Below are 69,419 nucleotides of genomic sequence, written 5' to 3'. Positions count from 1 at the left end.
AATGAAATATCCATAAGCTTCTTCTTGGATCATAGAGAATTCAATGTCGAGCTACAAGCTCAATTACACTGTACTTCCATCTCTCCTTCTTCGCTTTACCCTGTTCTCGTCGTCACTCTGTTTTGCGTGTTTTGATTTCTCTCTACTGTTTATTTTTTTTTTTCGTCTTAAAGTTTTGATTTTTATGTAAAATCTCTCTCTCTGGGGATTTTTATGATCTCATTTTATTGGAAATTGAGAATGTGAGAAAGGTTTTTTCTTAGTTTCTCTTCAGCTCATAGTGATGAAACTGTTCCTGGTTATGTCTTATCTTCAAAGGTTATGTCTTTGAATCAGAACATTGTTAACTTTATTCAATTTTCTTGGCAGGACGCTCTTGGAAATGGAGATGCAAACAGTTTGGGATCAAACCCTGAAAGTGGTTCTTCACTTGCTCAATCAGAGAAAGCTGTTGAGGAGCTTCTTACTCAGCAGACTCCTATGCTAGCAACAGATGATCATCTCATTGAGTTTTCAGAGGCTTTGAGAAGTAAGTGAAGCTTTGGATTATTTGTTGTTTTCTTTGTCGTTAGGACTCACTTTTAAGGCTTTGTGTAGCTGTTGCAAAGGCTTTAAGAGGATCTGCTGAAGGTAAGGCATTGGCTCAAGCTGAGGCTGCTGAGTGGAAGCGAAGATATGAGTTGGAGAGGTCCAAGAACCAAGAGTTGCTGAATAAAGGTTTAGCTTTGAATGATTTATCCATTCTAAGTGACTTTCAATAATTAGTTCTAGTAGAGCTTTGGTTTGAGTAATATGTATGTTTTTTTTTCTGGTTTGTATCACAGCACCGCCGTTGAATGGAGTGTGTGCCGATGAATCTAGTAGCAAGGGGATGGATCATTTAGCCAAGTCTCCGCGGAGTCATGGTCAGGAGAATGGGAAGTCAGGAAGGTATCCCTTGGAGCGTATTTGCTCCCATGATGTTCTGCAAGATGGTGGTGAATCTAACAGTCCTAATGGGTCTAACAACAAACTGAAGCGAAAGGTAAATAATTGTTGCGATCCAGCTATTGCTTATTATCTTTTGAATATGCAAGTTATTAAAACATAGGTGGTCTTTTACATTTTCAGAATCTTGTTTTAACTTTGATGCAGGCATCATTTAAGCTTTCATGGGGATGCAAGGGGCAGCAGGCCAATGATCAACACAAAAAAGAAATCGTCTCGTTTGAGAGCGGGAATATCACTACAGCTGACCGTAGTAGTAAACAGGTCTGGACTATTGTCTCTAATGCTGCTGCGGTATTGCCAGAGAGTTATGCTTTTGTTCTCAGTTCCTTGCATACTTGTTAAGTATATATAGACTAACTTAACCAACTTGTAATATTCAGATTTCACTGACATGGGAGACCAGTCCACAAACTGTGATTATTTTCACTAAACCTAACTCAACTTCTGTACGACTTCTTTCTGTCGAAATGCTCAGGTCTGTACTTATACCTCTGCAAAGTCAGAAAGAGATCGTTCGTTAAGATTGTTATGTTACACAATCCATAAGATGAAGTTTACATTTTGATTTTGTTTCCACTTCAGATGGTTGAGAGAGCACAAAGGATTGAACGTTTACGTGGAGCCACGAGTGAAGGCAGAGCTTTTAGCAGAATCGAGTTCCTTCGACTTTGTACAAACTTGGGAAGATGGTAAAAGATATATGAGACGAGTCTTAAAAGCTTAGACATGTTAAAGCTTCATTGTTACCAATTGTTAAATGCAGACAAAGAAATCTCACTTCTACACCCAATGATTGACCTTGTTATAACTCTTGGTGGGGATGGTACTGTTCTATGGGTAAAAAGTCAATCTCAGTCTTTAAGTTTACATCTCTGTGTGTTGTCCCTTTTTATGATAAATAACATGGAACGTCTTCACTAATTAACAGGCAGCATCAATGTTCAAAGGACCAGTGCCTCCAATTGTTCCATTTTCCATGGGATCTCTTGGATTCATGACTCCTTTCCGTATCCTTATATATATTTTTCTTTCATCAGCCTCTTATAAACAGCATTATCTGTCACTACAACTTTTATTCTTTAACTCTTTATGATACCACAGACAGCGAACAATACCGAGACTGTCTCGAAGCAGTTTTAAAGGGTCCAATAAGCATTACACTGCGACACAGGTTGCAGTGTCACATCATCAGAGATAAAGCAAGGCATGACTACGAGACAGAGGAGAACACGCTTGTTCTCAACGAAGTCACCATCGACCGTGGGATATCATCTTACCTCACAAACCTCGAATGCTACTGCGACAACTCGTTTGTCACATGTGTTCAAGGCGATGGACTTATACTCTCTACAACATCTGGTAGCACCGCTTACTCGCTGGCAGCTGGAGGGTCAATGGTCCATCCACAGGTTCCAGGGATCTTGTTCACACCGATCTGTCCGCATTCACTGTCATTCCGGCCACTGATATTACCGGACCATGTGACGGTGAGAGTGCAAGTGCCGTTCAATAGCAGAAGCTCTGCGTGGGTGTCGTTTGATGGGAAAGGTAGGAAACAGCTTGAAGCAGGGGATGCGCTAGTGTGTAGCATTGCGCCGTGGCCTGTCTCGACGGCTTGCCAGGTTGAATCTACTCATGACTTCCTACGCAGCATCCATGATGGTCTTCACTGGAACCTTAGAAAGACTCAGTCCTCTGACGGCCCTCGTGACACTATTTATCCTTTACTCTAAAAACCATATACATATATAGTACTGACATCTATATATCTATCTATCTATCCATCCGCATGCATATAAATAAAGGAAAGTGATGGGTTCCGCGAGACAATCTAGTTGGGTGTAAAGGAAATGTAGTATGTAGCTGTTATGACTACTTATGAGCAATAACTATGTTTGATGGCTTTGCCTTCTCCATGGCTTTTTCTGCAGCTCCTCCACTGACATATCTGAATCACTGGGCATCCTTTTCCACTGTCTAAATTGTCAACTTATTCATCTTTATTAACACTTAGAATGTTTTCACCTACACGCATACAACCAACCACATATATGGAATTCCCTGAAGAGTGTTGTTAAGCATTTCGATCCAACAGTCTTCCTCAACACCATCAAGCTCATCTATGTTCTTACCCAAGTCCCCAAGTGATCTGAGAACATTTTTAGATGAGAGAAGATTCTCATATATCCCAATGGTGCGGTCATGTAAATTCATGAGAAGATATTGCTCATTCCCTACATAAACGAGATCCCCTAACTTGTTAAAGCTTGCTGCAGCTGGAGAGAAAGAGAACCTTATTCTGGACATTTACTGCGTTGCGGAGGAGAGCTAATACATCAGTCATCTTAGGCACAGCAACTGGAAGCAAAGTTGTACAACCAATTTCAAAGTCAACTATCATCGGAGCAGATGAGGGCAGGCACCAAAGACAAAGAGAATGTGAACTTAAAGCTTAGGCGAGCGTGCAGTGGAGTCTGCTGAAGAGTAGTCTTAGTAATCTTCTCTCCGGTGAGATATCCCATAGACTTAATGACATGTCTGCAGGCTGCAGTTGACACAAGCAAACGGTGCCCATACTATGACCAGTAGACACTCGTAATCAGGCCCGGCCCTGAAAAGCTCTACAAAAACAAAGGCTGGAAGCCCAAAGATAAAAAATCAGCCACAGCCGCTTGGTGGTGTCGAACCCGTCACCTTGAGGGGATTTTCTACCTAGCTTGACCATCTAACCTACTGAGATATTTTATAAATAAACTGAACTTTCTGTTAATTATCAAGGGCCGGAATCGGATGCTTCTAATGCTTATGCCAAGGGCCGCTACTGCTCGTAATGCAACAGAACAGTCATCCTCACAAAACATTATTAATTCACTAGACTATAAAAGGCCTTCACAAAAGGAATTAGGGGTCTAATTGGTGGGCTTAGTGTTACGATTTGAATGTGTTTATGACAAAAAGGATTTCGCTCTTTGTACTGATCTATATTATTATTTGCGAAGTAAATTTTTGCAACGGAATAAATTTTTGCAACGGAGCTCTAACGTTAAAAGTTAGAGCGGTTAATATCGTTTATACCCATAATGAATAATTATATAAATTAGTCAAAAAATAAAAATGAATTTAAAATCAATCTGATTAAAAAAGTGATTAAAATTAATAATAATAAGAATTATCGAAAATATAAATAATTAAAAACGAATTTCTATTAATACTATTATATTTAATATTATATTAGATAATTGACTATAAATAAATATAATAAAATTTTCAAAAATAAAAACATGTTTTAAAACATAAGATAATTCTTAGATATATTCTGTTGTTATCTGAAAATAATATTTTATTATAAAATTTATAGTTAGATATAAAACAATTTATAATTAAATGCTAATCAAATAAATATATTTTCTAAAATATATGTGAATTTTTTTAAAATTTAACACAACAATAAGCATATACATAATTTTATAAAAACTAATGAATAAATATCTATATTATTATTTGCGAAGTAAATTTTCGCAACGGAGCTCTCACGTTAAAAGTTAGAGCGGTTAATATCGTTTATACCCTTAATGAATAATTATATAAATTAGTCAAAAAATAAAAACGAATTTCAAATCAATCAGATTAAAAAAGTGATTAAAATTAATAATAATAAGAATTATCAAAAAAAATAAATAATTAAAAACGAGTAAATTTTTGCAACGGAGCTCTCACGTTAAAAGTTAGAGCGGTTAATATCGTTTATACCCTTAATGAATAATTATATAAATTAGTCAAAAAATAAAAACGAATTTCAAATCAATCTGATTAAAAAAGTGATTAAAATTAATAATAATAAGAATTATCAAAAATATAAATAATTAAAAACGAATTTCTATTAATACTAATATATTTAATATTATATTAGATAATTGACTATAAATAAATATAATAAAATTTTCAAAAATAAAAACATGTTTTAAAACATAAGATAATTCTTAGATATATTATGTTGTTATCTGAAAATAATATTTTATTATAAAATTTATAGTTAGATATAAAACAATTTATAATTAAATGCTAATCAAATAAATATATTTTCTAAAATATATGTGAATGTTTTTAAAATTTAACACAACAATAAGCATATACATAATTTTATAAAAACTAATGAATATATATCTATATTATTATTTGCGAAGTAAATTTTTGCAACAGAGCTCTCACGTTAAAACTTAGAGCGGTTAATATCGTTTATACCTTTAATGAATAATTATATAAATTAGTCAAAAAATAAAAACGAATTTCAAATCAATCTGATTAAAAAAGTGATTAAAATTAATAATAATAAGAATTATCAAAAATATAAATAATTAAAAACGAATTTCTATTAATACTATTATATTTAATATTATATTAGATAATTGACTATAAATAAATATAATAAAATTTTCAAAAATAAAAACATGTTTGAAAACATAAGATAATTCTTAGATATATTCTGTTGTTATCTGAAAATAATATTTTATTATAAAATTTATAGTTAGATATAAAACAATTTATAATTAAATGATAATCAAATAAATATATTTTCTAAAATATATGTTAATGTTTTTAAAATTTAACACAACAATAAGCATATATATAATTTATAAAAACTAATGAATATATATTAATAATATTTTATTTATATGTTATATTTGATAATTGACTATAAGTAAATATAATAAAATTCTCAAAAATAAAATATATTTTTAAAACATAAGATAATTCTGGAGCTCTCACGTTAAAAGTTAGAGCGGTTAATATCGTTTATACCCTTAATAAATAATTATATAAATTAGTCAAAAAATAAAAATGAATTTCAAATCAATCTGATTAAAAAAGTGATTAAAATTAATAATAATAAGAATTATCAAAAATATAAATAATTAAAAACGAATTTCTATTAATACTATTATATTTAATATTATATTAGATAATTGACTATAAATAAATATAATAAAATTTTCAAAAATTAAAACATGTTTTAAAACATAAGATAATTCTTAGATATATTTTGTTGTTATCTGAAAATAATATTTTATTATAAAATTTATAGTTAGATATAAAACAATTTATAATTAAATGATAATCAAATAAATATATTTTCTAAAATATATGTTGATGTTTTTAAAATTTAACACAACAATAAGCATATATATAATTTTATAAAAACTAATGAATATATATTAATAATATTTTATTTATATGTTATATTTGATAATTGACTATAAGTAAATATAATAAAATTCTCAAAAATAAAATATATTTTTAAAACATAAGATAATTCTTAAATATGTTGTATTTTTATCTGAAATAATATATTTTACTATAAAATATAAAGTTTAATGTTTGATTTATCTTTTTTAAAACATAATTAATAATTTATTACGTTCGTTTTGATTTAATAGTTATAAACAGATAAATATCTATAAGAATACTATGTCTGCATGTGTGGATAGAACACCTAGTTATTTTCATATATATGGATCCATATGTGGGCTGCACAACAAAAAGTATCTAGTCCACTTTTGCGAGAGCCTCTCATGGTTCTTCTCAACAAAGATAGAACATGGCACGTGGCAACAACCCATTGGCAAAAAATCACATTTGGATAAGGAAATAGATAATTTCTCATCAAACTCAACGCTTTCCACAAACTCATATTACCTCCAAACTTCATAAAACACATTTAACCATCTCACAAGCGCTAGCAGATACCTAACGTAGGATTCAATCAATGGCATCGATGACCATGACAGCAACATTCCTCCCGGCCGTCGCGAAGCTTCCGTCAGCCACCAGCGGACGAAGGATGTCCGTAGTCAGAGCCTCAACGAGCGAGAACACAACCAGCTTAGAAGTCAAGACCAAGGAGGAACAGACCAGCACCACAATGAGGAGGGATCTCATGTTCAATGCTGCAGCTGCGGCCGTTTGTTCCTTGGCTAAAGCAGCCATGGCGGACGAGGAGGAGCCCAAGCGTGGGACGGAGGCGGCTAAGAAGAAATACGCTCAGGTTTGCGTCACAATGCCTACCGCCAAGATCTGCCGCTACTGATTCAACCATCCACCTTTCATGTCCCTCTCTCTATCTCTCTTTCTATTGTTCGGTAAAATTTCTCATATTTGGTATGTAATCATATGTTTGATCAAAATATTATAATCTTCAACTAGATTTCGTCTTCTTTTCATTATTATAAGAACTTAAAAGAAGCAATTGCATAGTGAATTACAATAGAGTTTCTGAAAACTAAAGCGGCCTAGGTTGTAACACCAGACAAATCCAAACTCAAGCAGAAACCTATCAAGAGGTGACCACAACATTACCTTATCACCTTCAAACGCAGAGCAATGCCTCTCTCATCAAACCTAGTCTTAGCAAACACTTTCCCAGTCTCATCTTTAATAGTGCATTCCCCTCCACCAATCTCCACCGAACCTCCACCTGACGTCAGCTTACTAATACTCAGCACGTTTCTGTTAATCCCCGGAACAAAAAGCACGTTCTTGATCACTTTCCTCACACCCTTCATCGTAATCTTCACATCTTCTTTCCCTTCCGCCATGATAAATTTTCCATTAGCCATCCCAACACGAGCTTTGTACGTTCTATCTAGCGTAGTGAATTGCTTCAGATACGGAGTCATGTGGTCCGAAGCAGTCGAGTACACCATCCACATCCCATCCTCGTAAGCAAAATCGCCCGTAGTCACAGCCAACATCAAATGCTCAGGCTTCCCGTTCTTCTTAACCGTGCAGCCTCTCGCACAGTCCCCTCCTCTTGCTCCACAAACATGGCACTGGCCGCTCGTGTCGCTGCGGTAACAGTCTTCTTGATTGTGATCGTACTTCTTGCACAAGCCGCACCACATCTGCTCAGACTTGGCCTTCTCAAGGCTCTTGCGAGACTTCTTCAGCTCTCCGATCGTGAACTCCACGGGATAATCTCCAAACGTTCCGCAAAGCCCAATCAGATCGTTGAGAGTCATATCGGGAAGACTCATGATCTCCTCCAGCACGGTTGCCGCCTCATCGTACGGCCACGTCAGCGAGGTCAACAGCTTAGTGATGACTTCATCGTCGGACTTCGGATTCCCGTAACGGCGGAACCGTTCGACGATATCCAAAACTCTTTCCAAGTAACTATCCATCGATTCTCCGTCGTACATTTCGAGATCGTCGAACTCCTTCGTTAACTTGGGACGATTCGGTGCTTCGTTACCTGATTTGAGGAGATCCCAGAGATCCTTGGCGGAAGCGACGGAGAAGGTCTTGCGGTAAGTGGAAGCTGGGAGGGAGGATTGGAGGATCTTGAGTGCTTTCATGTCGTTGATCGCGCGGTCTCTCCACTCGGCGAGTTCTTTGGGACTGATCCTCGCCGCTAGCTCTGGGAGCTTCGTTGGATCAAAGGGGACTCCGCTCGTGACGACGTCCCATACTCCGTTCTCCACTAGTTTCTTCTTCGCGATTGGAGCCCATTGTTGGTAGTTTAGGTCATCGGAAAGAGGGATTTGTTTGTTCGCCGCCTCCATTGGTGTAACCGTCAGGGTTTCGATAAACCTTTTGTTTTTAAGTATATTCTCTTGGAGCGAGGAAAGCAATTAATAAACTGTTCGCCCTAAGAGCACCTAGTGTTTAATTGTGTGATTTGAAAGTTTTAGAACCGTTGTTAATCTATTTAATTTTTTCATCCTCCATTCGTAGAACCTCCGTTGAGGTTCTTAAAATTTTAATTTTTTTTTTAATTTTCCTTAAATAAAATGATTTAAAATAAAAGCATACATAAAATTTTTAATAAAAATGACATGAAAACATATTAAAAATACAAATACAAATCGTGAACGAGAAAAAATCGATTAGTTGAAATGTTGATGTGTTCCAAAATTTTGTCATATATTCTCAACCAAATCAGCTTTCAATCGTTGATGTATTTTGTTATCTCAGACTTCATTCCGAATGGTCAGCATGCTCATAATATTCTCGACATTTGAAGGCATCCCCGATGTAAAGTTGAGATCGACTTGTGAACTTCGGCTTGATTCCGGTTGTTCGAAAACTGATAGATCATACAGAGTGTGCCCATCTCGTTCATCTTCCACGATCATATTATATAGAATGATACATGCTCGCATTATCTTTCCAATTTTTATTTTGTCCCACAAAAGAGCAGGATTTTTGACTATAGCAAATCGAGCTTGCAGGACCCCAAAAGCACGCTTGACATCTTTACGAACACCTTCTTGACGTGTAGCAAATAAGGATGCTTTCGGATCTTGCGGTTATCGAATAGATTGGACAAAAGTAGTCCAGTTTGGATAAATACCATACGTGAGATAGTAAGCCAAACGGTATTTGTGTCCGTTGATAGTGTAATTAACTTTTGGAGCTCGACCTTGTAATATATCATCAAAAACCGGTGATCGATCAAGAACATTGATATCGTTTAAGGTACCCGGAGGTCCGAAAAACGCATGTCCTATCCAGAGATCGTGTGAAGCTACAACCTCTAAAACAATTGTTCGCTTTCCTGATCCACGTGTATATTGATCTTTCCATGCGGTCGGACAATTCTTCCACTCCTAATGCATACAATTGATGCTTCCTATCATCCCAGGAAATCTGCGTACCTCTCCAATATCGAGTAGTCGTTGAAGATCTTCTGGTGTGGGTCTTCTTAGATACTCATCTCCAAATAAATTAATGACTCCTTCAAAAAAATGTTCCAAGCATAAAAGCGCGGTGGTCTCACCAAGTCAGAGATATTCGTCGACCGCATCAGCTGGGCAACCATATGCCATCATACGAATTGCTGCCGTTGCTTTTTGTAAAGGAGAGTGACCGAACCTTCCAGTAGCATCTCTTCTTTGTTGAAAGTATGGGATTTCAGCAGAGAGGCGATCAACAATACGCATGAACAAGGGCTTGTTCATTCGAAAACGGCGTCGAAACATGTGAGAAGGATATGTTGTATCTTCACTAAAATAATCGTTCCATAGTTGTATGTGTCCTTGTTCTCGTTGTCTTTCTATGTAGGCTCGTTTCTTTTTGGACGTTGGTGCTTCTTGGCGATCTTCATTACGAATGAGAAGGTTTTCAAATTGTTGATCAAAAATTTGATCAAATCTTTCATCCATAAAGGCTTCAAAATTATCGGAAGAAGAAGCCATTAGAGAATATGATAAAAAGCAACTGTAAATAGGCAACCAAGAGAAATGATAAGCCCAAAAGAAAAAGAAATGGTAAAGCAAAGGGTTTGTAAATTTTGGTATTGGAAGAGAAATGGCAAAGGGTTTACAACGAGAGGTATATAAAGACAGACAAGTGTTTCTGTTTGTTTACAATCAGGAAGCGTAATGGAACCTTTATAAAGAAAAACTATGAAACACAAGTTGCGAACTGGCGTTTGCCACATGGAGACACAACTGTTTCTGCTTGGCTTCTTCTCTCACATGGAAACAGGTGTTTGTCTTCTTCTTCACATGGCCAGCCAACTGTTTCTTCTTGGCTTCTTCTATCACATGGAAACACAACTTGACTAACAGGGTCTTCTCGTATCACCTGCAAGAACACTTGACTGAATTAAATGCATTTATACACAGAACAACAAAAAAGTCTTAATGTCAATTATTTCAATTACCTGTATCAGCACCATGTGACAGAAAAAAACAAGAAACAAGCAGCAACACGAGTCACATGTACTCTGCAAAAGTAAGAAACAAGCAGCAACAAAGATATCATGTGTAACAAACTCGGACAAAACGCAAGTGAGAACCAAATTCATACAGAAAGAACCAAATTCAACAAACAAAGACACAAAGCTATTTCAAGTTAAGAAACAAACTTAGAGACAAAGACACAAAGATCCGAATTAAACTAAAGAGCAAACATTTCCTTAATAAGCTTATTTTTCAAAGCTATTTCTAGCTCATTCAGTGGCTCTGTCTTGGCAATGAGGCTGTCAAGCAATTTTTTATCCTTAAGCTTATCCTGCAAAGCAAAGTCTTTTTGCCTTATCTCCCACAGGCTGTGAAACTCCACCCTATCATTCACTTCCTCTTCCACATTCGCTTGCTTGCTTGCTGACCTTTTTCCGTTGGCCTTTGAAGCTTTTACACCAACAGGCCGAGCTTCATCCTTACCAACATGGATTGATGACTGAGCAGATTCACCATCTAACTTCCTTCTTTAAGACTGGACTTTATCAGAAGAAGCTCCACGCCATTTTTGATCATGGCGAAGCTCCAACCATGCATGCTCCAGTGTGAATTTAACCTTGTAATCATTGTAGAAAATCTCATGCGCCATCTTCAGAACGTCATCCTCACTTTGTCCACTCGATCTCTGCTTCGTTGCAGCATGATAACTGCCAACAAACTTGCACACTCCCTCATTAATCTTCCCCCACCTCTGTTTGCACTGCGTTTGCTCTCTCTTTGGCAAACCATCCAGCTTAGGACTCTCACCACAATAAGCTGCAATCCGTTTCCAAAATGAGATTGCTTTCTGCTCATTCCCTACAATTGGGTCTTTGGAGGTGTTTAACCAAGCACTTATGAGCACACCATCTTCTGTTGGCGACCATTTACGTCTCCCTTTAACTTCGGACACAGCCTCAGTCTCTGCACTGTCGTTGCCATCTTCAGTCCATTGTGAACCGAAGACAGAGGCATCCGATGCAGAGAACGTGTCACCAACAGGGTGTACATAAGGGTGTTGGGTCTTAGGTTGCTGACTGTTTAAAAGGTTTTGAAAGCTACAGTTTTCACTATATGGATCCATAAACTTGTCTAAAGGAGAATGAAAGAACAAAAGAGAATGAAAAAGCTATTGAGAAATGGCGTGTTTTGTTCACAATTTAAAGGAAAGTTTTAAAGCTTTTAAAGTTTGTGTTAATGGAAGTTTTTAGTTGTTGAAGTTTCAGATTTATGTTAATGGCAGTCAATGCCTTTACCTACAACTAAAACAACCACATAATACTACACCAAAGTAAAGCATATACAATTAAATACATATCGCATCAACGCAAAGCAACTAACAAAAGCAATATTAATGTCAATTTAATTCCATACCTAATCAATATCTAACACACATTCAACTAACTAAAGCAACACTAAAGTCTACTTACCTCTTGCCAACTGTGAAATGGAAGAGTGTGCTCTGTAATGAATGCTTTGTTGATGTTGCATCCGTTTCTGAGAGAGAGTGTTTTCGGTAATGAATGCACATCACCCATCCTTGCACAACAAACAACGAAATTAACATTAAAAGCTCATTTGACCAAAGCGAATATCATTAAATTACTACACAACTCAATTCAGTTTCAATTGCTAATATTAATAACCATCTCGACCAAAGCTAATATCAGTAACCAATGCTAATATCACTAGTTTGTAATTTAACTATGAGATCAAAGAATATTAACAAACCTTGAGCATACACAATACGCATGTAACCATTTCCTATCCACAATGGAATAACAAAGTAATGGCTGCAATTGATACATCATCAAACATAAGAAGAAAAACAAGTCAAAGATTCATTTGGACAAAAAACAACACTACAAGAAAACAGCGGTATTCTGACGGACATTCCGACGGAAAATGAAATCCTCGGAATATACCGAGGAAATTCCGAGGAAACACAAAATTGGGGTTCCTCGGAATTTCCTCGGAATATACCGACGGAATTCCGAGGAAACCTCAGTCCGTCGGAATATTCCGAGGAAATTCCGAGGAACAATGTGTTCCTCGGAAAAAACCGATGAATTTCGAGGAAATATTATAGCCGTTGGAGAGCCGTTGGGGGATTTTACAAAATTCCGAGGAAATTCCGACGAACTAGCCTTTTCCGTCGGAATTCCGTCGGAATTTCCTCGGTATGTCGGCAGGATTTAATCTAAATATACAAGCACTCCTCTTCCTCTTCATTCACTCCATATCTTCATCCTCCCTCTTACTCTATTTACACACGAATTTGATTCATAAAAAATATGTCTTCTTCAAATTATTTTTGTTCTTGGATCGATCGACCTCATTTGGATCCGAACACGAGATTGCTTACGGAAGAATACCAACGAGGTATAACCGAATTCATGGGGTTAGTTCACCGACAACCGGAAGCAAAAACAGGTAAGTTAAGATGTCCTTGCTCTAATTGTAAAAATAGAAAGGTTATTAAAGAGTGGGATGTTTGGACTCATCTATATTTGAGTGGGTTTACACGAAGTTACAAAATTTGGTATCATCATGGGGAAACTGATTATGAACATGGTAGTACTAGCGAACCTCAGCCAGCGGTTAGATTAGAAGAACCAATTAGAACGGATGTAGATTATGGTGTAGGTACTGAGCAGATGGTAAATGATCATTTTAGAGGGGAAGATTTACCCAATGCAGAAGCTAGGAGATTTTATGATATGTTGGATGCTGGAAAGCAACCATTGTACGAAGGTTGCAGAGATGGTCATTCAGCTTTATCATCTGCTACAAGATTGATGGGCATTAAAACAGATTATAATTTGGCTGAAGACTGTGTGGATGCGATTGCTGATTTTGTAAAAGGTATTCTACCCGAGGATAATGTAGCTCCTGGTTCATACTACGAGGTTCAGAAACTCGTAGCTGGTCTTGGTTTATCGTATCAGGTAATAGATGTATGCAGCGACAACTGCATGATTTATTGGAGGGCGGATGAACAGCGGGTTACATGCAAATTTTGTGGAAAGCCTCGTTATAAAGATACGAGTGGAAGAGTTCCAGTGCCATATAAAAGGATGTGGTATTTACCTTTGACGGAAAGGTTGCAGAGGTTGTATCTGTCTGAACGCACAGCGCAACCAATGAGATGGCATGCGGAGCACTCAACAGATGGTGAGATCAGACATCCTTCAGATGCAAAAGCGTGGAAGCATTTCCAATCAAAGTATCCCGACTTTGCGTATGAGAGAAGAAATGTCTACCTTGGATTATGTACTGATGGTTTTAGTCCGTTTGGCAAGAGTGGAAGACAGTATTCTCTATGGCCCGTCATTCTTACACCATACAACCTCCCCCCAAACTTGTGCTTGCGACGAGAGTTTTTGTTTCTCTCGATTCTCGTTCCCGGACCAGAGCATCCTAAGAGATCACTTGATGTGTTTCTTCAGCCACTAATATATGAGTTGCAACAACTATGGGCTCAAGGTGCTGAAACATACGATGTTTCGTGTAAAGAAAACTTTCAAATGCGGGCAGTACTAATGTGGACAATAAGTGATTTTCCAGCATATGGTATGTTGTCTGGATGGACAACGCATGGAAGGCTATCATGTCCATATTGTCAAGATAACACTGATGCTTTCCAACTAAAACACGGAAGGAAAACGTGTTGGTTTGACTGTCACAGGAGATTCCTACCACCTGATCATCCATATCGTAGGAGTAGGAATTTGTTTACGAAGAACAAGAGGGTGTTTGACAGTCCACCTCCGGAAATTTGTGGGAAAGATTTGAAGATACAACTAAGAGATTTTGGTGCAGAAAGGACGCCAGAAGTCGGTGGACATGAGCGTTTTCCGGTAGATGCTGTTGGAGAACTACATAACTGGCACAAAAAAAGTATTTTCTGGGATCTGCCATACTGGGAGGATCATCTGCTAAGGCATAATTTAGATGTCATGCATATTGAGAAGAACTTTTTTGACAATCTCATGAACACGATCCTTAATGTTCAAGGTAAAACAAAGGATAATTTGAAGTCAAGACTGGATTTAGTCGATATATGTGCTCGTTCAGAACTTCATGTTGATGAAAATGGTAGGGCTCCTTTTCCCATATACCGACTTGATGCAGCGGGAAAAGATGCGTTCTTTGATTGGATTTCAAACGATGTGGAATTTCCAGACGGTTACGCATCAAATTTGCGTAACTGTATCGACAGAAAGGAAGGAAAGTTTACTGGCTTGAAAAGCCACGATTGCCATGTAATGATGCAGCGCCTCCTTCCGTTCGCCTTCAAGGAACTATTACCACGAAATGTTCATGAAGCAATTGCAGGGATAAGTGGTTTCTTCCGCGATTTATGCACGAGATCAGTGACTCTTGAAGGTATTGAAAATTTGAAGACTAACATAGCCGTGATTCAGTGCAACCTTGAGAAGATATTTCCTCCCTCATTTTTTGATGTTATGGAGCATCTTGTTATTCACCTGGCAAGAGAATTGGAACTTGGTGGTCCTGTGCAGTATAGATGGATGTATCTGTATGAGCGGTATATGTTCCATTTGAAGAAGATGGTGAAAAATTTAAGTAGGGTGGAAGGTTCTATAGTCGCACAGATGATCAATGAAGAAACTTCAAACTTTGCCGAGTACTACTTTCCAGCAGAAGTTCAGACCAAAAACAGAAGACCTGCTCGGCATGATGATAGAGGCGAACGGGCAACATATCATGTTACGGTTCCAGACATTTTCACAGATGTTGGACGACTTAGCGGAAAACCAAAGGACCGTCGACTTACTGAGCAGGAGCGCAGTCATTTGCAAACATATTTGCTCACCAACTGCGAAGACGTTCTTCAATATGAGAGGTAAATAAATGAGCTTACAAATTTTTATTTTAACAAGTTGAAATTTAAATCTTAATTAATTACATTATTGTCATCATATACAGGATTTTCATGGCAGAAAAGCGGTTCGAGTATAGATACGCCACAGAGGACGAACTAGAAGAAATGAAGCAGAGAGAATTTAGTGGATGGATGTTTACTTATGTGAGTGCTTTAAACAAATTAAAATATATTTTATCACATATTTATACTAATTCACATTTATTGATATAATATATATATATGTGCTATTAATAGGTGTCTGCTGGTTTGGCCAGAGGTGAAACATTTGACGATTGGATACGTGAGATGGTCGTTGGACCAAACTTTGTTGTGAAGTCATATCCGAGATTTTGTACTCGAGGATATGCATTCACAACTCAGAAGAGGAGACGTTCGAGTACGACTTATGATGCTGGCGTTTGTTCTGCATCAGGAGATGATGTATACTACGGACACATACATGAGATTTTGGAAATTAAGTATTTGGGCATGGTTGGATTGCGCTGTACTGTTTTCTATTGTGATTGGCACGACAACACCCCAGATCGAGGTGTGAGAACAGATGCATTTGGTGTTACATCAGTAAATTCGAGGCGAAAGCTGCAATATTATGATCCTTTCATTCTTGCTTCTCAGGCCGATCAGGTAATTAAATGTTAATTATTCAGAATGATTCATCATCATGTGTATTAATTTATAATTTTTCTAAATGTTACAGGTTTGTTATATCAAGTACCCCCGGGTAAGGAACAGAGATGATCCATGGGTTACTGTTACAAGACTCAACCCGAGAGGCCGAGTTCAGGGAAGTTCTGAGCTGGAAGACCCACTACAACCAAGCACATCCGGCAACTTAAGTGCAGCAGAAGATTTAGCTGGAGTTGGCCTTGTAGTCGATTTAACCGACTTTGGAGAGGAAGCCGTCGTTCACGTAGAGGATGAACCAGTGATTGGAGAGTTTCACCAAGATCCAGATTCAGATTCATCTGGTGATGATGACTCGGAAACAGACTACCATTGAACTTATTTATTTTTTTTTTTAAAGAAATACCGAGGAAATTCCGAGGAACACTTGATATAACCTCTTTCCTCGGATAATAGTTATTTGGTTTATCTAGCAAGGCAAAGCTGAATACGAATTAAAAACTACTCAGAACACAACCAAATAAAACGAAGAAACCATGTAAAAGAAATACGAACTCATAATTAAGAAACCCAAAAAAAAACTCAGTTCAAAATTAACAGAAAATAAGACCATAAAACGTTAGAATAGAAAAGAAAATAAAATAGCCGGTGATAGCTCCTACTCCTCGTCTCCTGCTCCAGATGTTCCTGCATCGTTGGGTCTCTTGGACCTCTTTCTTACCCTGTGTGTACCACTCGAACCCGAACCAGAGCTGGATGGAGAGTTGTCCCGATGAACTACATCATCCTTTTGGCAACGACACGGCCTGATACGTGAAATGGCAGCCCAGATCTTGTGTAGCATGTCGTTGTTTGTCTTTATGCTCTGATCTCTCCAATGTTGTTGCTGGCGCGAAGTGGCGTTCGGTGGAAGCTCTTGCAGCTTGTACTGGCTGGAGTCTGATGGGAGTAGCTGATGGGGTTGTGAATCATCTGGAATGGCTTGTGCAGCCTCATCTTCTCCTTCTTCATCAACCACGCCCTTGCCTTTGGTCTGATATTTTGGCGTGAAGAAGGATGGCTTGTCTACTAGTGCGGTAGCAGGGGGTAGGAACTCAACTGCAGCCTCTGAAAGTAGAGAAGTCAGACCGATCTGAGGTAGGTGGCAGTAGAGTGTTTTCTTCGCTCGGTCCTGGAATACGTAGACGTAAGGACCATCCCGATGGATCCTCGAGTGGGGACCAGCTATGAACTCCTTACTTACTAGAGAAATGACATCCAGGTAGTTCCAAGCAATGTTGTTCGATCTGTCCAGTGCTACCTGCTGGTTCTTGCAGTCTACACCCACATGTCTAAGGATCCGAGTAATCACTGCACCAAATCCACATGCATTGCTCTTGTATTTGGTTACTTTCCCCTTGTATCCTGCTAAGTTTGCGGCCAGCACCGCTCCCATGTTGAAGGCAGTAGCAGGTGGGAATGTAGAGTTTCCAAATGCCGGTAGCAAATGCCTCACACCTTGGTACAGGAGGCACAACTCCCATTGCGTGACTGATGCGGCTGTGGTTGTCCCGTATAGCAATGAGCCAATGAGGCGTGTGGCATATCTCAGTACTGGGCTCCGGATAAGTGACTCCTTTGCCTGAGAAGATCTATAAACCCCTGTGCCAATCGTTTCCCAGAAGTTCAACAGCTCTGAAGTCCAATAAAGACCAGATGTCCTCTCCCCTGCACTCAATCCAAATAGTCTGCAGAGGTCTGTGAAAGATACCTCATAGTATACTTTCTGCACTACGAATGCCAGAAAACCTTCCTGATGGCTATCATCGGGACGGGTGACGTATGCGGATGCTATGAACTGGCGTACCAACTCCGGATAAGTGGGTTCGTTGAGGTTGCATAGTTGGCCTAGACCCATGTTCTGGAACAGTCCTTCAATGTCTGCTTGGATTCCCAATATTGTCATCGTCTCAGGACATGCTAGTTGTGTAGCCGGAACGGCTACCTTCTTCATGTTGTTGTAGTGGGTGGTATCAGACTTATCCCACTTCTTTGGCCTTTGCTTCTCTCGCTGAGACGAACCCTCTTCTTGTGTGTTCTTCTTTGCTGACATTTTCGTGCGCTTCATTCTCTACAAAATAGAATCATTGCTCTCAACATGGTTATAATCAATTAAGAACTCAAAGCAACATGAAAATGAAAAGCGAAATCGAGTTGTGATAAAAAAAAAACCAAATTGAAAAAAATTCTCAATCCCTAAATCATCTCAAATCCTGTTCCAAACTCGTTGATCACAGACAATTGTGTTCTATTCCATGTTTAAACATCTGTTTCATGCATATTTGATCAAGGAATCAACACGGAAATAAGAAATTCACAAAACCCAAAAAATTGCTCAAGAACACGATTTCAGAATGTGGAGATTCGCGGAGTATACCTGTCTTAGGGTGAAGACGAGTGTAGGAATCAGGTAGAGCTCGAAAAATCAAGTGGAATGGAGCCCAAAATTGTTCAAATCGGTTGATTACAGAGAGAGAAAGGGGGGGGCGAATTATAGGGGAAATCGGAGGGGATGAGAGTTCTAAGGTTTAGATCCAGAAAAGGTCGGGTTTTGCCTTATAATTCTGTTTTCCGAACACGCATCGATCGATGCATTTTTGTTCTATAACGCATCGATCGATCACAATCTTACGCCCGGTCCATCTTTGTAATCGATCGATTTGTTTTTGTTCAGAAACGCATCGGTCGATGCGTTTTTAAAAAAACTTACAAGATTTTCCGAGGACATTCCGAGGAAAAATTGAGATTCTCGATCGATCGATGGGATACTCTCATCGATCGATCACAATCTTACGGCCCGGTCCATCTTTGTAATCGATCGATGCGTTTTTGTTCTATAACGCATCGATCGATGCGTTTTTAAAAAAACATACAAGATTTTCCGAGGACATTCCGAGGAACAATTGTGATTCTCGATCGATCGATGGGATACTCTCATCGATCGATCACAATCTTACGGCCCGGTCCATCTTTGTAATCGATCGATGTGTTTTTGTTCTATAACGCATCGATCGATGCGTTTTTAAAAAAACATACAAGATTTTCCGAGGACATTCCAAGGAACAATTGAGATTCTCGATCGATCGATGGGATTCTCTCATCGATCGATCACAATCTTACGGCCCGGTCCATCTTTGTAATCGATCGATTTGTTTTTGTTCAAAAACGCATCGATCGATGCGTTTATTTAAAAAAAAATTACGTTTTGAAACCCCAAACACTAGTTCCTCGGAATTTCCTCGGAATATTCCGAGGAAATTCCGAGGAAGAAGAGGGTTTCCTCGGAGTTCCCTCGGAATAATCCGAGGAAATTCCGAGGAAATAGGGTTTTTAAACTGAAAACAACGTTTTGCCGTTTGAATAACACCTATATAACCCTTATTAAGTGTCTTACGTTCATTATGAAGTCAAAAATTTGTTCCTTACCGTATAATTAACATTTTTCCGATTGTATGAACGAAATCTCGCAACATAAGACAAACACTTATACCTTTTAATGAACGGTAAAGGGAATACTTTCAATTAGTTTTGAAATTTTTTATTTCATGGTTTATGCTCATCTATACAAAGAATCCTCAATGGTATGCATTACAATTGTATAAGAAATGAAATACGGCAAAAAAAATTGATGTTTTGAAACCCCAAACACTAGTTCCTCGGTATTTCCTCGGAATATTCCGAGGAAATTCCGACGGATATTTTACTATCCGTCGGAATTTCCTCGGAATATTTTCATTTTACCGGGCAAATATTTCGCGAAAATTGAAATTAGAATTCCGACGGAATTCCGACGGATAATATCCGTCGGACCCTAGGTTTTATAACCACGAGCCACTTCTTCTTCCCCATTTCTTTCTTCTTCCTCTGCGCAAATCCTCTCTTCTCTCCGGCGATTTCCCCCTGAAATCCGACGATATCTCCGGCGATCTCCCTCTTCTCTTACACAAATCATGTAAGGACCCTATCCCACTCTCTTAGGTTCTATTTGTTAGGTTTTTGTGTGGTTTTGATAGATTTTTTTTAGGGTGATTGGTTAGGATTGTGATTTGGTTGTATAATAGGTTTAGAATTGTGATTTGGTTGAATAATTTATTTTGTTGAATTGATTTAGAATTTTTTTATAATTTTTTTTTCTATTTATAAAATCGATTTTGGGTATATAAAATCGATTTTTGTATTTTACAAAACAATTTTTCTATATAAATTCGATTTTTTGAACTTTTCAAAAAAAAAATTTCTATATAAATTCGATTTTTTGGATTTTACAAAACATTTTAAATCTCTATAAAACTTTTTTTGTGATTAAAAACTATTATTTGGGATTTAAAAATATTTTTAATATATATATATTATTAAAACTATTTTATGTAATTATTAAACTATTTTTATTTATTACAAATATTTTTTAATTTATTAGAACTATTTTTATATATTTATTAAAAATTTTAAATATATATAAATCTTTTTTTGTGATTAAATTATTTGGGAATTTTTTTTTTAAAAAAAATTAATTTATATATTTCTGTATTTATTAAATATATTTTTTAAATTTACAGGTCTCATGATGATCAGACCCGGCCTCGACAGCGTCGTGGTCGTGGTGGTACGGGGAGCCAGTCTCGGGATTCCAGCCATTTTCAGGATTCCCTTTCGCTCCACAGCTCCAACCATACATCTCCCTCTGCTGCACCCGCTCCTGCTCCTCTCGCTCCCGCTGCTGCATCCGCTCCTGTTCCTCCGGGTCCTCCGGGAGTGATGCGTGTTGCGGAGTTGGTTCAACAGCCCGGTCGTGACCATCTTCCGTATCTCACTCCGTATCCACATGGACGGGGTCAAACATGGTAATTAAACATTTTTTTTCTTTAAATTTGGATTCATTATTAACCGTTTGTTCTTTTAATAAGGTTCAACCGATCCGGGAACGGGATCAGCGCATGGATCAACCGTATGATGTACTCGGCCCTCGACAGTGGACATCCGACTTTCACTCACTTCCCAACCGACAAGCAGGTTCTGTGGTTTCGTCAGTTTGCGGTAAGTATTCTAATTTTTTACTTATATTTTTAATCTTTAATATAAATTTTCTACTAATTGTGTTTTTTTTTCAGCAAGAGTTCAACTGGAATTCCGATGAGACGCTCTTTATCTATCACCACTTCGTCCATAAAGTAATGGACAACTATGGGAAGCAGAACCACGAGTGGAAGAAGAAGTGAGAAATCAATAAGGTTCGATTTAATTTATTAAACCATTTTTAAATTTATTAAACTATTTTTTAATTTATTAAATTTTTCTTTTTTTTTATTAAAAGGTCCCAAAGTCGATGAACGACACGGTCTGGAAGGAGTTGTGTGCGCATTGGGATAAGGAAGAGGCGAAAGAAACTTCTTCCACCAACTCCACCAACCGCAAGAGCGACCGTAAAGGGAAGGGCATCTACAAGCATAACTTGGGTGCTCAATCTATTGCCACTCTCGGAGATCGCATGGTAAGTTCAACCGCTTTTTCTTCAATTATTTGAGTTTCAGAATTTAAATTTATTGTGCATTTCTTCTAATTTCTAATGTTTCTTTAATTTATGTTTTTTTCAAGGCGGAAGAAAATGATGGCGAGCCGGTTGATGATCTCGCCCTAATGAGGAGGGCGTATACCAACAAGAAGACCGGCCAGATTGATGACAGTCTTGTGAGGGACGTGGTCGACCTGGTCCAAACTCAGGTGGTAGACGAAGTGTCTCAGCTTCAAACCGAGGATGACGCTTCGACGGCTTCGACCAACTTGTCCCGGTTTCGAATCAACGAAATCGTTGAATCCGTAAGTTCTTTGTTTTTAAAAGTTCAATTCATTTATTTCTTGGTTTAAATTTCTAAATTTGGCATTTTTCTATTCAGTCGGTTCCAAAGAAGAAGGGACGTTTGGTCGGTTTGGGTCGTCGCACCCGGTCGGTTCCCCCTTCTTTTGCACCACCGCCCTTTGTTGATCCAGAAGTACTTACGGCCCAGTTGAAGGACAAAGATGATCGTATATCTTTGTTAGAGACCCAGATGGCGGCTCAACAGGCGGGCTATGAGGCACAGAGGAGGCTGAACCAGCAAATGATGGAGATGATGCAGAGGATGTACCCGAACGAGGTGTTCCCGGACGTGCCAGACCCGTAGTTTTTTTTTTTCCACAAACTCGGAATGTTTTATTTTTATTTGTGAAACTTTGAATATTAATTAATATGATTTCAATTTTACTTTTAATTTCATATTTTCGAATTTAAATTTCAGAAATTTTATTTTTTAAAAAAATTAATATTTTTTACATTCCGAGGAAATTAATTATATTTTTCACTTGATCCATCGATGCGTTTTTGTTCAAAAACGCATCGATCGATGCGTTTTTTAAAAAACGTTCGGGCTATACCGAGGGACAGGTTCCTCTGTTTATTCTGAGGAACTTTTCCCTCGGTATATTCCGAGGGACATCTCCCTCGGAAAATTCCGAGGGAGCTGTCCCTCGGAAAATTCCCAGGAACTGGTCCCTCGGTATATACCGAGGGAAAAGTTCCTCGGAATAAACCGAGGAAAATGTCCGTCGGTATACTCCTATCGATCGATGTATATATGTCCAAACACGCATCGATCGATGAACTTCCGAGGAATTATACCGACGAAGTTCTCCCTCGGTATATTCCGAGGACATTTCCGACAAACTAGTGATCCTCGGAATTTCCTGGAATTCCGACGGAAAATTCCGAGGGATTTCCGAGGAAAAAATAAACTCCGAGGAATTATTTCCGACGACGTGTTTCGTCGGTATGTCGTCGGAATAACGATATTCCGACGAAATTTCGACGATTTTTTCCCTCAGAATCCTTGATGTTTTCTTGTAGTGCAAAGCTGATGATATTGTTATTACCACTCGGCTGCTCGTTGAATGACCAAACGATGAAGTGGGAAGCTTTCATAGTGATCCCAATATGCCCTCGTCCCAAGTGATACTGCCAAAATAAAACCATCAGCAAATCTGAAAGGCATCAAAGACGCTTTAGAGGACAGAGGGGTGAAGTAAACATCGTACCAGATCGCTGTGAGTTCCTTCGGAGATTTGGTTTTTGATCTATCCAAATCCATGATCGAATCCAACGGTTTCGTCTTCAACGGTGAGAAGAAGAAGAAGACGGTTCGGTGAAGATCCGTCGAGACGGGCAACGAGAGGACGAAGAGAGCTTTCATCCTTGCAAAATGAGAAGAAGAAGATGACCGATCATTCGCCGGAGTTTCATCCTTCCAGAGATCGCCAGAGAATCGACATAGATTGATAGATCGAGGAAAGAGGAAGAAAGAAAAGAAAATATGGGTTTCGATGGAAACCCCGAAGGAGAGAAAGTAGTAGAATCGGTCCAATTAGAAGTAGCCATGTAGGGGTTCCAACAAATCCTAAAAATGCCAAGTTAATTACCGGTTCTCTTCTTTCTTTCTATTTTTTATTTATTTTTAGGCTTTTATTTTTTTTGAAACCCCTTGCTAGAGCTTCCAATGGAGCTGTTCTAAGCTGATACTTTCTATTTAAACACAAACCCAAAACCCTAAATTAGATTTTGAAAATCACCAAATGGGCGGGCGTTCGGTTTTGGTTCTATTCTTGGTTCGGTTTAGCTCAATTAGAGAATGTATACAAGTATTCGGCTCAGTTCCTTCAGATGCGTGTTAGTTTCATTTAATTAAATTCGATGCACTTCTTGAATTGGGTTGATATGGAGTTTTTGAATCGGTTTTGGTTCCTATATAATTGGAATGTGTGTTTAAATTTAATTTAGTTGGTTTGATCCGGTTAAGCAAGTCTCTCCACCTATGATGATCAACAACAGTTAGTGATGGGTTTGGACAATAATGCAACCGAAGCAGTGGTTGATAATGTACCAAGACACATTTTCATTAGTAAATATTATAACTTATCTGTAAATTAAGATGTGAGCAATGAATTGAGAGAGAAGCATGAGTATCCCTTTAACTGTGGAGTATGGGTGCTTAACAGATGCTGCTATGTAACTGAAAGCAAACATACGGTTCTCAAGTTTATGAACAGGTTTTTCATCTTAACAGGAGGAGACTCTTGAACTTTCTATACAATCTTGTGTACTATAATTGCCTTCTGAAAAAAAGGAAAGATAGCCAAAGTTACAATAATGACTGTAGTTATAGATACATATCCTGTATCCATCAACTCAGCTAAAAGGTACTCGTAAGGATTATGAATTGTTATCAAATGCATAAGAGCAGTGTCCAAGATAGGCGGTCATAAACTCATAGTCTTTGTTTAGTTACTCGAAATTGTAATCCGGAACACAAGGTACACATGCATGCAGCAATTCATCACCATCTCTTCATCGGTTAGCTTAATCAGGCCCGGCCCAGTATAAAATGCAGCCTAAAGCAGAAACAAAATTTGCGCCCTCGTGCAATCGAACCCATCACTATATAGGCAGAAAAGCAATGCACAACCGCTAGACTACATGTAACATTTTTCGATTTGGATACCCTTAAATTCATATTCTAATTTGGCGCCTAAAGCCCTAACTTCACCTGGTTTAATCTGGAAAAAGACATTATTGTATCAATACAGACCCGTTAACTCTGTGGCACAATATTCAACTAGGTCACAACAAAACCCGAGTTTCAACTGCCAAGAAATATGATAAGAAACATCTATGCATCATTTTCACTGCAAAGACAAAGGTAAACAAATATGCTGGTAAAATATGTAGGAGACAATAGCTTCCTTCCTTCTCCGAAGGCATGATCGAACAAGTAACTCACTTCCACAAAACCTTGGATATCAATTTTAACACAATGATCAATCATCTTTCATATTTGCCTTAGTAATAGAAGAAGAAAGCTTATAAAAGGCTTAACTTGGTTGCATTTCTACTAAAAATGGAAAAAGAAAAAAGATAGTAAGATAGTTTTTCTTTTAAAAAACTGAAAAATACGAAAACTCCAGCACATATGGTTATCTAATTAATTCAGATTTTATTATTTTAAAATTAGTTATTACATTATTTTATATATATGTGAGATATTTAAAGGAATATTCTATTTTCCAATAGAATATCTCATTCATTAATGGTACTCCAAAATTTTAATATAAAACTATAAATAATAAATGTCAGTAAAAATTTAACCTGGCATTTATGAAAATTTTATATTTATTTAAATGGTTTATAGTTTCTATAGTCTATGTAATCTTGCAGGATTTGGCAATAATATCGAAGTTATATAAGTCTACACTTGCATTTCACAGGAGATGGAACCGTGCAAATCCGTTTTATAATTCAACCGGTTACGCGGCCTGATTTCGACAACTTCGACCGGGTTACAGAAGACCAGTTTATATTTTGTTATAACAAAAAAAAAAAAAACACTTTGGATCTGTAAAAGAAGAAAGAAAAAAAACGAAAAAGAAAACACACTCCGTCTCGTCTCGAAAGAAGAGAGAGGGAGATGAAGAAGCCTGCCGGAACCGAGAAGAAGAGGGTTAAACGATCATCCGATGCTCCACCTAAGGTTCGCTCTCTTCTCTCATTGCTTGCTAAATCAATTCCAAATAAAACTTGTTCTAAGGTTACGTAACCCTTGCTTTTGATCTGCTTCGCTCTCTCATGGAACGATGACCCTGCGATTATATGGAATTACAGTCCTTGTTCGTCAGACACATGTATATGTTCCTTGTCTGAATAATGTCAAACACTGTTTTGTTTTTGTTTTTGTTAGAAGAAAGGTGTGACGAAGGATTTGTTTCAGTTGTTTGCTGAGAAAGTTAGAGACAACAAGGGGTTGGAATCAAGATGGGCTGTTATGGAGCAAGCGCGAGTCGAGTACTTCAGAGGGAAAGATTTTGTTAGCTTCGTGAAGAATCACCCCGAGTGTAAAGAGGTTCTTGAAGAAGATAGTGACCTCGACGCTGAAGATATCGCTAATGTGTTGTTGGGGAAGAACCTTTTGGTTAGATGTGATCGTGTTACCAAAACCCTTCGTCCCGGGAAGAAAAAGCTCTCTACTTGGCCTGCTCATCTTGAGATTTTCCGTGTAAGTTGGTTCATATGCTAAGAGTATGATTCTATAACAGAGTGCCTGTGTTTGACTTGATAGTTAGCTTCTAAAGACTATTGCTATTGAACATTTTGTCTCATCTTAGCTTCAAGCCCATTCAATTGCGCAAATACATTAGCGTTTGATTTGTTTTTTGCTGTTTCTAATGCAGGATGATCAAGCTTTCTCTGAAACTGATGCGTTTTTTGCATGGACGTTTGAGAAACGGCATCCACTCTGGCAAACACTTTTGTCCTTCTTCTGGCCTGTATTGACTCTCGCGATCTGTTTGTTTCCTGTGTACCCACACCGTTGCAAACTCATTGTTCTCTACTCGTGTGCTGGCATTCTTTTGATGATTCTCTCCTTGCTTTTTGGTAAACTCTGCATATGTAATATGTTTAGTGTGCTTTATTTCTCGAGTGTGTTGTTTCACTCTGATGACACTCTGTTATTGGCTCTTAATCTAGGCGATGATTTGCTGGCTATATATGCCTAACTTATCCATGTCTTGGAGACTGGTGGTGATATGTAGTTTTAATTTGGATTTCTTCTTCATTACCTTGAATGTTGCAGTGAGAGCAGTTGCTTTTGGTGCTATGTGGATTCTTTTTGGAAAGCGTGTATGGTTCTTCCCCAACATTCTTGCAGAGGAAGCCACATTGAAGGAACTATTCCGTTTCTGGCCAAAGAAAGACGAGGAAGAACCTCCCAAGTGGACATCTCGACTTTTCTACACAGTTGTGGCCGTTGTTGTTGTCATGCTGCTCAGGCGCCACGCTCCTGATGAGGCTGCTCGTGCCAGGTATTTTAACTTAAACCAAGATAACAATAATTGAAGTGATTCCCTCTCCTCAAGAGAAGATTGTTTTCTCTAAGTGCTATATGAGTTCTATGGTGGACTTGTGATGATTTTTTTGTGCATCCAGGTACCAAAGAAGGATGTCAAACATCATTGATGATGTCCTTGAGTGGTCACCGAAGCTGGCACTCTCTGGTTTAATGGAGAATCAGCCACCTGTGAACATCACAGAGGCGGCTAACAACTCCTCAGATGCCGCAGGTCCAGACCATACTGAAGAGGCCGACCTAGACGAAACTCAAGGCGAGGAGGAAGCTGAAGACTTGACCAACTCTGATATAAAAACATAAAAAGATAAAGAAACGAAAGTTCATTGCAGCAATAAGTCAGCCTATGTGACCAAGAATAGGCAAGTCCTTATAAGAAAGAAGATTTTGTAATACTCCATTACTCTCTTTTTTCTTCATTTTAACACACTGGAATTTAGTTCTCAATCACATAGTTTCGGATTCAAAACTTCAAGTTTGTTATTAAACCTAAAGGGTGTTGACAAAGAAGCATTCTAACATAAGCACACTAGTGTTTGTACAAAACAAGAAAGAAGAAAACTGAGATAACTCTTCAATGGCTGCTAACACATAAGCCAACAAAGATAGAGCCAAGAATGATTTGCCAGCGTAGAGGTTACTTGATAGCTAAAAGAGGTTGAGAAGGATGGTTTGAGGAAATGTTGTTCCACTGCTGCCCTGAACAGCCTGCTTCTTCCCTTATCTTATAAGCTGAACTCTGCATCTCATCGGACTGATTTGTTCTATACTCATCACTACAACCTTCATGCTGATCAGAATGAGATGACGTCGGGGACTGAGTAGCACAAGCATTTCTCTTTTCTCCATCTTTTTGCTGTGAAGCTTCGGTGTTAGTTTTCTTTGCAAACCGTCCTCCAGTACCCCTAGGCCTCCTCATAGCATGCTGATGCCGAGATTCATGTAGATAACGCTGTGGAGAAACACAGAAAAATGATGCATTGAGCAGTGGTGTTGTGTTCACAATTAGATTGGAGCTCTCATGAAACTAATTAGCTTTTTTCACCTTTCTGGATTTGATAAGCTTCTTCTCTAGCTCAGCCTTGGCGCGTGCCTGCCTTCGCCTCATAATCGCCTGGTACTGTTTAGCATTCACGTAAACAGGTTCTTGTGCCATCTCAGGAGGCAGTTGCATTCTTGAATGAGGCATCCCACCGTGTGGAACATAAGTCTGATAGGGAAAGTGATAACTTATCAGTTAATCGCATGGAAAAAATGATTTCTCAAAAATAACTTGCACAATCCTCACACCATGAACACTTTTAACGCAATCTTAAACATGCTAGACTTCAAAGCACCTAGGAACATTGGAAAATAAAGTAATATACCAAGGGATAGGCTCCCATCATTCCAGCATAATATGAATCCTGGTATGGATTTGAGGATGCCCATCCCTGCATGATTCATAACCAAAGAAAGAATATCGTAAGTAACATATTGAAAATTATCAGCTAGAGCATAGATATATGTGTTGGGAAAATTACAACAGTGTGGCTAACAAGTTGAGGGTGAGGAGGTGGTGTACTGCCAGGATGCACAAGTTCTTGGCTTTTTTCACTGTAATCCGCAGCTGCATATCGAGACACAGTAACTAGACTTGGTAAAAAAAAAACAACTTTTGTAATAAGCAGCACCGAGAGAAGACAAGTCAAATGCACCTGACTGTTGGGGAGAGGCTGTGACTTGTGACTCCTTGTTACCATTTTCATCTCGGTTAGATGGTGACTTGGACCCGTTTGATGATTCCAAATTGGTTTGGTTCTCCAATGCTATCGACTTATCTCCAGCTTCTTCCACAGAAGAGTTTGCATCGCAGGAAGCAGCAGCACGCAGCCAAGGGTTTAAACTGTTAATGGACGATGATGATGTATGATGATGAGCCTCTGAAACGATCTGATTCCCACTTTTAGATTTTGAATGCATGTCTTCAGTTTCCTGCTCGAAATATGATTGTTAGAGATGAAATTGCGACTACGTTTATCCAATTGTATCGGTCAAGAAAAGATTCAGTAACGAGCAAACAAAGCAAAACCCAGAGACACCCAGTGATTGAATTCACCAAATCAGATAGAAATTTCAAAACTTTTGAAACAAAACTGAGAGGAGACAGAAGAACAGAGCTCATGCAATCGACCACGAAGTGATGGTACTCGGTAAGTTTAAACCATACCATTCAGGGAAAGAGCGAGTAGAGACCGTCACGGAAGGCGTCTACGGTGATGGAAGGAGACGCTTCCGCTTGGAAGATGAACGATCTGAGCAAGTTTTCAGTCAGAGGAAGACGAAGAAGAAAACCATTTTCTTATGGAATTTAATTATTTTATTTGTTGATTTGATCGTCGCAGGAAGTTATGAGTTTTTGTTCCGTTTTGGATTTTGGCTGCCACGTGCTCGCCACGTGAACGCGGCAACATAAATACTTTTGACTTTAATTTTATGGAATGATATTAAATAGGATACGTTTATTTTCATTTATTTTTATATAAACATTTTGTTTTCAATTCTAAATTGGTATATATTATACTTCCTCCGTTTCATATTAAGTGTCGTTTTAGAAAATTTTTTCGTTACAAAATAAGTGTCGTTTTCGATTTTCAATGCAAAATTTATTTTTCTATTGGTTAAAATATGGTTACGTGTATAGGTAATAATATTTTTATAGGAAATATACAAAATTAGTTGTTTCCTTAATCTGTGTGCCGAAACCTAAAACGAAACTTATAATGAAACAGAGGGAGTATTATATATGTGTCTATCAATTTTTAAAACATAATAAGTTTACGGTATATTTTTTCATTGAATAGATTGTTTTAAACTTTCACATGCATTTGTATCTTCTTCTATAAATATATTTTCGGATTATTATTTCATTATTAAATCGTAACTATATATAAATATTAGTAAAATATTGTTTATTGTCATATTCAAAAATGTTGTAACATTTCACAAATTTAGAAAGTTTTTAAAAAAATTAAAATTTTCATTTCATATATTTAAATTATCGAGTAAAATATTATTTATTGTCATTTAGTAAAGATTAGTAAAATATTTATTGTCATTTAGTTTTTGTTTATAAAGATTAGTAAAATATTTATTGTCATTTAGTAAAAGATATATTAAGATTAGTAAAATATTGTTTATTGTCATTTAGTTTTTGTTTAATTTTTAAAATAAACTATATAGTTAAAATTTTGTTTTCATTGGTTTAAGATAGTAAAGATTATTCATTGTTAGATAATATGATTTTTGTTATTTAAAAGAAATCTTTATAATTTTAAGAGTTAACATCGACAAATATTTAAATAATTAACATATGCAGGTATAGGCTTCGATTGGTAACCATCGCTTAATCGCGGAATCACAGAAATAATAGTTAATCTGCGGAAAAAATTAATTAGGCGGCGGAAAATTTTAAAATTTGTGGAATGGTGGAATATATATTAAATTGATTAAACTATTTTATATGATATTTAATTTTTATAACAAAAAAAAACAAATAGCAATAATTAAACTAATGATTATAAATTTGAAAACAAGTAAAATGTATTAAAAATATTTTAGTTTTTATTATAAATATCTAGTTTATCTTTCAATATGTTTTAACAATAGATTAACATTTTATAATATAAAAGTTATAATAAATTTGTATTTACAACATAACTATTCATCTTTAAAAAATTATTAGTATGTATTTTAAATTTTAAGATAGTATTAACATATAATTGAATAATATAAAAATGTTAATTTTGTAAACTTTTCCACCATAATCTACTAAAACTCACTTTTCCACTTAATAAACTTTCTCTTTATAATTTTGTCAGCAAAAACGCAGATTTACGTTTTTGCATTTTTTTTCAGTTCCACAACATTTTCTTGATTGGTAAAATACTTGCGGAATCGCGTTTCATATGTCATTCCGCCATTCCGCATGGTTACCAATCAAAGTCATAGTATTACAACATTAAATTATATTTATTTAATTTATATCATATATAAATCTAATGAATCATCTATTGTTTAAATCCAATTATTGATAGCCCAATAAAAATTTCTGGTAGACCCAAAATTTAAATGATAAGATTATAGATTAAATGTAACATGACTTTTTAGAAATAAGTCCATTAGGTCCATTTTAAAAAAAAATCACACATAAATCAAGGTTGTGATTTATGTTTTAATATATAAGATATTTGATTGTGATATAGTTGTTTTTGAGCATATAGAACATGATTATCCACATAAACCCATTTGTGTTTCTTAAATATTATTTAAGTATATAGATATACTTTAGTGGACTTAAGAACTTTACTTAAGAAACTATTCGATGTTGTGTCTCCAATGGTAGTTTCTTAATTAAGGATTTAAAAAAAAAAAAAAAAAATCTTAACCACAACCTAACTCAAACAAGCATATTCAAACCAAGCAAACAACCATAACATTTTGACATGAATCTAACATATTTATTACCAAGCAAACAATCCTAACCACAACCTAACTCAAACGCGTTTTCCTTAACCACAACCTAACTCAAACAAGCATTATTAACAAGAGCACTAAAGAAAAAGGGAAGAGTTGAAGAAGAATAAAGTTTTGGTCGATTAACTCAACTCTCAAACTCGGTGTAGTCACTGTCGGAGATCATAGTCTGCTACCACGCCTTCCCTGCTGCCTTGATTGCCAAAGCCTCCTCCTCTCAGATTAACATATTCAAATCAGAGTTAAAAACAAACACTTTACACAAACCACATTCGAGAAGAACTCTAACATATTCATACTTCTACAGACACGATACACACAAGCAAAACCATTTAGTTACTCAGCCAAAATGAAATCTCCATTGCAAATGGCCCGTATCATCGCAAATCCTTAACATGCAACAGAACTAGACCACATTCAAAGACATAGCAGTGTGTCAAAGATAATCTAATAAGCTTAGCAATAGGATGTGAACACAAATCCCATAAACCCTATCATATACAAACTCGATCATATATATTCCAATGCATACCAGACATGAATCAGATTACCAACTAAACAATCATAACCCACGATGACAAATACAAATTGAACATTTGAAATTACCTTGGTGACAGTTTTCCTTTTCTTGGTGAACTTCTCCTTCTTAGCCTTAACCCTTTGTGCCTCAGCCAACAAAGACATCCGCTTCGCCGTCTTTGCATACGGGTTCAACTTCAACATCACATTCAAATTCTTCAAAGGATTCTTCTTCATCACAGCCCTCTTTGCATCATTCTTAATCGGCTTCACCACACTAAAGCCCACCATTGGAGAGAACGAGCTTTCTCGATCTGAAGCTCAGCCACGACGGAGATGACGACCAGAGTTGCAGAGGGCGAGTCCGGTGCTGCTGGCCTGAAGAGGAACTCAATCACCACCACGAGCCAAGCTTGAGTCGACAAGGATATAGAAGACCCAAGGCGGAGGTGAGATGCGACGGCGAGCTGGTAACGGAGAAGCGACGACTCCGGAGCTTCAGGACAGGATACCACCACTCGAGCTCAGTCACGGAGACGACCTGAAGATGGAGGAGCGTGGAGGAGAGCTCCAACGGAGAAAACAAGAAGATGAGAAGTGGTGACCAAAGCAAAGAAAGAAAAAAAAATGAAAAAAGAAAATGAAAAAATGTGGTGCTTGACACGTGGTTGAAAAAACACGCTTAAAACCGGTCACCAAAATACCCCCATTAAGAATTGATAACAACCCTTTTCTTTTGTTTTGATTTAATTAAATCACCAATTTTATTCAAGTACCCCGTTAAGGATCCCCGATAATGATGGTCTAACAGGCTTCAGAAGCTCTATATTACAAGGCCTGTTTCTTCTTTCACCATCTCATATTTTTGTTGGCTAAAAACCAAAAAAAAAAACTTTTGTTAATCTTGAAAAATAAATAACTATTTAGTAAATTGTAACACTAGTAACCTGATTATGGCATCCCCATACGCTTATCTAACTCAATAAGTTCCCATTTACATATCACATGCATACATATGACATTTCAAACTTGGCCAGTTCATTGTAATATGTATGAGCATAGTTTTAAGCATACTTCAATTGTTGGATGATGGGAAGATCACAGTCGCTTAAATAAAGTGTGTACATGACATGGTTCTTTAATATGTGGGATTGGCTTCGCGTGGTCAATGAGTTGTTGATCGTTATGTTGTTGTTACCGGTTGCAGACTACTTATTCCTTTTCGTGTCCACTCTAGATCACTACCACAAGTTCAAGAGCGGTTAATATGGAATCTCTCTTAGCAAAAAAAAAAATGGAATCTCTCCTCCTAACCATTAAGTCTTTAGCTCATTGTGTTTCTATTAGTGCGGCAGCATTATCAGAAAACGAAAACCTACAATTGAATTACTTAAACTTTAGATTACTTGTCTAAGGACCCAAGATCCAGTACACTATTTATGGTCTCGGATCATAAAGCTCAAATCTAGTTAGTGAACTTTAGGGTCATTACTACAACAAAAATCATAAACAATAGTATAGGACAATGATAACATATACTAACTACCACGTAGGAAAAATAATTTGTATCTTAAAACAATCATATACAAATTAAGAAAATTGTTGTGAAACATAAAAATAAATATAAGTGGAATATGGGAAAAAATAAATTAACTATAAAATTTGAACAACAATTTTAATCACTAAAGTGGCCAATTAGTCAAAGTATAAATCAGAAACATATTTAGCTATGTGACTGGACTTTTATAGAATTGCAAAATCATTCTATTATTGTACCGGTTATCAATTAAAATCACAATCATCATGTTTGGTGTTCTTTGCTCTTTGTTCTTTGTTCTTTCTGTCAAATCTTTCTTCTTCTTTCTTGAGTTAAGTAAATCAATCAGCTTTTTTTTTTCCTTTTAAATATTGGTTGTGAATGGTTACTGCGGTTGGCTTGTTCCACTATCCGGGATTAAAATTTGTCTCCATTCATCTAAATTTATTGACTGTAAACGCACTTACGAAATAGTAAATGTGGTACCAATATATCACTTCTCAGAGGTGAAACGCACCTACAAAGATAAGAAGGCAAAATGGTGTGTGTTTCAAGATTTATTTTAATTATGTTGGTTTATATTACACAAAAATAAGAAAATATATTAACAATAAAGTCTGTGTAATAGCACAAAAATAATTTCATATTTCATAAATAACTTTTCCAAATACGTTTATACATCTAATTTTATTTTAGGCTTGCAAAATAACAAGTTTGTTAAACAATATTAGCCATGCGATTTCGGTTTTTCAAAACCAAATCCAACTGAATTTTGTTTTTTTGGCTAACCATCTTTTTAAAATAAGTCTAAAATTAACTGAAAATATTTCGGTTTGGTTACTGGTTAATCTTGGTTTTCAATTAGAAAAAAAATATATATTTTTTCAAAAAATGAAATTTGGTTTAAATCAATTAAAATCGGATATTTGCGGTTAAATCTGGTTACTTTGATTAAATCTGATTGATTATTGGTTAACATCGGTCCAATTTTGGTATAAACCGGTTTAGTTTTTGTATAATTTTTAATACATAATAATAGGTTAACGTTTGGTTCGTTAAACCGAATCAAACCGAATCGGTAACCGCATTAATTTTGAAATATTTTTCGAACCAAACCGAAATCAAAATTGAAAGTGAATCAAGAACCGAAAATTTTGTTTTGGTTTAGTTCGGCTTGTTTGGTTTGGTTAGAATTCGCAAGGCCAAACAAGATCGTTAAAATGATAACCACTGTAGATTTAGAATTTGATGATACAATATTTAGAACGAAGAAATGAGTAAATATCATTTATAAGATTTTTCAGATATTTGAAATATTTTTATATTAAATAGAAATTTGTTTAAAATATATGTATCCCGCAATTACACTATTCATTATATATGCTACTATTCATATCTTAATTTATAAGATTTTTCAGATATATAAAATATTTTTTTTTATATTAAATAGAAACTTGTTTAAAATATATGTATCACGCAATTACACTATTCATTATATATGCTACTATTCATATCTTAATTTATAATTTTATTTATAAATTAAAAAATGTTCAGATATCTTAATTTAATTTTGTTTAAAGACAACTATCACAATTATAATTTAATAAAAAATATTTGGCTACAAATCTCAGTAATAGCATATTAAATTTCATATTTGAGATATATAAAATTATTTTTTTAATAAAATTTATATTTTAAAAAATTATATTAATATTACTGATTTTTTAGTTTGTAAAACATAAATATATTATATGTATCCTGCAGTTAGATTATTTGTTATACATGTCATCATTCATATTTTGTTTTGAACTGCTTATTTTAGACGAATCGCAGTTGTTCTGCAGCAACCGCAGTTAAACCGTACCGCAATATCAAATCCGTTTATTCCGCATCGCTTATATCGATGTTACCATTCAGAGCTATTATCTGGTCTTCTTGAGTTTCTTATTTTCTGCATTACTCTGATATACTTTTGTTTAAATTATATTTTATGTTTGGTACATGTCTGATACAATTCAAACTCTAGTTATAAGATTATTTTTGATTACCTTGACCCTAAGATGGATATGTAACCCAATTAGTCAATAATGAATTATCATTTCTGCGGAAAAGGATGGTCTTGTATATACTATTGATGATCAAATAAAGATGTGATTCTCACTTTTTGTAAGAAATTATGGAAGAAAAAAGAAAGATAAAATGATGAGAAAGGCTGCACGAGTCACTTCATTGGATTCCCTTGGCAGATGTTATCCTCTGCCTCGACAGTGTGGCCATCCCCACTAACTCTTCACATATTTCTCGTCCCTTTGCTTTCACTAAATTTTAAAACACATCTATATATTTTCAATTAGTGGTTTAATACAAAAAACTATTAATGAAGTGTCACAAAGAAATCTGAACTTAATTAGGGAGGAAACTGGATAAAAAATTGTTGAATACCTTTCAATATAACACATCGTATTTTTTATATACATACATATAAATGCTATTTAATATTTTTCTTTTAAATTAAGTTAACATATTTGTAACTAACCAAAAAAAAATTGAGCTTATCAACCTGATGGATTTAATTAATGATATCTTCGCACATTATTTTGCATATCCAATAATAATAGGAGAATATACTAGAAACTGCTTTCTTATTTTTATTTATAATAATACAAAGTGTCATTTAAAAAATTTATGACAGTGCTGAATTGCTGATAAATAGTCTGAGAATCACAATTTCTGCGGTGTAAAAATGTTAGTAAGAGCATGATTAGAGCATTTCTAACCCCACTGCAAAAAAAAACTGCAAAATTGAGTGAAAAATGCAGTCATAAACAAACAAAAAGGCATTACTGCATATATAGAGTAATGTCTTTTCTGTTTGTTCATGACTGCATTTTCCACTCTATTTTGCAGTTTTTTTTGCAGTGGGATTGAAGATGCTCTTAACCCCGGTCTCTTAGCCGGAGTTTTTAACTCATGATATGATTTTTTTTTTTACATTTTTTGGTTAAAAAACAGTTCTTATATCTTTTATTTAAGAGACGATTCTTAGTTTTTCTTAGTTAAAATCTAAGAAAATGTTCAAGAGACTAGAGGTTAATCATGGTATAAAGATAATCGCTGTTGTCTTAACGTTGTTGGGACGTAAACTCATGTGTGATGTTCCGCCTAGAAAGCGACTGTTTCTGTCTATCAAACGAATGATGAAAAGTGAACAAAACTCAAGCGAAGAACGATACGTATATGTTAGGTGAACGGAACGGAAAAATCGACAAAGCTAGTAGGCACAGAACCTAAAGTCATTGGCAACCTAACACATAGCACTTAAAAAAGGGAATCAAGAAAAGTATAATTTAATTATAGATTAAGTCGTAGTAGATTTTAATAATACCCTACCACAAAACTCAAATCGACTTCATTCAAATTAATCCAAAAAAACAAGCGCCAAAGGAAGAAAATGTTAAACAAAACAAAATAATAAGAAAAATAAAAACATCACTCAAAACATTATAATACACCCTTCGTTATTGTATTAACAAAATCAAAGAGATGAAACGTGACTCATCTTCTCATACTACTTTCTCTATCGATCGATCGTATCACAAATAACGAAAAAATACTACAAATATTAGTTCAGATAAGTTCGTCAATCGCATGCTTTGACGAAGAAGAGCTCTATCTCCGCAGGAGCAAAGAAAACGATCTGTCTCCGCCGTAACACGCAGTTCTTTGAGACTCTTTGCTTCTTCGGCGCTGGTGGACACGTCAGTATCTCCGGTATCCGAGACTTCTGAGCTTTCGGGGTACAACAACCATCGCCGCCACCTTCATCTGGTGACGTCAACACCGCCGGAGAAGGAGAGGGAGCAGAGTAGCTTGAATCTTGCGGAGCTAACGACGTCGTTATGGAAGAACATGGAGAGACAGCAGTAGATGAAGAAGTATGATCGAGAATAGTAGTTTTGTCGGTGTTCTTGTGTTGTGGAAGTTGTTTCTTGAAATGGGTTCTTTTTATTTTCTTCTCAGCTCGTTTTTGTTTTCTTGCCTTCTTTGACGCCATTTTTAGACCTAATCGAAAGATGTTTTATTTTGCTTGCGAGGTTAGGTGAGAGAGGGAGAGGGAAGAAGAAGAGAGTCGTTGCTTACTAGCTTAGTTAGTAGCATATATATTATGAGACGCGAGTCAACACGTTTTCTGGATTTTGACTACCTATAAAGTTTTCACTGAGACGAACCAAAGAAATGAGTGACTAGTGACTATTGAACTTGCATTTAAAAAGGTAAAAAGAATTGTTTCTTTTATATACTATATTTTAAGGATGGATTGCATGTAGTTACTGACCAACGAAATGGGTCGTAAACTTTTTATTTGCCGTTTTAAAAGACTAAAAGCATAAGCATTAATAAGGCATTGACTAGGTATAAGAAAATAGTGGTAAGTTGAATTTTACTACTGCTTACTTTCACAAAAGAAAAAGAAAAGAAACATTAGATATCTTTTATTCTGCTGAAACTTTTTTACTCCCAGTTGATTGAATGGTACGAATAGAGTAACAAAAATTAGCGTAAACTTTTTTATTCCCAGTTACGCCTGAATTGTTACCAATCAGATAAAATTGTATTTTTCTATATTTACTCTATTTACTGTTTACACAAGAGAATATACACACCTATTATTAGATTGGGTTATGCTAGAGTAACTTTATTTCTTTTACTTTTTTTCTCTTTTCCACTTTTTCATTTACTCTCATTTCCACTTTTTATATTTCACCATTTTAGTCCAAATATTACCATCACACACAAAACATATGAAAACAACATATTCCTATAAATTTCATTTTCTTTAAAGAAAATATGAAATTTTTAAATCAAAGTATAAAATTTTTAAATCAAAGTCAACTTGTTACTCTATATTATCAGCAGACAAAGCTTAATAATCAAAGAACCCATATGAAATATTAAAATAAGGATATGTAGCACGTATACAGTTCAACGATGAGATGTAGAATATGAAATGTTTTTACTTTCGCTGAGAAGTTGAAAGTTGACAATTAAGAAAAACATGTGTGTGAATGACTGAATGTGTGATATGTTCATTAATGTTATAGTTCGAAATGTTGCAAGGTTGCTGTTTTTAATGGAGAATTCTCTTGATCGACTGGAAAAAAAATTATATATAGAAGTAAAAAATAAACAGTGGTATTTTTGGAGAATCGGTTCTGGGCAAAGCCTAACGAAACATTGGTCTTAGGTTTCCAAAAATTTTGGAAAAAAATACATTAAAAAACGCTCCTAAAATTTTTTTTTTACATCTCCAAATATACCAAAAAAAAATTTTAGCTAAAATTTTTTAAAAACTGCCTGCGTAGAAAATTTAGGTTTACAGTGGTGCTGGTGCACAAACTTGACTCTTTGACAAATCACATGGCGACTGTAACTTTTGGAAGTAGTAAAACACATTTCTATTAAAATTCATAAATGGTGTCGGACCCCAAAAAGGTTACACTATTGTTTAGATATGGAACAGAACCCGACAGCGACAAACGAGAAAATTGACCTTTTCGGTTTTAATTTAATTTATTGTTTTTTTTTTTACTAAAAATGCCAATTAATAAATGATCACATCACTTTCCAAAAATGTAATTCATTGCAGTGACTACATCCAGATATTCACACACATAAAATCAGCTTTTCTTTAATTGCGTCCGGTATATCAGAATCTTAAGAAATTTGTTATTTTCTGTCGTAGTATTAATTTCTTTTTTTTGTATAAATGGAAATAAAAAATGAACAAGATAAAGTTAACACAGACTTTTAAAAAAAAAACTTTGATGAGCTAGGAAGGAAGGAAATCACGTGGACTGGCATGCAAATTCAATGTACTATATTAGTATAATTAACTGCTGCAAACATGGGTTTGTGCTCATCCCAACCAACTATTTCCGATTTTGGTTGAGGTTGTATATATATGGTTGTACCAGAATTAGTATTAGAATGCTAATTTTAAAAAATTTAAAGTGAACAGACTTTTTAAAACCCAAAAGTACATAAGTATGCGAGATTGGCTCTCGTCATGGAATCCTATAACATAGGATTCACTATGTAAAGCGACAATTTGGAAAACCCACTTAGTCAAGTGGTTTGAATAAAAATTCATATTCTACACCATGAGGTCTGAGTTTCAAATCCCAGCAAACGCGAATTATGCAGATTTATGGAGAAAAAACATATAGAAGATCTTCGGCATGACGCAAAGAGTACCGTCAGACATGGATCTCATAGGACGGCTGAGGATGATGCAGTCAGACGTGAATCCTCATAAGACATGTAGAATTGTCGGCTGTAAAATCGTCTTGTAATATTTCTCATAGTTTGTAATATCATAATTAAACATCGACAAAAAAAAGCGACAATTTAAATTCTTAGAGTAAGTCCATTGGGGTTCCTAACAAAACTGAAAAAAAAAAAATCAAAAAGTCCAAAATAATGAAGAATCGCTGCATAAATTGGGTTTTTTAGAAATGGTAAGAAGCCCTAACGTGGCGCCTTGTGATTGGACCCCCCCTCCCCGTCAATTGCTCTCTCTCTCCTTCGGCGCGAAGGACTTTCCTCTTCATTCTCGACTTCTCCGTCTTCGCATGCAAAGCTCGTTTTCTCTCTAGAATCTCGTCTCCAATCTCGTTTATACTCTCGAATCTCGTCTCCAATCTCGTTCACTCTCTCGAATATGGTTGATGTCTACCACGCTTCCACATCCTCAGAGTCTTTCTATACTCTTCCTCTCATCATCACGTTTATCTTATGTCTTCTCCACTGATCCCACCAACCACACTTACTTCTCTCAATGGCGACGATGTACGTTCCTCCGGCAATCGAATCCAGTGACTTCAAATCTCCTAAGATCGCCTTTCTTGCTGTATTACTCGTTGAGGATACTCGGCGACAAGAAGAAGAAGTCTCTTTCCAAGTCTTCATCATCCTCCTCTGCTCCAAGATTCTCCATGCGTGTCTTCTCCAAGCACGCTTATATCTGCAGTGATTGAGGGTCTCTTTCAATTCCTCCCCTCTCTCTCTAACATATAAAAGTTCATTGATCATTAACATCTCTTTTTATTGATTCACATGTACATATACAATGACCGAACTCTGTTCGATAAGTTGCCTGATAATTACTTCTGTCCAGGTATGGTGATTACTTTGAATGTTTTTTTTCTTCTAGGAACTGTGTTTGGTTTTCAACGGTGTTAGCAACATATTGAGAGACGATGGCAACACGAGAGAAGTAAGTGTGGTTGGTGGGATCAGTGGAGTACACACTTTGAGAGAGATTTGTGAAGGTTACAACTTTAATTTTTCCTCTTGTGGGATGCAGGTTCTTGGTGGTCGCCAATGGTATAGCTACGGTTTATTCATTGTTGCAGCCAGGATCGTTGTGTGATGGGTTCAATGAAAGGAAGTGTTTTTCTCAACAAGTCTCTAGCTTGGGCCATTTTCTCCGGCGATCAGGTGAGTGAGTCTAGTTTGTGTTTCTTTCTCCATACATTATTGTTGCCATAACTAGTGAAGCAGCTGTGAGGTTTGGCTTTGTCGTTTTTGATCTCCCATGGTCAGCTCCGCGTTATATTAGGGAGGAGTAGGGTTTTCTATGTTGAAAGGTCTTACAAGCATTTATTTGGTTTGGTTGGTTATCAGATGGGAGAAAAAAAATTGAATGTACTTGTACACTTAGGTAGGAGTGTTCCTTATTTGTATTCAAAATTAGATTAAACTTTAAAATGTGATGGGGGTGTGAATGAGCAGGCGATGGCTTACATGAGTGTGGCGGCTATAGCAGCATCATCAGAGTCTGGTGTGATTGGAATAAGAGGTGAGGAAGAGCTGCAATGGATGAAGGTGTGCAATATGTTTGGCAAATTTTGTAACCGAGGAGCTGGAGGAGTAGCGAGCGCCATGCTTGCTTCCTTTGCTATGGTCTTGGTCTCTCGCATTTCCGCTTTTAGTCTCTTTCGCTTGTACGGTGCCACCAACCAAAGACCACCAAACCTAGCCGTGGTGACGAAGAAGAAGCAAGATAAGTTCGAACATCCCTTTCTCCTGTTGTCTCGATTTTGGTTTATGATGTCGATGAAAACTGATGTAGATTACTAATAGAGTTTTGTTTGACTGTTGAAAAGATTGAATCTTTTGCATAGAAACAGAGTTGGTTTGTTTGTTATAACAAGTGTTGATGATGAATTGGTTAAGGGAATGATTAGCTATGGTGGGAATGAATGTCTGTGGAAATTGAAATGCTTAAGTTAAAAAAAAAAATTAAAGAACCCATATGGGGTTCTCCCACTGGAGGAAGAACAAAATATTTCCACTAACCAAGGTTCTTAACTTATCAAATCAACTTTAAACCTACTAATTTAATCATTAGAGCCCATTAGGAGTTCTAATGGATGGAGTCGGTCTTATACGTCTTATGTGTTCACACATACACAGATCAACGAGTTTGCATATTCTATTTATTTGCAATTTGTAACATTCCAGTTTTGATATATGATGGTTTTTTCCTGATACATCTCCTAAACTATATTTGCGAAGTGATTTTGCCACATGTCCTCTGTACAATCAATTTCATATAACAAATATGACATGACTACTGAAATTGATGACATGGCTTCTGGAAAAATATGACATGGATAATTTCAATTAATGTTGATTTAAAATTTTGACAAACTTATTAGAATATGGTAATAATTCATATATTACATTTAATATTGATATTTCTTTTTGGTAATATTTTTTTAAAATATGGTAATAGCTCATACATCATCTATAAAATAAATATATTCATATATAACATTTCAAATTTCGAAATATTATTATTTTTGTATAATTATACAATTTGTATTACTAAAGCTTTCAAAAATTTCTACAATTTTAAAAAATTTAAATATCTAATCGTAAGATCATTAGTTTTTTATATACCTACAAATTTTATAAATATTGTTTAGGCTAAAATTTTGATAATTATGCAATGTTATATCATTTTTATTAGTTTTATACAAATTAATTTAATATATATCAAATCTATATTAAATATTAGTAAGAAAATAGTAAAATCTATAATATTTAATAAAATTTATTTTTAAATATAAGTTATATTTAAAAAAAAAATTATTGCACATGGTGCAGGAAAACACCTAGTGATATTGTATGTTTAAAGATTTGACAAAGTTAATTTAATTATTTATATCACCAAAGTGGATGTTCTTTATTTTATGTTGCATATCCAAAAAGAATTTCAAAATTAAGCAGTTTAAATCGAAATAGTGAAAAATCGAATAATCTATCAAAAAGTAATTTGAGATATCCTCTATATACTAAATCACAAGTCAGTCAACCAATCAGATTTTGCCACATAATTAAAAAATAAAACTAATTTAAATTTAGGAAAACAGATAAAATGACGTCAATTAGTTACTAGACAAAATCAAAAAATAAAAAAATCACTCCACTTTGCCATCGGTTATTCTTTCTACAAATCCACGATCACCACTACTAACTACCTATATTTTACTATTTATTATATATTTGTACTATGTAATTCTATGACTGCATAATGCAAAAGTTTCTTCTTCAGTCTTTTTTTTTTATGCTTGACTGTAGCAAAAAATCCATTCAAACTTATGACTTGCGTTTATTCATGCAGTATTTATTTTTTTTTCTCCTCAATTTTAAGCTCTTTAATTCTTTTTACATGATTCAGGGTTAAGGTTGAAGATTGGTCTTAAGTATACTCCTATTTCAAAACTCAATTCTTCAAAAGAAAAAGATCAGTGAGTATGTCGTAATCTATTATATACAAATTTATTCGACTGTTTTACAAATCTGTTTATGAGTATTATATACAAAGTGACAATTTTATGCATGTTTTCTTTTTTATCTTTGAAGTTCCAAGTTGTGTTGACGACGGTAGAGGAAGAGGAAAGCGAAAAGAATCCTAAAATGTAAGTTCAAACAAAATATCCTAAATGCATATTCTTTTAAAAAATTAGTTTGCCATTTATCTTTCTACTGCATTGATATACTAATTTTTTCAATAAAATTTTAATGGTTTTCATAATTTATTGTTGGTTCACTGTTTATTATATCTAAAATAATTAGATTGATATTTAAAAGAAGACTTATATATAAAAAATAGAAATAAAATTGAATGAATGAAATGTCAAATTTTTTTAAACTATATTTAAATGCTTTATAAAAATTATTATCTTTATTCGAAAAAATTACAATAAGTGTTTTAACCCTTATAAGTTCTAACTGTTGTTTGGATGCAACACTTCTAATTATAGGTGTCCATTTTATCCAGCTCTAGAATGTGACCAGAATAATGTTTAGCTTTGATCAAATAAAATGTTAGAATTTATAAACAAGATTATTTAAATGCAAGCAAAAACTGACCCGTGCATAGGACGGGGTGATAATACTAGTAGTATGATGAAATCACGAAAATATCATATGATAATTAAAAGGTTAGTAAATAAGTTCTTTAAAGCCTGCAGAAAGAATCACTCCACACTCCCGACGGCCAGACAAAAATGAAAGTGTGAACGTAGAGGGAAAGCGTTGTAGGTACGCGAAATATGAATCTCATATTAATACTACTATATGTACAAACGCAAGTTGATTTATCGGAGCAAAACAAAGTGTTAAGAGACCTCATTCAGCAACAAATTATATCAATAGATATGATATTCTTCTAAATCAACGGGGCTATCCGATTTCCACGATGTTAGTACTTACTCAAGCTACACTCCCATAGTATCATCATCGCTTGATGGCACTTAACATAATGTGATATTGCAAATTAACATCCGGCCATTACCAGCTCTGACTTTTCCATTAACAGTACAAATCACTATGGCCACCACCAGCCCTTAGTATAACCCACATGAGCTGTTGTCTAGAGTCTCTTTCATACTGAATCCACGTCTGAAGCCATCACCGTCACCACCACACTTAGGGACGCATTCTCCACTTTTCTCGCTCTGCTATAACAGATGTAAAAGCGTATCAAATTCATCTTTGTATCCATTTCTAATTATTATTATTATAGGCAAATTTACTCCGATTCATTTCTATTTTTTTTATAATTTTTTTTTTAATTTAGTGAAATATATATATATTTTATTGTATATTTAAAAGAATACTATTTTCAATGAAGTACATTGAAATTGATTTCATCTCTATCAACGGCGGCTATGTAAAGGAAGAATATGACATGTGCCACACTCTTTTTTAATTAGTACAAAATTTAGCTAAATATCTTTATTTAAATAGTTATTACATTGTGTGTCCCATGTTAAATATATAAAGATTCTTATATTAAATTTTTATTACATTTTGTGCTTTATGTTTAATAATCTGTTGAGTGTCTAAGATATTTTATTTTAGAGAAAATAGCAAAATACATTGTAAATGGTCTAAATGAATATTGAAATTGGTTCTAAGAGTTAAAAAAATTAATTTGGAGGCAAAACATAATATATATGGTTTCAGCCATCAAATCATCAGGTGCATGTTATTTCGCCTTCGCCAATGTTCTTAATGGTTCTGTGACTCTGATTCTAATATGTTCTCCTTTGCTTAATGGTTTTCTCTCAACCATTATGAAGAAGCAGATTCAACTATCAAAGATGTCCAAGTTACCGGCAAAGAAAAGTTCTTTGAGAAAAGACCATTCAACTATGATTGATAGCATTGGTCGAGAAGACTACGATGGACCATAGTGATGGAATGATTGTTGATCTTATTTAATCAAATAGTTAACTTCTTCAAATTAATTTAGTGTTATTTACAATAACTTTCTTTTTGTGATTGTAATAACTTCAGAGTTGAGACGATTCAATTTAAAAAATTGTCAGACTTCCTTGAGATGTGTGGACAAGAAACCAGAGTGACAAAAGACAAGATGTAGTTTTCAATTAGATAAGCCCAAAGATTTTTCTGCTGCTTCTGCTTGCATAGAACTAGTAACATTACCAAAAAAATCGAACAGTTAAATGCTAACAATTATTATAATTCAGCCGTACATTTTTGTTTTTGGTATTTCTGCTATAGGTTTCAGAAGAAACAATGACCTAACAACTATACTATCATTGTACTCATACATGTATGTAAAATGGTTTTGGCCCTACCAATATAATGTCTGAGATAATGTCATCAAGATATCGAATATATACACAGGAATGCTCCATACTGGTTGTGTTTTTTCCCCACCAAACTAAGAATATCAACGAATACTCAGTCTTTTTGCATAAAAACACTAGAAAGAATCCAAAGGTTTCTATCGTTTTAACCACATGCCTCACAGAAGAGATCATCATCAAACAAGATTATTATTATTGCTACAACTTTCAGCAAAAGCCTAACGTTACAATCCAACAAGGGTTCTTACGATACCCAATAGAAGATTTTAGCACCCAACTTACTCTATTGACGCATATGCTCAGAGATCTCCATCAATATTACACAACAAAACAGCCTAAAGAATGGATAAAACTAGTAACCCTGACCAAGATAGTACATCAAAACCGGAACCACCAATGCGTTGAAACTATGATCTTCTGACAAGCATTTTAAAAGAGTGAATGAAAGTACACATGAGAAGTGGTGAATCACCTTCCTCTTGATAGTGCTTCCTCTAACTCTTCAACTGATGAAGGAAACAGTTCAATGTAACGGCTCCCTAGCGTCTTCCTGTCCTTGACCATCGCAGCTCTCGATTCTTCTGCGCTCCTGAACTCAACAAACGCATCTCCAGTGGGTCTCCCTTCACCGTTGACAGTAACATGAACAGAGTCTTCAGAGATATCAAAGTCTCTGAAGAAGTCTAGTATGTCTTCTTTCCCTGCTGAGAAAGGCAACCCTCTCAGTCTCATTACACCCGTATGCTCAGCGTTCTCTTTCCCATCATCACTCGGTCTAACCCTCTGCACCTGTCTACGAGGTGAACGTCCACCACTCACACCACCTCTTCCACCGCTTCCACCTCCTCCTCCACCATCACCACCACCAGTAACTGTACCGTGGACACGAGACTCCGCAACCTCATTAGCAATAGCCTTATAGTACTCTTGCTTCGTACTCCTAAAAACCTCCACGTACCTCCTTCCCATGTTCTGTCTGTTCTTACCGAGTGCAAAATCGACCTGAAGAGGATAACCAAGAACACAAAAGGCTTCCCCAGTAACCTTATTGTTCTTGTGAACAAACAAGACATCAACCACATCTAAGCCATGGAAGAACTCCAAAACATCTCGCTCAGCGCAATCAAAGGGCAGACCACGGAGTTTAACCACAGGGAAAACAGGAGGAGGAACGAATCCGTAAGGGTTATACATAAAGGCAGAACCAGGATGAGGTCCATAGAATGGTCCAGGAGGACCTTGTGCACTCATTCTTTGACGCTTAGGTCCCGTTTCACGCCCATCAGGACCATCTCCATATCTACACATTCACCATAACAAATCAAAACACTATCTATGGATTACTACTTCACTTGGAGCTAAAACTAAAGTGACGTGGGTATGAATCAATCCCAATTACAATAAAACCCTAATTGAAACACTTCACTACACACCATTGGGAGAGATTAATTAAAAGGTCGAAACTTTCCGATCAAATTTAACAATCAAAGGAAAACCCAACAGATTAAACTTCAAAAGGAGATGAATTGAAGTGATTGAAGGTACGAATCACGAGCAAGAAACCCTAATTGCGGAAAGCTAATGAAATCAATTGATTGAGGAACAACGAATCGAGGGTAATATGGTGGGCTTACCCTCTGTAGAACATTGTCGCCTATGAGGATGATCAATTCGATTGGAACTTTCGAGGAGCTTTCGCTGATTCTTTTGAACCTTCGAATTTGGAATCGCAGATTCGCAGGTCAAGGGAAGAAGTGTTTTAACTTGAAATTGATTTTGAGAGAAGTGAAATGGGAAATAAAGCTAAACTGGGCTCTTGGGCCTTGGCCTTTTTACCCATTAAGATAATCTTGCCGGATAATATTATATTAACACGATTCTATATTTATTAAAATATTTTTCATATGATTTAACTCTTTTTCTTGGGGGGGGGGGGGGGGGGGGGGGGTTATTAATTCTCTTAAATAACTTCCTTTTTGAGGTTTTTTTTAATGTCTGTGATTAATTATTAATTATGCTATTACATTGATGAGAAATATTGCATAGACGATTCTACCATCATATGAGAATGCACGTCTAACTGCATCGCTCCGAGCCGCCCTATGAAATCCATATTCGATGATATGTCCTTGCACCATGCTGAAAACCTCTTGTAACCCTTTTTCTCCATGATCTGCATAATTTACGTTTTCTGGGGTTTGAACCTCCGGGTGTAGAAGTATTAATGAACCCTTAATCAAACCACTGGACTAAGTGGGCTTCCACTCCTTTTTAAGTTTAAAAGCTCTTACAAATAATTAATACTCCCTATGTTCCCGAAAGTAAGATTTTCTAGAGTTTTCACGTTTATTAGGAATTTAATAAATGTTTACAATTTAATCTACAATTTACTTTTCAATACACTTTCCAATAACTATCCACCAATAAAATTTAATCAATTCAAATATTCATAATTTATATTTCTCAAAAGTATACAAAAGTACCTTAAGAAAATATATTTTTGTGGAACAAGAATAAACTCTAGAAAATCTTAGTTTCGGGAACGGAGGGAGCATATATTAAGCTACATATCTATCCTATAACAAATATGATTTTAAAATCAATAATCTCTTTTTATTTGAAAGGGGATAAGATGAAAAGCAAAAGGAAATATATAAAACTATATATAAAAGAGGATTCTAAAATCCTAATTTAATTGAAAAGAGAAGACAAGATACAAAACGTTGTTTGTAAGTTGGAAGAATGGCGATGGCTATGTCAGATATTCCAGGGGAATTGGTAACGGAGATATTATCTAGGGTTCCATTGACATCTCTTAGGGCACTGCGATGCACTTGTAAAACGTGGGAAGCTTTATCAGAAACCCACATCGTTGGTAAAACAGACGCAGAGGGCACGTTTCTAGGGTTCATGGTGATAGATTATAACCTTTGTTCAATGAAACTTGATCTCCAAGGAACCCGCAACAACGGCAACTTGGTTTATATTCCCTCTATTGAGAGAGTATGGTTTCTTGAACAAGCTGAGATATGGGAAGTCTTTCACTGGGACGGCTTGCTGCTATGCGTCATCAGAGATGAGACGCGGCTTCTTGTGTGGAACCCGTATTTGAGGCAACTCAGGTGGATCCAAACAAGGGACAAACTCCATTCAGCATACATGTATGGTCTCGGATACGAAAACAACAACAACAACGATCGTAACCACAAGATCTTGAGGGTTTTGGACGTTACTAAGTCCTCAGAACCTGGTCCCTTATTCGAAATCTACGATTTTAACTCAAGTTCATGGAGAGTTCTTGATGTCAATCCCGGCAACTGCGTTATAAAAAGTGGCGTGTCTCTCAAGGGAAACACTTACTTTTTGGCTGAAGAAACTTGGTTGGAAGGGTTTGCTGTTGAGAGTCAATATATCTTACTATGTTTCGATTTTACAGCAGAGAGGTTTGGACAGCGTATTGTTCTGCCGTTTGAAGCTTATGTTAGTTTTTCGAAAACCGTGGTTCTATCACGTGTTAGAGATGAGCAGCTCGCTGTGTTACATCAACCCGAAGACAACAATGTATTGGAGTTTTGGATTACGAGCATGATTGAGCCCAATGCTGCATCTTGGACCAGGTTCTTGAGAGTGGAGATGACACCGTTTAGCTTTGTGACTGAGAGTTTCTTCATTGATGAGGAGAAGAAACTGGCTCTTGTTTCCGGATTCTTTAAGTTGTTTAGACATATTTACAAAAGAGCTTATATCATTAGAGAACAAGGATGCATCGAATCTGTGGAGATGAGAAAAGATAGGGAACCTGGAAACAAACTAGTCTTCTCTTCTTATTCTCCAAGTCTGGTGCAACTACAAATCAACGGACGGGGCAAATGGAAAGAAAGAGATTATTAGTCCTTTTAAATCTGTGTTTTTTTATTTATCATCTATTAAACAAGGTAAAAACATGCAGAAACTTAATTAGTTCAGTAGTTTGATTGAGTGTTTATTAATGTTTCTACACCAATATATCTATGGTTTGAGTTATATTTATTATTAGTTAAGCAGAGTAATTTACATTAAATTTTCATCATGATGCAAATAAAACTATATCATATATGGATCTTCATATATTGATTCAGTATAAGTAGAACGTTCAGACATGAATCTTAATAAAATAGATATAATTGTCAGTTTGTCGAGTCGTTGATGAATTAATTCATAATTTGTACTTGCATCTTTAGTTCTGTTGTGCAATAGTTTATGATCAGGGTTGGGTTCGTCTCTCTCTTTGCAGTCTTTTATTTCATTCTAGCTAGAACATGGGTTGATGATCTGTTAATAAGAATTAGTTTTCTTAATCTGTTGTATTGTTTTGCTGGTTTATCAGAATGGATCTCATTTCTTTTTTGGGCAAATCTCCAAAATAGCACATTTCTAAGTTTATATTACAAAAATAGCACTCAAAAACTAAAATGACCAAAATAGCAACTTTCTAAGTTTATCCTTTGAAAATTTTAATTTTTTTATTTTTCAAAATTTGAAATCTTATCCCCAAAACCTCATTTCTCAACTCTAAACACTAAACTCTAAACCCTAAACTCTAAACCCTAAACCCTAAACTCTAAACCCTAAACCCTAAACCCTAAAATATAAACCCTAAACCCTAAACTCTAAACCCTAAATCCTAAACCCCACCCTTTAACTCTAAACCCTAAGTTTGTGACTTTTGATAAAACATTAAGTGCTATTTTTGTGACTTTTGACCTTCAGTGCTAGTTTGAGAACATAAACTTGATTTAGTACTATTTTTGTCTTTTTCTCTTTTCATCTTTTATTTTCTTTGATGTACCAGTTTTTTTTCTTGGAATCTTTGTTTGTTTGTCAGCAGCACCATGCCCAAGATGCGGTCACGATAAGGCATATTTCAAAACAATGCAGATTCGTTCAGCAGATGAGCCAGAATCGAGATTTTATAGATGCGTCAAGTGGTATCACACCCCCCTGTGTCTCTGCATCCATCGATCATTACGCCCCCCGCCCCCGCCTAAAAAAACGAAAGCTAAAATCTATCTATACATTAATGTTGCTCTTTGATTAGGCATGCTTCAAGTTTTTTGTTCTGCCATTGGCAATGTCAGCAAATTTGTTTGGGATGTTTCTCAGTTCAAGTTTATGCAAATTTGATTTCTATGTTTCTAAGCAACCGCATGAACATCACCTGAATGGAGTTTTGATTGTGAATCAATGTTCATTCTTTGGATTTTGTTAGGACTTGCATACTTAATCTCTGTAGTTTATGATTCTGATGATATGTTTGTCTCTCTGATTTTGTAGTCTTTTCTTTCTGGAGCTGAGTTTGCCTCAGACAATGAGCATCAGAGTTTAATTATATCATATGTGAATCGCCTCCTCAAAGAGATGCATCAGTCTCCGTAAAAACAGTAAATATGTAAACAAATTAGTTTTTTTAAATCAAAATCAATAATCAATTTTTATCGGAAAGCAAAAAAGAAATATAGCAACTATATATATAAAAAGAGATTCTAAAACCCTAACTTAACTGAAAAGAGAGGACAAGTTACAAAACAAGTTAAAAGAATGGCGACGACCATCTCTGATCTTCCAGAGGATTTGGTAACGAAAATATTATCTAGGGTTTCATTGACATCTCTTAGGTCAGTGCGATGTACTTGTAAAACTTGGAACGCTTTATCAGAAAACCATGTATTTGGTAAAACAGCCGCAGGGAGCACGTTTCAAGGGTTCATGGTGATAGATTCTAAGCTCTGTTCGATGAAACTTGATCTCCAAGGTACCCGCAACAATGGCAACTTGGTTTATCGTCCAACTACAAAGAGAGCCGATATATGTAAAGTCTTTCACTGGGACGGCTTGCTGTTATGCGTTACCAAGAGTCGGCTTGTTGTGTGGAACCCGTATTTGAGACAAATCAAGTGGATCCAACCCATGGACAAATTACACCTAGGAGACATGTATGGTGTCGGATACGAAAACAACAACAACAACAATCGTAACCACAAGATCTTGAGGCTTTTGAATTATTCCATGTGGTCAGAACTCGGTCCTTTTTTCCAAATCGACGATTTTAACTCAAATTCTTGGAGGGTTCTTGATGTCGATCCAGGCAGCTGCGTTATAAAAAGTGGCGTGTCGCTCAAGGGAAACACTTACTTTTTGGCTGAAGAAGAAACTTGGGTTGAAAGTTTTGTATGTAAGAATCAATTTTATTTATTCTGTTTTGATTTTACAGCAGAGAGTTTTGGACAGCGTCTTGTTCTGCCCTTTGGCGCCTGTGTTAGGTTTTCGAAGACCGTGGTTCTATCTTGTGTTAGAGATGAGCAGCTCGCTGTGTTACATCATGGCAAAGACGATCGGTTAATGGACATTTGGATTACGACCAGGATTGAGCCTAACGTGGCATCGTGGAGCAGGTTCTTGAGAGTGGAGATGAGACCGTTTAGGTTTGTGTCTGAGAGTTTCTTCATTTATGAGGAAAATAAACTGGCTCTTGTTTCCGGATTCTGCATTGTTCTTACGACTATTTACAAAAGAGCTTATATCATTGAAGAACATGGAAACATCAAAAACGTGAACATAGGAAAAGCTAGGGACCCTGGGAACAAACTTGTATTCTCTTCTTATGCTCCAAGTTTAGTGCAATTACAAATCAACGGACGGGGCAAAACGAAAGAAAGAGATTACTAGATTAAGTTGCTAGTTCCATTTGCAATGCTTGTTCCTTTTACTTTGGCATCTCCATCTGAACAATAATACTGATAGTCAACTATTAAACCTTTTGTGTTTTGCTATTTATCATCTACCTTCATAAAAATGTACTAATAAACTCTTTAGTCTAGTAGTTTGACTAAAGTTTCATTAAAGTTTTTACATCATGATGTTTATCCATTTGAAGTTTGAATTCCTGGAGATCGAAAATATATGTTAGTCATTAACTAACTGACTTATAAGAGATTTTGCTAAATAAAAACCGAAATTTTACTTATTTAAAATATGGCCGGAAGCACATGCTTCAATGGCTTCTCCTCAGGGTCGGTAGTGGTTTTCGGGTGTTATAGTTGTGGAGGTAGTATTTCTCATTATTTGTACTTGCATCCTTTGTTTCTCTCTGCAGTAGTTTTGATTGGTGTCTTTACTTAATTTCTGAAGCTGAGTTTGCCTGAGACAATGAGCACGTAAGTTTACTTATGTCATATGTACAATAACTGCCGCGTCAAATAGATATATATATGTAAACAAATGAGTTTTTATTTTTAAATTTAAGATCAAAATTCTCTTTTTATTCGAAAGGATAGCTATGAAAAGCAAAAGGAAATATAGAAACTATATATAAAAGAGATTCAAAAACCCTAGCTTAATTGAAAGGAGAGGACAAAATTTACAAAACGTTGTTTGTAAGTTGAAAGAATGGAGACGACAATGTCTGATCTTCCAGGGGATATGGTAATGGAGATACTATCTAGGGTTTCATTGACATCTCTTACGGCAGTAAGATCTACTTGTAAAACAGGCGCAGGGAAACCGTTTCTAGGGTTCATGGTAATAGGTTAGGTTCTAGACTTTGTTCAATGAATCTTGATCAACAAGTAAACCATAACAACAGCAACTTGGTTTTGTTAAACTATATAATCTAATCTCTCCTTAATACATTTACATAAGTTAGTTATTTATGTTATTACACAAAGAGTTGTAACTCTTCATGTTGTGTCCTTTAGTATAAAGAGTTGTGTCTCTTATACTTGTACTGATTCGATCTCTATATAAAGATCAATCATCTGTTGTAAACACAACACCGAATCTCAATAATACAAAAGTATTTTCAGAAAATTTTATAAGCCTGAAACGTCTATCTTAAACTTTCTCTCGAACTCGTGTGTAACACACTGTGATCATTGTGTAACACAAGCGGTTGGTAAAAGATTAACATGGTATCAGAGCTTTACGTTTGAGAGGACAAAGAACAAAGCACTAGTAAGAGAAACACTTGGCGTGGAGAAAAGGAGGCTAGAGGATTTTGTCATACGATTTCAGAATCACTCGAAACGATGAAGAATCAAGTAATCCCCATATTTGATGGAGAGAAGTACGACTTCTGGAGCATTAAGATGGTAACCATTCTCAAGACCAGGAAGTTATGGTCTGTGGTTGAAGAAGGCGTAGCAGCCCCACCAGCACAAGTGGATGAAACCCCTGAAACAGCAAGGGCAAGATCGCTTAGAGAAGAAGCGATGATGAACGATACATTGGCTTTGCGATGATGAACGATACATTGCCTTTGCAAATCTTGCAAACTGTTGTATCTGATCATATCTTCTCACGGATTGCAGCAGCATCAACATCCAAAGAGGCGTGGGATGCATTGAAGGAAGAGTATGAAGGCTCTCCTCAAGTTCGTTTGATTAAACTTCAAACATTGCGAAGGGAGTATGAGAATCTGAAGATGTATGAGAATGAAGACATTAAGGTCTTCACAGATAAGATAGTTGAATTGGCAAATCAACTAACTTATCATGGTGAACAGAAGTCGGATGTTCAACTTATACAGAAGATACTCATCTCTCTCCCAGCCAAGTTCGATAGCATAGTCAGTGTGTTGGAACAAACAAGCGATTTGACTTCAACAAAGATGACAGAATTGATCGGGATCTTGAAGGCTCATGAAGCAAGGCTGGCTGCAAGAGAAGAAAGCACCAGTGAAGGAGCATTCGATGCTCGTGTTAAACACAAAAATTCTGGTGTTACACAAGACAACTCAAAGCGCCAGGGAGGCAAGAAGTGGTGTGGTTTCTGCAAGAGGAACAACCACAATGAGAGCGAGTGTCTGAGGAAACAGAAGAAGGATGATTCAAAGAAGGATCACAAAAGTAACAAGGAGTGTTACAATTGTGGCAAGTTAGGCCACTTTGCAAATCAGTGCTACTCAAAGAAGAAAGAGAAGGCACATGTGAGTCTCGAAGAAGACTCAAATGAAGATCACATGTTGTTCAGTGCGAGCGAAGCAGCAACAACAGTGATGGAAGATGTCTGGTTAGTAGACAGTGGAGCAACTAATCATATGACAAAGGAGGAGAGTTACTTCTCAACACTTGATAGGAGTATCAAGGTTCCAATAAAGATTGGAAATGGAAGCACAGTCATGACAGCCGGTAAAGGAGACATTACCGTCACGACTAAAGGTGGCAAGAAGACCATCAGAAATGTATTCTTGGTTCCGGGTTTGGCGAAAAATTTGTTGAGTGTTCCACAAATTGTTTCAAGTGGATACCGGGTGAGTTTCCAAGAGAAGAGATGCATCATAGATGATGCAAAAGGAAGGAGGATAATGGATATCCCAATGACTCACAAAAGCTATCGAATCAGGATGAGTTCGGCTCAGGTAGAAGAAGCCATGAGCGCTAGTGAGCAAGGAAAGATGGAGACATGGCACAAGAGACTTGGTCATGTAGGCGACAAAAGGTTGCAACAAATGCAAGACAAAGACTTGGTAAAGGGATTACCAAAGTTTAAAGTCAAGAAGGAAGCATGTGAGGCGTGTAGACTTGGAAAGCAATCACGCAAAAGCTTCCCAAAGGAATCTCAAACTAAGACAAGAGAGAAGCTTGAGATTGTACATACGGATGTATGTGGGCCGATGCAGCATCAGTATGTTGATGGAAGCCGATACTTTTTGCTATTTTTGGATGATCATACTCACATGTGTTGGGTATACTTCATGAAGCAAAAGTCAGAGACTTTCTCACTGTTCAAGAAGTTCAAAGCAATGGTGGAGAAGCAATCGGATTGTACCATCAAGACGCTGAGATCAGATGGAGGTGGTGAGTTCACTTCACGAGAATTCAACCGGTTCTGTGAAGAAGAAGGAATCAATAGGCAAGTCACCTTGCCTTATTCACCACAACAAAATGGTGCAGCAGAGCGCATGAATAGGACTTTGGTGGAGATGGCTAGATCGATGTTGGCAGAGCAAGACTTACCGCTCAAGTTATGGGCAGAAGCGGTATACACTGCCTCATATCTTCAAAACCGTCTGCCATCAAAGGCAATAGAAGAAGATGTCACTCCTATAGAGAAGTGGTGTGGACACAAGCCAGATGTGTCACACATGAGAATGTTTGGTAGCATATGCTACATACATGTCCCGGATCAAAAGAGGAGGAAGCTAGACGTCAAGGCAAAGCGTGGAGTCTTTGTTGGATATAGCAACCAATCCAAAGGCTATAGAGTTCTCATCCTGGAGAATGAGAAGATTGAAGTATCAAGAGATGTCGAGTTTGAAGAAAGCAAGAAGTGGGATTGGAAAAGGCAACAAGAGGTGAGGAAGACATTGGAGTTGTCTATGGAAGACTCTCACTCGCCTGAAGGACAAACCGAAGGTGCATTCAGCCCTGAGGAACAAACCGAAGGTGCATCTAGTCCCGAGGAACAATTTGGAGGTACTTTCAGTCCTATTCTCTTTCAAAATGATAATCATGATACTAGTAGTGGAGATGAAGAAACTTCTGAGGCACCAAAGAAGTTCAAGTCCATGGTTGATATCATGGAAAGGGCACCGAGAGTAGAGCTTGATGAAGCGGCTCAAGCAATAGAAGCTTGTCTTCATGCAAATGAAGAACCATACACTTATGATGAAGCGTGTGGTACCAAGGAATGGAGAGAAGCGATGAATGAGGAGATAGCCATGATTGAGAAGAACAAGACGTGGGAACTAGTGGACAAGCCAAAGAAGAAGAATGTGATAAGTGTGAAGTGGATCTACAAGATCAAGACCGATGCAAACGGCAATCACATCAAGCACAAGGCGCGGCTAGTTGCAAGAGGGTTCTCTCAAGAGTATGGTGTTGACTACCTTGAGACGTTTGCTCCTGTCTCAAGACATGATACAATACGAGCCATACTTGCATATGCGGCTCAGATGAAGTGGCGATTGTATCAGATGGATGTGAAGTCAGCCTTTCTCAATGGCGACCTCAAGGAAGAAGTGTATGTCACACAACCGCCTGGGTATGTGACACACGGGAAAGAACACAAGGTGTTAAGGCTACACAAAGCTTTATATGGTTTAAAGCAAGCCCCAAGGGCATGGTATGGAAGAATAGATTCATACTTTCTTCAAAACGGTTTTGAGAGGAGTATGAATGATGCGGCTTTATACATCATGAAGCAAGGAGGAGATGTGTTGATCGTGAGTCTATATGTGGATGATATAATCATCACAGGAAGCAACATCCAGAGCATCAACACATTCAAGGAGAACATGAAGAAAGAATTCGAGATGGTGGATCTTGGATTATTGAACTACTTTCTTGGAATGGAAGTAATTCAAGACAATGGAGGCATATTTCTTTCACAAGAAAAGTATGCAAACAAACTTGTAGACAAGTTTGGGATGCGAGACAGCAAGAGTGTAAGCAACCCACTTACACCACAAGGAAAAGGAGTTGAGGATGACAAGGAGTATGGAGATCCGACTAAGTATAGAAGCATCGTTGGAGGGCTTTTGTACTTGTGTGCATCAAGACCTGATGTGATGTATGCAAGCGCCTATCTCTCAAGATACATGTCATCACCCCGCATGAAGCACTACCAAGAAGCCAAGAGGGTGTTAAGATATGTCAAAGGAACATCAAACTTTGGAGTGTACTTCACAAGCGTGAAAGAACCAAGACTTCTAGGCTACACAGACAGCGATTGGGGTGGTTCTAAAGAAGACAAGAAAAGCACTTCAGGTTATGTGTTTACTCTTGGATCAGCCATGTTTTGTTGGGAGTCAAGCAAGCAACAAACAGTGGCGCAATCAACAGCTGAAGCGGAGTACATAGCCGTGTGTGCAGCAGCAAATCAAGCAGTGTGGTTACAAAGACTATTTGAAGACTTTGGTCAGAAGTTTGAAAGAGGCATTCCGATCTTATGTGACAACAAATCAGCAATAGCAATTGGGAAGAATCCAGTGCAACACAGAAGGACGAAGCACATAGAGATCAAATACCATTTCGTGAGGGAAGCTGAGCAGAAATGAATCATTGAACTGAAGTATTGCAAAGGGGATGATCAACTCGCAGACATTCTCACAAAGGCATTGGGCGGTTCAAGATTTGAAGATCTAAGGAAGCAGCTTGGAGTCAAGTCGAGATATGATTAAGGAGGAGTGTTAAACTATATAATCTAATATCTCCTTAATACATTTACATAAGTTAGTTATTTATGTTATTACACAAAGAGTTGTAACTCTTCATGTTGTGTCCTTTAGTATAAAGAGTTGTGTCTCTTATACTTGTACTGATTCGATCTCTATATAAAGATCAATCATCTGTTGTAAACACAACACCGAATCTCAATAATACAAAAGTATTTTCAGAAAATTTTATAAGCCTGAAACGTCTATCTTATTCTTTCTCTCGAACTCGTGTGTAACACACTGTGATCATTGTGTAACACAAGCGGTTGGTAAAAGATTAACAGGTTTATCGTCCATCTTTTAAGAGACGCGCTGAGATATGTCAAGTCTTTCACTGGGACGGCTTGCTGTTATATATGCATCATCAAAGATGAGAGGCGGCTTCTTGTGTGGAACCCGTATTTGAGAAAACTCAGGTGGGTCCAACCCAGGGACAAATTCTATCCACGAGACATGTATGGTGTCGGATACGAAAACAACAAAACCAATCGTAACCACAAGATCTTGAGGCTTTTGGATGTTACCAATGCTCAGAACTCGGTCCCTTTTACGAAATCTACGATTTTAACTCAAATTCATGGAGGGTCCTCGATGTCGATCAAGGCTGCTGCAATATAAGAAGTGGCGTGTCTGTCAAGGGAAACACTTACTTTTTGGCTGAAGAAACTCGGTTTGAATATTTCTTACTCTGTTTTGATTTTACAGCAGAGAGGTTTGGACAGCGTATTGTTCTGCCGTTTGGGGCTTGTGTTAGTTTTTCGAAAACTGTGGTTCTATCTCGTGTTAGAGATGAGCAGCTCGCTGTGTTACATCAACTCGAAGACAATAATGTAATGGAGTTTTGGATTACAAGCAAGATTGAGCCCAATGCTGCATCTTGGACCAGGTTCTTGAGAGTGGAGATGACACCGTTTAGGTTTGTAACTGAGAGTTTCTTCATTGACGAAGAGAAGAAACTGGCTCTTGTTTCCGGATTCTGTAAGGAATTTAGAACCAATTACAAAAGAGCTTATATAATTGAAGAACATGGAAACATCAAATCTGTGGAGATAGGAAAAGCTAGAAAGCCTGGAAACAAACTTGTCTTCTCTTCTTATGCTCCAAATTTAGTGCAACTACGAATCAATCGACGGGTCAAAAGGAAAGAAAAAGTTTGTTAACTGAGTAAGCTAGTTTCGTTTGCAATATTTTGTTCCTTTTTATTGTATTATCTTCATTTTTCAAAAAAAAAAAAAAAGAACAACAATATTTGATAGTCCTATTAACCTGTGTTTTCTATCATGTAATAAACAAGGTAAACATGCAGAAACCTAATTAGTTCAGTAGTTTGATTAAGTGTTGATTAATGTTTCTACCACCAATATGTCTATGGTTTGGGTTGGATTTATTACTAATTATGCAGATTAATTGACAACAAATTTTTCATCATGATGTATATAAATCGTCAGATATGAATCTTCATAAGATGATTCAGTATGGTGTAAGTAGATTAATGCTCAGACATGAATGATATATATAATTGTCAGTTGCAGAGTCGTCGATGAATTAGTTCTCATAATTTTGTGCTTACATCCTTAGTTCTGTTGTGCAATAGCTTATGATTAGCGTTGGGTTCATCTCTCTTTTTTCAATCTTTTCTTTCTGGAGCCTGAGCCTTCCTGAGACAAATAACAATGAGCTTCTAAGTTTAGTTATTGCATGTGTGCAATAACTGCCTCCACCCGTCTCTGGAGTCTAGTCTCTGTGTATATGTGAAGACAGTATTATCTATGGACAAATGGGTATTCATTTTAATTCAAAGGACTAATGTCTTTTTTTATTCGAGACTCATTCAAACAATCCAAGAACAATTATAGCTCTAGTTTATTTTTGCAATTTATTCTCTCCTAAATTAGCAATATAACCTAGAGAATCCTGTCTTGCTAGTTAATGGCAGACCTTGAAACGCTCTTCATTTCTCCTTCCACATTTTGTCATAATATAAATACCTTCATTGCCACCTTCACCTTCAAGGCATCAAATAAAAAACACACAAAACCATCATCCAAAATAAATAAATAATAATAATAATAGAAATGAGGAATGTCAACAACTTCTTTGTCGCCCTCTTTGTCTCCGCTGTGTTAGTGAGCTCAGCCACGGCGGCCACCATGGAGTCTCCAGCTCCAGCACCAGGTACTTCCTCAGCCACCGTGGCTTTTCCAGTGGTTGGATCCATCGTTGGTGCATCACTCTCCGCCTTCTTGGCTCTTCTCTTGCAGTAAAGAGATATATTGAGGAAGGACTTTTATGAGATATGTAACAAAAACTCTTTTTTGTTCTGATTTGTTCCTTAGAACCTATGCAAAATAATTTTGTCTAACAACCCTTTTTGATGTATAATCTCATTGTGTAAGTTATTACACTAATATGTTATGAGTATGATAATAATAACACTATCCTATATCACTACAAGAAAACAGCAAGGATTCTGAGGGAAAAAATCGTCGGAATTTCGTCGGAATATCGTTATTCCGACGACATACCGACGAAACAAGTCCTCGGAAATAATTCCTTGGAATTTCTTCTTTCCTTGGAAATCCCTCGGAAATTTCCGACGGAATTCCGAGGAAATTCCGAGGATCACTAGTTTGTCGGAAATCTCCTCGGAATATACCGAGGGAGAACTTCGTCGGGATATTTCCTCGGAATTCATCGATCGATGCGTTTTTGGACATATATACATCGATCGATCGGAATATACCGAGGAACCTGTTCCTCGGAATATTCCGAGGAAAATGTCCCTCGGAATATACCGAGGAACCGTTCCCTCGGTATATTCCGAGGAAAGGTGTCCCTCGGTATATTCCAAACGTTTTTTTATAAACAGATCGATCAATGGACTTATGTCCAAAAACGCATCGATCGATCGAGTAAAAATGTAATGAATTTCCTCGGAATGTAAAAAATATTAATTTTTTTAAAAAAATAAAATTTTTGAAATTTAAATTCGAAAATATAAAATTAAAATTAAAATTGAAATCATATTAATTAATATTCAAAGTTTCACAAATAAAAATAAAACATTCCGAGTTTTTGGAAAAAAAAAAACTACGGGTCTGGCACGTCCGGGAACACCTCGTTCGGGTACATCCTCTGCATCATCTCCATCATTTGCTAGTTCAGCCTCCTCTGTGCCTCATAGCCCGCCTGTTGAGCCGCCATCTGGGTCTCCAACAAAGATATGCGATCATACTTGTCCTTCAACTGAGCCGTAAGTACTTCTGGATCAACAAAGGGCGGTGGTGCAGAAGAAGGAGGAACCGACCGGGTGCGACGACCCAAACCGACCAAACGTCCCTTCTTCTTTGGAACCGACTGAATAGAAAATAGCCAAATTTACAAATTTAAACCAAGAAATAAATGAATTGAACTTTAAAAAAAAAGAACTTACGGATTCAACGATTTCGTTGATTCGAAACCGGGACAAGTTGGTCGAAGCCGTCGAAGCGTCATCCTCGGTTTGAAGCTGAGACACTTCGTCTACCACCTAAGTTTGGACCAGGTCGACCACGTCCCTCACAAGACCATCATCAATCTGGCCGGTCTTCTTGTTGGTATACGCCCTCCTCATTAGGGCGAGATCATCAACCGGCTCGCCATCATTTTCTTCCGCCTTGAAAAAAAAACATAAATTAAAGAAACATTAGAAATTAGAAGAAATGCACAATAAATTAAAATTCTGAAACTCAAATAATTGAAGAAAAAACGGTTGAACTTACCATGCGATCTCCCAGAGTGGCAATAGATTGAGCACCCAAGTTATGCTTGTAGATGCCCTTCCCTTTACGGTCGCTCCTGCGGTTGGTGGAGTTGGTGGAAGAAGTTTCTTTCGTCTCTTCCTTATCCCAATGCGCACACAACTCCTTCCAGACCGTGTCGTTCATCGACTTTGGGACCTTTTAATAAAAAAAAAAAAAAGTTTAATAAATTAAAAAATAGTTTAATAAATTAAAAAATTGTTTAATAAATTAAATCGAACCTTATTGATTTCCCACTTCTTCTTCCACTCGAGGATCTGCTTCCCATAGTTGTCCATAACTTTATGGACGAAGTGGTGATAGATAAAGAGCGTCTCATCGGAATTCCAGTTGAACTCTTGCTGAAAAAAAAACACAATTAGTAGAAAATTTATATTAAAGATTAAAAATATAAGTAAAAAATTAGAATACTTAGCGCAAACTGACGAAACCACAGAACCTGCTTGTCGGTAGGGAAGTGAGTGAAAGTCGGATGTCCCCTGTCGAGGGCCGAGTACATCATACAGTTGATCCATGCGCTGATCCCGTTCCCGGATCGGTTGAACCTAATAAAAAGAACAAACGGTTAATAATGAATCCAATTTTAAAGAAAAAAAATGTTTAATTACCATGTTTGACCCCGTCCATGTGGATACGGAGTGAGATACGGAAGATGGTCACGACCGGGCTGTTGAACCAACTCCGCAACACTCATCACTCCCGGAGGACCCGGAGGAACAGGAGCGGATGCAGCAGCGGGAGCGAGAGGAGCAGGAGCGGGTGCAGCAGAGGGAGATGTATGGTTGGAGCTGTGGGGCGAAGGGGAATCCTGAAAATGGCTGGAATCCCGAGACTGGCTCCCCGTACCACCACGACCACGACGCTGTCGAGGCCGGGTCTGATCATCATGAGACCTGTAAATTAAAAAAATATATTTAATAAATACAGAAATATATAAATTAATTTTTTTTAAAAAAAAATCCCAAATAATAGTTTTTAATCACAAAAAAAGATTTATAGATATTAAAAATATTTAATAAATATATAAAAATAGTTCTAATAAACAAAAAATAGTTTTAATAAATAAAAAATAGTTTAATAATTACAAAAAAATAGTTTTAATAATATATATATATATATTAAAAATATTTTTAAATCCCAAATAATAGTTTTTAATCACAAAAAAAGTTTTATAGATATTAAAAATGTTTTGTAAAATCCAAAAAATTGAATTTATACACAAAAAGATTTTGTAAAATCCAAAAAATCGAATTTATATAGAAAAATCGTTTTGTAAAATACAAAAATCGATTTTATAAATACAAAAATCGATTTTATAAATACAAAAAATAAAAAAATTCTAAAAAAATTCTAAATCAATTCAACAAAACAAATTATTCAACCAAATCACAATTCTAAACCTATTATACAACCAAATCACAATCCTAACCAATCACCCTAACAAAAATCTATCAAAACTACACAAAAACCTAACAAATAGAACCTAAGAGAGTGGGATAGGGTCCTTACATGATTTGTGTAAGAGAAGGGGGAGATCGCCGGAGATATCGTCGGATTTCAGGGGGAAATCGCCGGAGAGAAGAGAGGAGTCGCGCAGAGGAAGAAGAGAGAAATGGGGAAGAAGAAGGGGCTCGTGGTTATAAAACCTAGGGTCCGACGGATATTATCCGTCGGAATTCTAATTTCAATTTTCGCGAAATATTTGCCCGGTAAAATGAAAATATTCCGAGGAAATACCGAGGAACTAGTGTTTGGGGTTTCAAAACATCAATTTTTTTGCCGTATTTCATTTCTTATACAATTGTAATGCATACCATTGAGGATTCTTTGTATAGATGAGCACGCATAAACCATGAAATAACAAATTTCAAAACTAATTGAAAGTATTCCCTTTACCGTTCATTAAAAGGTATAAGTGTTTCTCTTATGTTGTGGGATTTCGTTCATACAATCGGAAAAGTGTTAATTATACGGTAAGGAACAAATTTTTGACTTCATAATGAACGTAAGACACTTAATAAGGGTTATATAGGTGTTATTCAAACCGCAAAACGTTGTTTTCGGTTTAAAAAACCCTATTTCCTCGGAATTTCCTCGGATTATTCCGAGGGAATTCCGAGAAAACCCTCTACTTCCTCGGAATTCCGTCGGAATATTCCGAGAAAATTCCGAGGAACTAGTGTTTGGGGTTTCAATACGTCAATTTTTTTTATAAACGGATCGATCAATGTATATATATCCAAAAACGCATCGATCGATCACTAAGATGGACCAAAGCGTAACAATGTGATCGATCGATTGGACTATCTCATTCGTGTGTAAATAGAGTAAGAGGGAGGATGAAGATATGGAGTGAATGAAGAGGAAGAGGAGTGCTTGTATTTATAGTTTAAATCCTGCCGACAGACCGAGGAAATTCCGACGGAATTCCGACGGAAAATGCTAGTTCGTCGGAATTTCCTCGGAATTTTGTAAAATCCCCCAACGGCTCTCCAACGGCTATAATATTTCCTCGGAATTCATCGGTTTTTTCCGAGGAACACATATTTCCTCGGAATTTCCTCGGAATATTCCGACGGAATGATGTTTCCTCGGAATTCCGTCGGTATATTCCGAGGAAATTCCGAGGAAACACGAAATTTGGTTTCTTCGGAATTTCCTCGGAAATTCCTCGGGATATTCCGAGGGTTTCATTTTCCGTCGGAATGTCCGTCAGAATATGGATGTTTTCTTGTAGTGTATAAGCGACGTTGCTTAAATTTTACGGATCTGATCAATAACTTCATTGCTTTCGATTAATATCTCCATACAAGCCATCCAGATCATAAATTATAGGCAATAACATATTTGAATTTCATCATGTGCAAGTACACCTTTTTCTTTTAATCTACTTACTATGAAGTATGAAGATCTAACATAATTGTCTAAAGGAAAGACTTAATATAGAACGTGAAACAGAGATTAAAAAAAATACTCAATTTGCTACTAATCAGAGGATTTGTTCCACCAGAAGCTAATCGAAAAACTCATTGTTGAGGACCGTACATAGTGCCACCATTTGGGAGGGATGTACATCATTTCGCCTTCCTCTAAGATACAATGCACAAACTCTAGCTTCACCGCCTTTGGGAACTCGGTCTTGCCAATGTTGTCAAGATCAACCTTCAACCGAAATTTGAAACCACACGGTTTTGGACAGAAATGATCGAGTCTCGACTCTGCTTCCGGTTAGGATAAGTCAACTTATCTGGCTAGAGTTTCAAAGCATTGACTCAGAGTAAGGGTAAAGACCGTTGGACACGGGTTCAAGATGGTCCTTGATGTCCCTCAATGACGTACGAGTTAAGTAGTTTTCAAGAAATATATGGATACTTCATTTGGTGAAGTATACAAACCATGTAACCATGTCGGCCATCTTGGACTCCAGGCTCAAGTTGAGCATTGCCCTTTAATTCTACAACTCTCCATAATATCTAAAAGCACATCATTTATGAGCATAGTGAGTACAAAAAAAGCTTTCACACATTGAAAAGAATACATAGGAGATTACATCGGTGAGATAGCTAGTGGGGTCAAGGTAACCTAAAACTTTTGGACTTTATCTGCAACTTGTTAAATCTAACTTTTGTCGTTTTTTCTTCCATCAAGTCTCCAAATCAACAGTACTGCATCCAACTGAAATCCAAAAATAGTCAAGAGATTTCAAGAACGCGAACAAGAAGAGGGAAAACGCAGTTTGACCAGGTTAAAAAACAAACAAATCAGTTTAGACTGAAGTGTTACTACAAAACCTGAACAAAGATAAAAAAAAAACAAATCAGTTCACTTTCTTATGTGTGTCATTCTTTTGAATAAAAGCTTTAGTTCACTTTCTGTGTTTCGTTTAATTTTAGGATATTTTGGGATTATGAAGAAGGCCACTCGAAAAGAAAGCATATTAAATTGAACACTGCTGTTTGGTTCGTCTCTAACAAACGTATTGGAAAACGTGATAATAATTAATCGAGAACCTGGAAAACTTATTTAAAATGTTTTATTACACACTTTGAGAGTACAATTTGTCCTAATCGATAATAGTTGTCGATTACGTAAGCATATTTACAAAATGCGTGCGTTTTATTTTTTCCACCAGCTTGTAGTAGGGATGGCAATTGATGTACCGGACCGCGAGCCTGGGTTTGTAAGGGCTTGGTCTGGGGCGGGTTTGGGCCGAGAAATCTATAACCCGCAAAATAGCGGGTCTTGCGGGATGGGGCTTGGTTGGTACCAGGCTCGATGCGGGACGGCCCACAGCGAACCGCGGGATGCCCTAGATCCCGCTTGCCTTTCGTCATTTGTGATTCTGCCTCTTCACCTGAAAAAACAAAAAAATAAAAAATAAACAGAGAAAGCGACGACGATGTAGTTCACCGCGTGAAGAAATTGAGCTCCGACGACGGCCGTTCGATGTCCGATGTCCGGTGCTGACCACATAGTCTTCGATCTTCAGCAGAGAAAGCTCCAACAAAGTCGATTCTTCTTCTTCGATGTCTCTTCATGAGCTTCTAATCTTAACAGTTCGGACATGCATGTACTGATGTACAACTTGTAAGCTTCTTCTTCTTATCTTCACAGATCGGACATTACACGACTGTTTGTTTTTTAACAACTTGATTTTGATTTTGTTTTGATCAATCTAGTGAATCACCTGAGCTTCTCTTCCTTGTCGTTCCACCATCGAAGCATCTCTTTGTCTTTGTTCCATCACCTGAGCTCCGACGATGGTTCCATCACCTGAGCTCCGACGCCGGCGGTTCTTACTCATGAGCTTCCAAACTCTACACATCGAACATGCAAGCATAAGTTATGTATATCAGACAAAAAAAATAAGTTTTTTTAACTTAAATCTTAGCTCTAATTCTTGTATTTTTTCCAGGTTGTTAGCTAAATTAGTAAAGCGTAATGTTAAATCCATGTAATAAGAAGACCAACAAGATCCGAAAGGTACTAATCTAGCTTAGCGATATGCAGTTTGTGTTATGTCTTTGATTCATTGTCTGTTTGTGTCTTCAGCGATATGTAGTTTGTGGTTTCTGCTTGAGACATTGGAGTTTAGGCGATATGTAGTTTGTGCTTTGTGCTTGAGACATTAGAGTTTAGCGATCTGTAGTTTGTGCTTTGTGCTTGAGACATTAGAGTTTAACGATCTATAGTTTGTGCTTTGTGCTTGAGACAAGACTAGTGTCTTACTGTCTTCTGTTGCATTGTAGTCTCATGTGTTATCTCTGATATCTATTTTCTTTTTGCTTGTGTCACGCGTATGAATATGTGTTGCCTCGAGCTCTTGGAGTGATGGTGACCAAGGAGGCGTCAACACGTCAGCCTACCATTTATATGAGCAGCTTTAGGACCTCAGGTTAGTCTCGGTTCTTGGTTTGAGTCGAATTTAGTTGATGTTTTGTTTAGAACTCCCTGGGTTGATAGGAGAACTCGCTGAATTGATTGGAGAACTGGCTGTATAGATAGGATAACTTATTGCCTTGCTTGTCTTGCTTGTATAGATAGGATAACTCATTGCCTTGCTAGTCTTGCTTGTATAGATAGGAGAACTCATTGCCTTGCTAGCAATCTTGCTTGTCTTGCTTAAAACTCATTGTCTCGCTGTCTTTCTTAGAACTTGATATGTTGTCTCGAGCTTGCTGTCTTTCTTTGAACTTGATATGTTGTCTTTGCTTGTTGTTTGAGAATGTTAATGCTGCTTGTCCTCAAGCACGTTTGAGAATGTTAATGCTGCTTGTCCTCAAGCACGTTTAAAATTTATTTTTTAAGTAACTAATTTTTCAAAATTTAATTAAAAATATTAACAAATTTTAAAAAACCCTACCTCCACTTAGTCACGTATTAAGTCACGAGCCGTAACTTAAACAATTATCTAAAAAACAAGCAACAACCAAAACGTGAGAAACCATGGGATCCAAAGACGACTCAGAAGAGCAGTTCACTTTGGATACTGACTACTCGCCACCAGCTACCTGTGACTTGGGGACTCAACAACTCATGGCCAGACTTGATGCAGAAGAAGAGATTGGTGATCTGAGAGCTGATGGTGCTAATGATGGAAAGAAGCAAGCACGGAAAAGAAAGCTCATTAGTGTGGTCGATTCAGAAGAAGAATCTGATGTTGAAATCACACCCCCAACCTGATCGAGCAAGCCTCGCAGACAAACAACTTATGGAACAGCCACGCGGAAGCCCATGTTACAATCCACTCTGGATGGTGGTAGTGGCTCGTCCGCACGGGCTTGTAGTCAGAAGAATGTTCCGTTGAAAGCCGTGATTAGGGGAGGAAGAAGAAAGGCATCAACTCAGGCCCTGTCTAGTGAGGCGCGAAAAAAGAAGGGGTCCTCTAGTCGGTCGCAGAAGAATAAGAAGAAGATTGAAGAGGAGATACCGGATTTTGATGATGATTTGGAAGAAGTTGAGTTGGACGAGGCTGAAATCGATTTGGAAGACATGGAGAATAGGCAAAGGTCAGACGTCTGGAAGGATTTCACTGTGGTTGAAAAAAACAGTGGAGATTTGAAAGCTGTATGCAATCATTGCAAGAATGAATATGCGTGGTATTCTCACTCGCATGGAACAAGTGGGTTGAGGAGGCATCGAACGAGATGTAAAATGTATCCAAGGAATGGAGGAAGGCAGCAACAACTCAATACCGAGGGGAAAGTAGTATCTCGCAAGTATGATCATATTGTGTTTAGGCAGTTGGTCGCAAAGACAATTGTCCAGCATGATCTACCATACTCGTACGTAGAGTATGAAAGAGTGAGAGAGACATGGAAGTATTTGAATGTTGATGTTCAATTCATCTGTCGAAACACGGCGAAATCAGATGTGTATCGATTGTATGAAAGCGAGAGAGATACACTGAAACGGGAATTAGCGAGTCTTCCTGGACGAGTCTCCTTCACTTCCGACTTGTGGACGTCACTGAAACGTGAAGGGTACATGTGTGTGACAGCACATTACATTGATCGGAATTGGAAGTTGAACAGCAAGATCCTGTCATTTAGTGCTCTACCACCACCACATAACGGTATGAGTGTTGCGGTTCACCTTCTTGAGTCGCTGAAAGAGTGGGGTCTCGACAAGAAGGTGTTCTTTATCACATTAGATAATGCTTCAAGTAATGACTCGATGAAAGACATAGTCAAATCGCAGTTGTTGCTAAATGATGATTTGTTATGTGGAGGAGAATTGAGGTATGGATAATGAATATATATATTTAAAGAATAATTATATTAAAAATAAAAGAGAAATAACGTATTCCCTCCGTTCCCGAAAATAAGTTTTAGATTTTTTACTTGTTCCACGAAGATAGATTTTCTATAAGTTTAAGATACTTTTTATAATTTTAAGAAACATTAAATGAAAATATTTGATTGGATTAAATATCATTAGTGAAAAATTATT

General features: G+C 36.7%; 12 protein-coding genes across 23 annotated transcripts in view; 6 read left to right on the top strand and 6 right to left on the bottom strand.

Annotated features, from left to right (window-relative positions):
* LOC106389358 (NAD(H) kinase 1) overlaps nt 1-2,911 on the top strand; it is a 3,052-nt gene extending 141 nt beyond the window's left edge. The window contains exons 1-10 of the mRNA XM_013829576.3: nt 1-70; nt 370-529; nt 598-717; nt 825-1,024; nt 1,135-1,251; nt 1,371-1,465; nt 1,573-1,679; nt 1,754-1,827; nt 1,919-1,997; nt 2,092-2,911. The exon at nt 1-70 is cut by the window's left edge and continues 141 nt beyond it. Coding sequence (XP_013685030.1) covers nt 44-70; nt 370-529; nt 598-717; nt 825-1,024; nt 1,135-1,251; nt 1,371-1,465; nt 1,573-1,679; nt 1,754-1,827; nt 1,919-1,997; nt 2,092-2,723 — 1,611 coding nt within the window. The 5' untranslated portion in view covers nt 1-43 and the 3' untranslated portion in view covers nt 2,724-2,911. The remainder of the gene's footprint in view (nt 71-369; nt 530-597; nt 718-824; nt 1,025-1,134; nt 1,252-1,370; nt 1,466-1,572; nt 1,680-1,753; nt 1,828-1,918; nt 1,998-2,091) is intronic.
* A 3,843-nt stretch (nt 2,912-6,754) lies between these two features.
* LOC106389357 (photosystem II 5 kDa protein, chloroplastic) lies at nt 6,755-7,190 on the top strand. Its single transcript, XM_013829575.3, has one exon. It carries the CDS (start codon nt 6,755-6,757, stop codon nt 7,073-7,075), a length of 321 nt encoding a protein of 106 aa, XP_013685029.1. The 3' UTR covers nt 7,076-7,190.
* Nucleotides 7,191-7,340: 150 nt separating this feature from the next.
* Nucleotides 7,341-8,549, bottom strand: LOC106389356. The gene has a single exon (XM_013829574.2). The coding sequence runs from the start codon at nt 8,547-8,549 to the stop codon at nt 7,341-7,343; it is 1,209 nt and encodes a 402-aa protein (XP_013685028.1).
* Nucleotides 8,550-10,890: 2,341 nt separating this feature from the next.
* Nucleotides 10,891-12,203, bottom strand: LOC111204002 (glutathione S-transferase T3-like). Its single transcript, XM_048749533.1, has 3 exons — nt 12,143-12,203; nt 11,290-11,804; nt 10,891-11,172 (listed from the first exon to the last, which is right to left on the bottom strand). Exons 1-3 carry the CDS (start codon nt 12,201-12,203, stop codon nt 10,891-10,893), a joined length of 858 nt encoding a protein of 285 aa, XP_048605490.1.
* A 13,448-nt stretch (nt 12,204-25,651) lies between these two features.
* LOC106389354 lies at nt 25,652-27,687 on the top strand. Of its 2 annotated transcripts, none has more exons than XM_048753215.1 (5): nt 25,652-25,838; nt 26,049-26,360; nt 26,536-26,740; nt 26,940-27,168; nt 27,293-27,687. In XM_048753215.1, the coding sequence occupies exons 1-5, from the start codon at nt 25,776-25,778 to the stop codon at nt 27,513-27,515; spliced, it is 1,032 nt and encodes a 343-aa protein (XP_048609172.1). In that variant the 5' UTR covers nt 25,652-25,775; the 3' UTR covers nt 27,516-27,687. The 2 variants fall into 2 exon arrangements, with proteins under 2 accessions (XP_048609172.1, XP_022555341.2); XM_022699620.2 differs by having other exon boundaries at nt 25,664-25,838; nt 26,046-26,360.
* On the bottom strand, nt 27,648-32,868 carry LOC106389355 (nuclear transcription factor Y subunit A-9-like). Of its 10 annotated transcripts, XM_048749317.1 has the most exons (8): nt 32,334-32,604; nt 31,860-31,938; nt 29,422-29,506; nt 28,910-29,186; nt 28,736-28,821; nt 28,580-28,645; nt 28,258-28,422; nt 27,668-28,164 (listed from the first exon to the last, which is right to left on the bottom strand). In XM_048749317.1, the coding sequence occupies exons 3-8, from the start codon at nt 29,422-29,424 to the stop codon at nt 27,850-27,852; spliced, it is 912 nt and encodes a 303-aa protein (XP_048605274.1). In that variant the 5' UTR covers nt 29,425-29,506; nt 31,860-31,938; nt 32,334-32,604; the 3' UTR covers nt 27,668-27,849.
* Nucleotides 32,869-37,177: 4,309 nt separating this feature from the next.
* On the bottom strand, nt 37,178-38,257 carry LOC106385852 (cyclin-dependent protein kinase inhibitor SMR13-like). The gene has a single exon (XM_013825751.3). It carries the CDS (start codon nt 37,835-37,837, stop codon nt 37,424-37,426), a length of 414 nt encoding a protein of 137 aa, XP_013681205.2. The 5' UTR covers nt 37,838-38,257; the 3' UTR covers nt 37,178-37,423.
* Nucleotides 38,258-39,162: 905 nt separating this feature from the next.
* Nucleotides 39,163-42,383, top strand: LOC106384396 (CASP-like protein 2B1). The gene is made up of 2 exons (XM_048753214.1): nt 39,163-41,283; nt 41,578-42,383. The coding sequence occupies exons 1-2, from the start codon at nt 41,215-41,217 to the stop codon at nt 41,923-41,925; spliced, it is 417 nt and encodes a 138-aa protein (XP_048609171.1). The 5' UTR covers nt 39,163-41,214; the 3' UTR covers nt 41,926-42,383.
* Nucleotides 42,384-46,144: 3,761 nt separating this feature from the next.
* LOC106389353 (heterogeneous nuclear ribonucleoprotein H3) lies at nt 46,145-47,767 on the bottom strand. 2 transcript variants are annotated; one of them, XM_013829567.3, is made up of 2 exons: nt 47,609-47,767; nt 46,145-47,274 (listed from the first exon to the last, which is right to left on the bottom strand). In XM_013829567.3, exons 1-2 carry the CDS (start codon nt 47,620-47,622, stop codon nt 46,443-46,445), a joined length of 846 nt encoding a protein of 281 aa, XP_013685021.2. In that variant the 5' UTR covers nt 47,623-47,767; the 3' UTR covers nt 46,145-46,442. The 2 variants fall into 2 exon arrangements, with proteins under 2 accessions (XP_013685021.2, XP_022555340.2); XM_022699619.2 differs by lacking the exon at nt 47,609-47,767 and having other exon boundaries at nt 46,443-47,027; nt 47,114-47,194.
* Nucleotides 47,768-48,238: 471 nt separating this feature from the next.
* On the top strand, nt 48,239-50,471 carry LOC106384395 (F-box protein At1g59680). The gene has a single exon (XM_013824364.3). It carries the CDS (start codon nt 48,717-48,719, stop codon nt 49,863-49,865), a length of 1,149 nt encoding a protein of 382 aa, XP_013679818.1. The 5' UTR covers nt 48,239-48,716; the 3' UTR covers nt 49,866-50,471.
* A 1,080-nt stretch (nt 50,472-51,551) lies between these two features.
* LOC106384394 (F-box protein At3g49510-like) lies at nt 51,552-52,713 on the top strand. Its single transcript, XM_013824363.3, has one exon. The coding sequence runs from the start codon at nt 51,552-51,554 to the stop codon at nt 52,677-52,679; it is 1,128 nt and encodes a 375-aa protein (XP_013679817.1). The 3' UTR covers nt 52,680-52,713.
* Nucleotides 52,714-64,952: 12,239 nt separating this feature from the next.
* Nucleotides 64,953-66,505, bottom strand: LOC125583006. Its single transcript, XM_048749532.1, has 4 exons — nt 66,436-66,505; nt 66,128-66,321; nt 65,363-65,440; nt 64,953-65,129 (listed from the first exon to the last, which is right to left on the bottom strand). The coding sequence occupies exons 1-4, from the start codon at nt 66,503-66,505 to the stop codon at nt 64,953-64,955; spliced, it is 519 nt and encodes a 172-aa protein (XP_048605489.1).
* Nucleotides 66,506-69,419: the final 2,914 nt, after the last annotated feature.

This window comes from Brassica napus, chromosome C3, assembly GCF_020379485.1.
Source record: "Brassica napus cultivar Da-Ae chromosome C3, Da-Ae, whole genome shotgun sequence".
Taxonomy (NCBI): Eukaryota; Viridiplantae; Streptophyta; class Magnoliopsida; order Brassicales; family Brassicaceae; genus Brassica; species Brassica napus.
This window is presented reverse-complemented; position numbering and strand designations above follow the sequence as displayed.

Excerpts from the sequence above, each read along its gene's own strand:
- LOC106389357 (XM_013829575.3), top strand. The coding sequence starts at position 6,755 with ATGGCATCGATGACCATGACAGCAACATTCCTCCCGGCCGTCGCGAAG.
- LOC106389356 (XM_013829574.2), bottom strand. The coding sequence starts at position 8,549 with ATGGAGGCGGCGAACAAACAAATCCCTCTTTCCGATGACCTAAACTAC.
- LOC111204002 (XM_048749533.1), bottom strand. The coding sequence starts at position 12,203 with ATGCAACATCAACAAAGCATTCATTACAGAGCACACTCTTCCATTTCA. Across the intron at positions 11,805-12,142 it reads CATTTCACAGTTGGCAAGAG|ACAAGTTTATGGATCCATAT; the intron begins GTAAGTAGACTT and ends ATTCTCCTTTAG. Across the intron at positions 11,173-11,289 it reads TTTTCTACAATGATTACAAG|TCATCAATCCATGTTGGTAA; the intron begins GTTAAATTCACA and ends GAATCTGCTCAG.
- LOC106389354 (XM_022699620.2), top strand. The coding sequence starts at position 25,776 with ATGAAGAAGCCTGCCGGAACCGAGAAGAAGAGGGTTAAACGATCATCC. Across the intron at positions 25,839-26,045 it reads CATCCGATGCTCCACCTAAG|AAGAAAGGTGTGACGAAGGA; the intron begins GTTCGCTCTCTT and ends TGTTTTTGTTAG. Across the intron at positions 27,169-27,292 it reads GATGAGGCTGCTCGTGCCAG|GTACCAAAGAAGGATGTCAA; the intron begins GTATTTTAACTT and ends TTGTGCATCCAG.
- LOC106389355 (XM_022697343.2), bottom strand. The coding sequence starts at position 32,537 with ATGGTGGGCTTTAGTGTGGTGAAGCCGATTAAGAATGATGCAAAGAGG. Across the intron at positions 28,646-28,735 it reads AACTTGTTAGCCACACTGTT|GGATGGGCATCCTCAAATCC; the intron begins GTAATTTTCCCA and ends TGAATCATGCAG. Across the intron at positions 28,165-28,257 it reads AGCTTATCAAATCCAGAAAG|CGTTATCTACATGAATCTCG; the intron begins GTGAAAAAAGCT and ends GTTTCTCCACAG.
- LOC106385852 (XM_013825751.3), bottom strand. The coding sequence starts at position 37,837 with ATGGCGTCAAAGAAGGCAAGAAAACAAAAACGAGCTGAGAAGAAAATA.
- LOC106384396 (XM_048753214.1), top strand. The coding sequence starts at position 41,215 with ATGGGTTCAATGAAAGGAAGTGTTTTTCTCAACAAGTCTCTAGCTTGG. Across the intron at positions 41,284-41,577 it reads CCATTTTCTCCGGCGATCAG|GCGATGGCTTACATGAGTGT; the intron begins GTGAGTGAGTCT and ends GTGAATGAGCAG.
- LOC106384395 (XM_013824364.3), top strand. The coding sequence starts at position 48,717 with ATGGCGATGGCTATGTCAGATATTCCAGGGGAATTGGTAACGGAGATA.
- LOC106384394 (XM_013824363.3), top strand. The coding sequence starts at position 51,552 with ATGGCGACGACCATCTCTGATCTTCCAGAGGATTTGGTAACGAAAATA.
- LOC125583006 (XM_048749532.1), bottom strand. The coding sequence starts at position 66,505 with ATGAAGAGACATCGAAGAAGAAGAATCGACTTTGTTGGAGCTTTCTCT. Across the intron at positions 65,441-66,127 it reads AAACCCAGGCTCGCGGTCCG|ATATTATGGAGAGTTGTAGA; the intron begins GTACATCAATTG and ends ATGTGCTTTTAG. Across the intron at positions 65,130-65,362 it reads ATGGCCGACATGGTTACATG|GTTGATCTTGACAACATTGG; the intron begins GTTTGTATACTT and ends TTTCGGTTGAAG.